Here is a 72089-nt window from a genome sequence, read left to right as displayed (position 1 = left end):
ACACCGAACAGGTGAATCCAGGTAAAAATATGGCACCCTGTGTTGGTTAAACACACGTACAAACAGCTATGAATGAGGGATGGAAATGAATCCCAAGTTAGAAGACACAGGTCTATATCATAATTTGAAGTGGGACCGCCGTGAGTCTGCAGCAGCATCTCTGGAGGCTCACTCTGCTGCAGAGTCAGTGGAGCTGCAGGTGCAAAGCGACCCTGCTGAGCAACACAAACTGGACTAGTTTGGGGCGATCTGTGACCTAGTAGGCAGATTTCCCACGTAGGGTGTTTTCCAGGGATTTTCCAGAGACAGAGAGAGAGAGAGGAGGAGGGGAGTTATACAGAAATGTATTTCTGGGACATTCTAGCGCACCTTTCTCCCTATATCCCCAAGTCATACTTTCTTTCTTCTCTCTCGCCAGAAACTTAAACACAAAAGCTCAAGAAATGATGAAGAAGAAGTCTTCCTCCAACTTCCAGGTGAGCATGAATGATCTCACTTTATATTTGTCCATAACACTGACGACTTTGCACGTGAGCTCTCAATGCACTTCAAGAAAATTAGGACAATCCATATAGTACAACATCTTTCTTTCTCTCTCTCTCTGTCTTTAGCACGCACACACACACACACACACACACACACACACACACACACACACACACACACAGTCCACGCAGCAGCAGCACGCTGTGTGGAACTAATTGATTACTCCTGGAAATCATTTTAAAATCCTTTCGGGATCCTTTTTGTGGACGCGACTGTTCCGCTCAGATTTTGCAGCATTTACAGCAGCCTTTTATGCTCCTGACAATCTATTAAAGTAGAACATTTTTCACTGCATTACTGCCAAGTTACCTTGAAGGGAACCTGTGGAGACATTACAGTGTTCCCTGCAGAGACTGGAGGGTCAGCGGTACCAAGAGTCAGTTTAGACCTAACTAATCTTTTTCTTTATCGTTTTCTGTGTGTCTTTGTCACTGCTTTATCTGGTATAGTGTTCTCTGCATCCAGGAAATGCATCAAAAATCAATTAAAAGAGAAAATATATAGGTACAGTTTAAACATACAGTAGCCCTATTTAGGACAAGTCGTCTCATTTGAGCCGCTAACTTAAAGTCAGCAGCTCGGTGTTTAATATTTCCTTTAATTTAGGTAAGCTAAAATAAGCACCTGACAGAGACATCCTAACAATACAAAAATTATAATAAATAATTTTAATAATGAAATGTAATATATTTTTTTGTATTAAATATAGGGATAGCAGAATAAACGATAGGAGACAGTTATTTTATTCAATGTAACGGACATCTTACTCTACTTGCAGCTGCGCAAAATAAAGTCTAATTTTAGCATTTATAAACACACATCCATAGGCTTAAATGGGACACATTTCTGTAGCCAGAATATTTAATTCAATTCAACACAACTTTATTTATACCTGTAACGGTAATCGCATCTTAACAGATAACGCGCAACTGGCATGAAAACAAAGACTGTTGCTTACAAATGTTAAAAACTATGTGTGGAAATGGTCCTAAAACACACATAAACGGAGAATACGGTGGTTGTGTGGGAGTTACAGTCATCAGTAGGTGTGAATGTGAAGGTTGAAGTCGTGAGCTCGTGTTAAAACGTGTGTGTCACGGCCTGCAGACGTCAAACAGCAAAGAGATCTCCATAATGGATGTTGCTTTTTTTTTTGGCAAAAATCCAAAGCTCGCTGCTTTTATTTCACCCCTCCCTGAGTCCTTTTAGAAAGCAGGTGTAAATAAATAAATAAATAAATGAAAATATAAAGCATGAAATGATATGTAGGGTATAATATATTTATCCACATTTTTTGTAGCGGATTTTTTAGAGGATATATGTGTGTTTATGATTTGTAGATGGAGGCAGCAGTGGCCTATTTTCACGATGCTGTAAGAAAGAGCATCCTCTCCATTATGGTGTGTGTGTGTGTGTGTGTGTGTTGTGTGTGTGTGTGTATGTGTGTGTGTGTGTGTGTGTGTTAATTAGGCATCACACCTCGCTGCATTAATTGAAAGCCAGCGATGCCTGTGACGTCAGTCCACTCTCACCGCCAAAAGCCATAAAAAAAGAGGATTTTTAAAAAATTATATAAATACCATTTTAGGGAGACACGTGCACACAATGATGTTTTTGTGTTGGTGCCTAAATATTTCAGTATTTTCACATAATTTAAATATCTAAAAAAATATATATGATCGTAATTAACTCCAAATAATGTCACTTAAATATCGTTTTATACTTTAAATAAACCTGGAATAAATATGGCAGGGTCTAAAAATATTGCCTCATAATGTAAAATAAATTATTGAAAATAAACATATCCACAATAATGCATACATTTTTTTCATTTTAGTAAAATACATTTTGTAATCTATCAGTTTTTTGGCAAGATAAGAGTCACTTGTAAAGACACTGTCACTTAAACATGTCCTTCTGAGCTATATATCACAGCAAAAATATGAAGATATCTTTTTACTGTTTTAAAACAGTATGTGCAGGGAATGTAATGAGGATGGAAACTGTTTATGTTAATAATATGCAAATAATGCTGGAAATAGCATTTTCAAGATGTAAAAAAAAGCAGGAAGACATGGCAAAGAATTATAAATGTTAAGTACATGGTTTAAGGGTTTATCTGGCTGTTAAAATAATTCCAGACTAGACATTAAAATAGACTGAAAACCTTTATATACCTTTTATGAGTATTTATATGCATTGTAAAATGAGTTCATGTGTTCAAATTTCAAGGGATTTCCTCTTTTCATTCTGCCACACTGTAATATTTTCTTTACAGGACTATTTGTGTAAATTATTCCCCTCAGTGCTATTTCATCCCGAGCTTCTGATGCCCCTCATAAAGATCTTTATTGTTGTTGTCTTTAGTTCACTGGATAGTCGGCTGTAATGCTTTGTTTTGAATTCCTATAAGAGCCCATTCACATTTCAGTCATATAAAAGACACTTAATAGCTTGGAAAATGTGTTTTCCCAGCAGTATCCCTTGTGAATCTTTAGTCATGCTTGTTTTTCATCTCATTTCACCGAGGCGTTTTTAACACCACATGATAAATCATCTGCATTAACACTCCAGATTTATGACTATTGTTGTCATTATTTCCACCTCTGGAATATGTGCAAAGCAGTGTGTGGAGTTAAGCAGCTTTGTTTTGGTGAATTAGTCCTTTAAGCATTTTTCCCTGTCATTGTTTGTCCTTACAGGTGTGTCGGAGGTTGTGTGTGTGTGTTGCTTGCAGAGAGCTGTGTTCGCAGGCCTGAGGGGTTGTCTGTTATCTTTGGTTATCTAGCTGTATGAGTGACGTACATTCTTCATAAAGCTAGATAACCGAAAGTAACAAGAATCCCATTACACGCCTGCATGGAGGATGAAAACTACATTTGAAAAAAAAAAAACACAAAAAGAAGTAGGAGTGGGCTCGGACGATGGACGCTGCCAACCAATGACGTGAAGGTATGATGCTGTGTTACATAAGGGGTGATTTTAAAGGGATGGGAGGGGGTGTTGGGCCTCGCACAGAGGATCTAATGTGCACCAGGCAACACAGATAATCAATATTCGACCTGTAATTACGGAAAAGGTGCTGAGATTTTCACAAAATACATCAAATCTTATTGTTGTATACAAACCAGAGTAATACTGCAGTAAAGCTTGTGCTGCTGTGTAACAGTATGGGGTGTGTGTGAATGTTCCCTCATACCGGCTCATTTTAAACCACTGGCATAAGCTCACACTGTCAATTAGAGGGGTTGATTGGGATGGAAGAGATAAAACATTCAAGTTTTCTTTTTCCTTCCCAAATATGCACTTAAAGTCACAGTGAAATGCAAAATGATCACTACAACTGATAATAAACATGTGCACCTACTTCCATAGAAGGATATAGATCAGAAAATGACAAACAATCTGATATTTTTACGGCCAGAATGTACTTTTATCTCCTGGAATACAGAAAATATTTAGTGGTGACCTTTATTTACTTTGTTTTGAAGTGGTCCTTTCCTATTCTGTCCAAACATCCCTCTTCAGGAGGAAATGCATCAAATTAAAATCAATTACACTGTGATTTTAAACTTCTTCCGAGTCTCTGTAGTGAGCGACGATGCAGGGCTGAACACAGACTGTAGTAGTTTCTAACTGTGATACATCAAAATGTACGTTGAGGGGGGATGCAATTAAATTTTTTTTAATAATTAAAAGATAAATATAACAAGGCAGGGACAATGATGACTTTTCTTGGTTAGTATCAGAGAACAGCAGAATGAGCAGCTAGAACCGGTGTATCAGTACTGCAGAATATAAGTATTGAAACCATTTCAAATATTCAGAATCAATATGTACTGATAAATCAATATTTTTGACAACACTAGACTGTAAGGCTCTGTTAAGAGCCAAATTCACTCACTTTTACAGCTCACATTCATATGCTAGGACCAGATAACACGTTATATGATGAAATTTGACATTTTAGACAGAGTCACAAGCATGCAACACTGACAATGTGACTGACAAACATTTTTTGCCACTTTCTTACCCCATCCAACTATAACTAATGAGGCAAACATGGGAAAACGCTTGCTAGTTACTGTGCACATTATATTTTGGGGATATATCTATTAATTTATCTTGTTACAGAATACTGTGGAAAGAAGTATATTTAGCAGGAATAATTCCACATTGTTGTTTTGTACATACAGAATTAACTTTATTACATACAGTAATTACTCTTATTATTAAGAGCACTTATATTCATGTGTACCTTTAAATTGTTATTTTATGTTCTCTTAACACCAAGGGAGAGGAACTATAGTAACATGTGCTGCAGTTGAGTTAAAAGTGAAGCTGAATGTAGCTGTTCCTGAATCTTGCTATGAATTAAAGAAGATAGGACAAAAGAAATTGTGGCTCGCTAATTTCCCGCAAGCCAGAAGGACTGGAGAAGACAGAAGGGTTACACTACAGTGCTACAGTACAGTTTGAGAGGTTTATTCTCAGTGCCTCAGAGATTTATGGCATACACCAAGTTATCCCGTGTATCCTGTTCAGGGTTAGAAATTCACTTTTTTGTCCACCTGTTACCGTGGCTGCGGGATTCTACCAGTCACTCAATAGATAACTGGCGAGCGAAGCACATGTAGCAGCCACTTGAATATTTTACCAGCATTTGGCTGGTGGCGGGTGCTAATTTCCAGCCCTGATGCCATCTTTTTTTTTTTTTCTCCTTAGATTAGGGGCTTCTCCAACTGATCACTGATCAAATAACATTAGGTTTCCTCTGAGGACACTTAAAAAAATCAGACCCTAGTTGGTCTGGTGCTTTTGCTTTGTTTGTTTCTCTGTACTTGTCCCTTATAAATAAACTACTAAAGAAAAGAAAGAAAGTTTAAATTAGTGGCGAGTGAAGCAATTAGCTTGAATCAGGAACAGTTATTTCAAGAAGTAGTAAAATAAGGGAGTTTCAAACTACTTGGACGGCATGTTGAGATAAACTCTGATGAACACTGATTTGATTTTAAGAGAAGATCCTCCTAAATCTTCTTTTGTCACAGGCCTCTCTTTTCTCCCGCTCTGTCTTACACACACACACACACACACACACACTAAGGAATTTCTTTGTCTAATTGCACTTCGTTACATTTGGCCCCAATCTGTTTCTAATTACCCTTTATTTTGCCTTTTTATCGGTGTCAGATAATTGGCTAAATTTTGGTCTTAACACGGTTTTCTTGCCTGAATCCTTTTTTTTTAAGGAGGGAAATCTGTTTGTTGTTGTTGTAGTCGTTAGATGAGGCGTGAACCACACGAGGAGCTGAAGCCTCATCAGCTTCTTTTTTTTTTTTACACACAAAAATACACCACCATCTCCTCTACGTTTAAGGAGTTCTGAGGGTTTGGATGATGATTCATAAGGGTGATAATGTGCACGCAGCTCTTCTGCGGTTTTAGAGAGCATGTCCTACAGAAGCAGCGGTGGCGAGAGAGGTGAAACAAAACAAAGGACACGTTGAGAGGCAATTAGTGGCACTTTGCCATCATTTGGAGCATCTCCTCTCCAGTTGATGCTCTTCTGCAGTTGATTTCCTGCTGAAAGAAGCCAGCAGTACGACATCAGGGCAAAACAAGGCAGTGAGGAGGATGCTGTGTGTCATCTCTTCTCCCATCATCACTGTCATTAAACAAATACCATCTAAGAACTAAAAACAAATTTAATAAAGGGTGACAAAATCTCCTCTAAAAGCTCTTAAGATGCATCAACACTCAACTGTCTGTAGTGTGACATGGCACAAAGTGTATTCATCTGGAAAAGTCCCTTAAATCTGTGAAAATAAGGCTGTAAGATTTTTTTTTTATATGATGCATTTATTTACAAACCTCTAAAACCTGCATCACATTGAAGGTTGCAAGGTATGAGATTTTCACAGTACGATAACCATCTCAGAATATATCGCAGTTTCACAGTATTACAGATTTTATGTAATTAGCTATCAGTCAGAATGACCCTGAAAGCAGTGAAAATGGTAGGGTTATTTTTGGTTGAACAAGCATTTTATTACTATAATTGAAATTTGAAACCAAAAGTCTCCCCTTCAAAAAAAGAAACTAATTCAAAGGGGAGATTCAACGCCCCCTTGCATTGTTTTTTCAATATCGTAGATAAGCAAATGTCCACGGTATTATAACCGTCAACTTTTATATCATATCATATACCTTAAAACTGGTATATCATGGCAGCCCTAATCGCATTTATTCATCTGTAATACACTCAGAGGTGTAAGAGGTATTCAGATGTTACTTAACTAAAAGCAGCAATTACTGTTACAAGTAAAAGTCCTGCATGTAAAATCTCAGTTAAGTAAAAGTATAAGACTAATAACGCCAAAATATACTTAAAGTACAAAAGTAAAAGTACTCATCCCATTTCAGGATCATACATATTATTATATTATAATTATTAATGGATCAATTTGAATATCCCTTTAATGTTGCAGCTGGTAAAGTGGAGCTAATTTTAGTCGCTATATTAATGATCAGTATCTGCAAAGTACCTAATGTGGTCAAATAAATCCAGTGGAGTAAAAAGTACAAGGATTGCCTCTGAGATGTAGTGAAGTATTAGTATAGAGTAGCAGATAATGGAATACTTAAGTGAGTGAATTGTTCTTAAGTACAATACTTGAGTAAATGTACTTACTGCACCACTGAATACACTGCTAACGCCTGCAGCTCATTTAGTTATCTTTGAGATTTAGCCGCCTCTTTATATCTTAAACCTTATTTTTAAGTGGACAAATACATTATAATCTATTTTTCACCTATGTTCACATGCGTTTTCTGACACTGTACTTTCCCCGCACACACTTGCCAACATGCTTCTTCTTTCTTTTCTGCGCTTTCCCCCTCATTCATTTAATTTTATTCTTTTCGTTTTTTTCCCAGCTTGGATTCTCAGATGGTTGGTTCTGATTTGTATGCATTTGCATAATGAATGTCATTTGCATGCTCAGGGGCAGACCATACCATGAGAACGGCTGTGTTGGTTGTTTGTGTGTGTGTGTGTGTGTGTGTGTGTGTGTGTGTTCATGCATGGGCACATGTGTGTATGTGTGTGGCGTATATTAAGCACATGTAAATTACACGTTTCTTCTTTTTTTTTCTTTTTTTACACAAACAGACCATCACAGGGTGTTTCGCGCCCACACTGTATACACACTTTGTTCTTCCTCTCTGACGTGTGTATGTGTGTGTGTGTGTGTGTGTGTGTGTCTTTGTGTGTCCATGTGTGGGAGAATTCCTCCTCTATGTGTGGTGCATGTAGGGCACCAATCTGATGATCATGCCTCTTTCTGTCTCTCTGTCTCTCCGCCTCTCTCTCCCCTGTCTTGGTAACCGTTCAGCAATGTACGACTAGAAGAATGAAAATAAGAGACTCCCTCCTCAATCCCATAATCCTCCTCTTCTCCGACCCCTCCCTTGCCAGTTTGTCCTCCTCTCCCACACGGCAAGTCACAGTCCTGCCACCATCTTAGGTGTTAAGACTGGCACAAAATGGCAGCTGGATAAAAAAGGGGGGAACATGGATAGCCAGTGCTGCACCTTCCCCCACTTCGTGTTGGCCCCGATCCTTTCCGCGCCATTGGTTGCCTCAAGACAGTGTTAATTACTGCCAGTGTGTTAATTGTAGAGATCGCCCCAAGAGACATGCGGGAAGGGATGAGATAGGAGGAAACCGCAGAGCCAGTGGCTTTTGAGTGTCGGCAAGCTGGCATTTTTAAGGGCAGCTGCGGTTTGTGCGTCGCTTTCGTCGTGCCCATCGTCACGCTGCAGACGCTGACGATCGACCATTTTGTGGATTTCCAAGACGCCCTGAAAAACTCTTTCGACTGCTCGGCTTCTGGGACATTAATTAGATCATTCTTTTGATTACAAAGAGTTAGTATTTTGCTCTACTGGCATTATTTCAGCTGTAGGAGCATTCACACGATATTCACGCTGCAGGCGTGTGCAGACAGCTTTGTTTGATGATGTGGAAGGAAAGAAAAAACACCTACATGCTCCCTGACATCCACAAGGAGCCGTAATTAGCAACATGGTGGTCTTCATAAATCTCTGCTTGTTATCACACTTAGTTTTCTCACATGTGCAATAGACCTCTCATTTGGCTTGTAGAAGGATATTTTGTTCCCATATGGATTTCCATTACCTGTCACTCATTTCCAAACCAGAGAAACATCTAAACGTTGGGATTTGACTGACTAATCTAAAAATATATATAAAATCAATTCTCCCCATGTTGTTGCTGTTGAATGGAAACCTTGTGTCTCCAACAGGTCAGGTTTTCTGGCCTTTTTTTTTTAGCTTTATGATCATGCATTTTTTATGCTAACCATTTGGTTTTGAAAGGGTTTCACAGCCCAAGAGATCAGATAAATGCCCCTTGGGATTTAACTGGAAATGACTAAATTAATAACCTATATTGATATACAGTTACCTCTCATTTTGTGGCTGTTGGATGAAAACCATCATGTCAGCTTTTCTGGCCTTAGTTTGAGCTTCATGTGCATGCTTTATTTTTTTTTTTGTTTAAATGTATTACAAGTCTGAGAATGTCTTGACTTTTAGAGGAGCATACAATCCTTCAGCAGGTGTAAAAATATTTTTTAAAAATCCCCTAATTTGAAGTTTTTTATACAACAGTGGCAATTAAGCCAACCTTTAGATCATTTGTGCCAGCAACTGAAAGTTTTTATTTTTTTTTTAAATGGGAAATTTTCAAAATAAGTGAAATTGTTTAGCTGAAAAGGGTTTTTTTTTTTTTTGTTTTTTAAATCATCATACCACTTTAAATATTTAGGCACATGGGGCTACTTTTTTTCTCCTTTGAATTTCATTATATTTTAGGAAAAAACACCAGTACAGTAGAAAATGGCTGTATCTCAGAAACTACGGGCAGCATGATCATGTATTTGGTATCATAACAGGTTGAATAAGATATGCACACATATGCAGAGTAAAAAAAAAATCACATGGAAGACATTTATGTGACACAATGTTAGTTTTTTCCCTCATATCTCAAAAATCCTGACTTTGGCCATTTATAAAAGTGTGATTTTTTTGTACTGTACCCAAAGTATCAAAGACTTTAGACCAGTCCAAGCAAACGTTGTGGTATTTTTTAATCATACTAAATATATATATTTGGCCACAAATGGGTTAGGGATAATCGATGTGGTTTTTTGACCTGACCACTGAATCTGCAACTCACACCCTGACCGCCAAAAACGAGGGATCGACCTACGACATCAGGGAGGAAAAAGTGTAGAATGACTGAGAAGACTGGAAGGGGGGGGGGGGGCAGACAGACGAGGAGAGGGAGGCTGCGACAGTGAGATCTCAATAGTGAGAGGCCTTCTTTGTGTTTCTGTGTGAGGTTTATCTTGGGGGGTGCAGGGGGCACTAAGAAAGGAGGGGAAGAGGAGAGGGTGGGGATCCTATCCTGGGCCCTCAGACAAGCGGCACATTGTCCTCCCCAATGTGTGGCGGCACTTGTGGCGTAACGCCATTATTTAGGCCAGTGGAGGGAACGGGGGTCTGGAGACCAGCTTAACCAAAACGCCAATTAGAGCCGGATCGTCCTGATTAATGGACGAGGGAGATTGGTAAACAATGCCGGCCATTGTTAACGTACCCCCCCTCCTCACACGCACACACACACATATACAAACCCCTAACCCACGGGTTTCTTTCACACAGCAGACCCTCCATCCGTAGTCACACACACATAATTTGTCTGTCATGCCAGTGCTGAGAGGCCTGCCATTAGCATGCTGCTCGGTTTTTGTTTTAGTTTTTGCCACTGAAATGTAAAGTTTGTGCTGATCTTCACATATGTAAATTATTAATATCTCCATAGATAATTATAATTAGTTTGAGTAGATTTTTGAAACTAAAATATAAAGCTCAATTTTTGCAAACAAAAATAGCACATTTATTTTTTAAAAAGCTGAATTTTTTTTTTTAAAAAAAAAGTCCATATATATTTAACATGCACATAAAATTAAACATTGCGTTCAAGTTGTAGCTACATTGAGCAATGAAACTGAGGCGTCTTTCATCAAAAGCAGCGCTGGGCTCATATGTTAATCACACACCATGCGATGCTTGGCTCTGCATTTCAATACGTCCTACTTTATTGTTTTTTTTAAGCATATGCGCTGAATAATTAGCCACCACATAGTCCAATCAGGGGCATGCCAATGTGGGGTTGCCATGGCGACCCCATCAGTTCTTACCCCCCCAACACACACTCCCTTTCCCCTCCACCCCTACATCCCTCTACCCCCACCTCCTCCTCCTCCTCCTGCTGCTGCTGCTGCCTGGCTGCAAACAGGACGGAGAAAAATAAAGCGTGGGAAAAAACACTTTGGTTGCTCAGACAATGATAGTGAGGGTGAGGAGGAGGGAGAGGAGGAAAGGAGAGGAAAGAAGGAGAAGAGGAGGTGTGATGTTGGTGATTGGAAGAGCAGCTTGTGTCTAGACTGGCATATACAGACATGGCTGTTTTGGAGTTTGGTGTTTTTGGAGGTTGGGGGGGGGGACATATTTTATCTCATCTGTCTGGGTTGATTGTGTTCCCTCTGTTATTAGTGTGCCATCTATGGGCAGTGAATGGGAGCTTACAGTAGAGGCCACTCAGAAGGCGGTACAGTAAACAGTAACACTGAGCTTTGTGATAAATTATGCATGGCTTAGCTCAGAGTCCAACAAATGTTTGCGCACATGATCCAACTGCAATCCTTCCACGTATTTACCATCTCTAGGAGCTTCGAAGTGTGAACAAGAATTAGAGAAAAATGCTTCGGCTTGGTCCAAAAAGGTTGTTTATAATGATATTGGTTATGTGTGTCATGCAGGACACGTGGTAGAATATTAATTGCATGTGTAGATGCAGTACTTCTGAGCCTTATTTAACCAAGATGGTCTCCTGGGATCTATAGTCGTCTCCAGTCCTATACTGTACTGTAAATGCAGTAAAGTTGAACACAGTGGAATCAGAGCAACTGGGGATTTGAGCCAACTGGTTCACCAACATAATTTGAATAAAACGCAGTATTTAAAATGCATACACACATACATATTCTGTTGCTCCAAATCCTGCAGAAACTGTACATCTCATCAAAGTATAAGTGATAAAACAATGATCATACTGTTGGCATTGTTTCATATTCATTCATTCATATTTTTAGTCTTTCAAGATACAAAGTGTAGAAGACTGTAGATAAACATGATTGTGATTTATCTTGTACCTTAGTCATGGATAGTTTACTGGACTGGCCCACTGGGCACAGGCCCAGGTGCCAAAGCGTCAGGGAGCCCTCTGGCCTTCACCAAATGTCACTCAAACTAACACACACTGACTGGAAAGAGACTCAAAAAGACCACAAAGAGATGCAAAGGAACTGCAAAGAGACGCAAAATAACTACAGAGAGATACAAAATGGCCAAAAAAGACACAAAATGACCTCAAAAGAGACCCAAACAACTACAAAAAGACAAAAAAACAAAAAGATGCATGACAACTAAAGAGACTTCTGTGTAGGAGAGGTGGTGGGGCCCTTTGCATATCTGTACCTACGAGCCTCTTGTCTCATGATCTGCCCATGACCTAAAAGACGGTTTTTAACGTCTCCTCTGTCTCCTCTTTTAGGGTTTCTGAGCAGTCTGGAGTTGGGAATCATCGGATCTTTGCCTCTCTGCTCTTTTGGACTGTGACTTTGAGTCCAGCGATGTTGGTTTCCCACAGGACTACACATCATTATATACTGGAGGAAACACACGGATTCTGTGAAAGCAGCTGTCTCAATGAACTGGACAGTGGACAGTTGAAACTGTCATAAAACTGGATACAAAAGTGTTTTCAGCTGCCACAGCAGAACATCTTTAACCAAATGACGACAAAAAACATAAAAGGAGACAGAAGATTTTGAAGTGGACAAACATGATGGATGGCAAAGAGATCCGTGTTGTACACTGTGTTCTTGGGAACTGCTCTGCACAGCTGTTCAGGAAACATCTGCACTACATTTTCATGTAGGTCAGAGCTTAGATCTCTCTCTCTCTCTCTCTCTCTCTCTCTCTCTCTCTCTCTCTCTCTCTCTCTCTCTCTCTCTCTCTCTCTCTCTCTCTCTCTCTCTCTCTCTCTCTCTCTCTCTCTCTCTCTCTCTCTCTCTCTCTCTCTCTCTCTCTCTCTCTCTCTCTCTCTCTCTCTCTCTCTCTCTCTCTCTCTCTCTCTCTCTCACACAAACGCAAATTCAGTCATTTGAGATTCAAAGCAATTTTATAATTAAAAGGGAAAAAGGTTAGATGATGGAGAAAATAGTTGCTGTAGTGTATTATTCAATACAATTTATTCTCCTTTAGACCTTAAGTGCTAGATTTTACATTTATTTTTCTTACTTATCTTTTGAATCCTATTTGTATTTAATTATTTCAGCAAGCAAATTAATGTGTGTATTTGTCTCATGTAAAACTTTGGATGTGTCAATCAAGTTGGTGACAATCTGTGTGACTGGGGTACTTGAAATATTAGTGGAAAAAATATGCAATGTCAGAACTGTTTTGTCTTGTACGACTTGTTTATCAATGATTCAGATGATTTAACCATTTTAAGACACATGTAATACTTATTATCATCTCATAAATACATTGAGTGTTTTATACATTTTTATTTAAGAGCTGTGTAACCATAACATGGGCTCTATCCACAGCCACCTACATTACATTTTATTTGATCTTGTTTAATTTTTTTTGTACAATATCTTTATTGAATTGTATTTTTACTTTTACTGTACACGTTTATCATTATCACTGCAGGGAGCATTTTGTGCAATCAAAACTACAATATGTCTATTTTTTATCTATGCAAAAGAAACGAGTAGGTTTTGTTTGAATAAGTGTTTGCACATGAATTGTTAAGTTTGCACATCAGCAGCTAAATGTACGGGTAAAGTTTGTGTGTGAGAAATGTGGGTAACTGTGATGTTTTACTAATATGCACTAAATGAGCACCGGTGCAATGTGTGTGCTGAGCTGGTAATGAAGAGTGTTTTTTTTTTTTAGAAGGTTTGAATTGAAACAGTGGATACAGCCGTTTTATTGATTTAATCAGTAACTGCAGTCGATCTCAGAGACTAAAATCTCGATTTATTCCACATTTCATTTGTCAAATCAGCTCCTCAGACAATGTAACATGAACACTTGAATGCATATGACTTTGCTTTGATCTAGTGTGGAGAATTTGTGCAATAGATTTATGTAGTTTGATACAATTCAGAGGATGAACTGATTATATTAAAATGCACTCGATGAGTGTTACAAGCAGGATTTGCACGAGAGCTGCTGTTAATGTGCTCGATATCTGTACTATGCAACTGTTTAATTAAAATCAATAAAAGTATTATGTTTACAATGAGACAAAAACTGCCTATGTGTCGATTTCTATGTTTGTGTGATAAAGGTATGATCTATGATGAGAATGTGAAGGAGGTAAAATCAAGCATGATGTAATCATTAATTCACAAGTTTGTTGGATCATCAAATTACACGCACATTTACAAAACTGTATCATGTTTCTTCAACAACACATCATCCACATACTGATCTCACATAAACAAAGAAAAACAAGTTGTGCACATTTTGCCCGTTAGCTGTGTAAATCAGCCCAGTCACCAGGATAAAATGTTTGCACTGTATGTTTCTACAAAGCATGGATATGTGACGTTTATACGTTTCATAAACGCTTTTAAAGTGCCGTAGTTCAGATTACATGTATATGAGCTCAGTTTCTCACCAGGAGGAGGGGGGAATGGTGGATGGTGTGAGATCAAGGTGAGACAGCTGCCAAGCATCAGAACACTTCAAGACCGACAAAAACAGGTATATTTTCACAACAGGTCGGGACATGTCCAGCTGTGTTTGTGGCAATTAAACCCAGTATTTTAAGCCAAAATATGAAATAAATAACTGTTTTTTGCCCCTAAACCTCTTACCAAATGTAATGTTTCAATGTTGCAATGGCAACATAGAGTTTCAACATATACACTACATATGTAATGCACAAATTTTATATATTTGTGGCTTGCAGAAATGTACAATGCCAACATTTACTCTGGCAAGTCAGTTGTGTAAAAACCATTTTAAAGATGCAGTATGTACTTGACCCTTCACTAAGTCCCGCCCTCGGATGCGGACTGGTCAATCATAACATAGCACTGGGCCAGCTCAGACTGAGGCCCAACAACAACACAGCTGTGCTCCACTGACTCTAATGCAATCGTTTCAGATTTCCTTCATTTCCAGGCTGGTTTTGTGGATTTGGAGTTAAATGTTGTGTCTGGGGCACGTCGTGTATTAACGATACTCGTTACCTGGAGAGGTTGGAAAAAGATATATGTTTCTACCCTGTTCCAAAACCAAAATCAAACCCTGAAAAGTGTAGGGTTAGCTAGCTAGCTACTGAAGATATAGCCTACTGAATGTATGCACATGCTGCTTTTGCTTTTTAATGATTAAAGACCGACCCTGCTGTACAGAAATCAGTGAAGGGAAGCAGGGAAACTTTGCTGATATTGAACCAGCTGTGTGTCATCGCACTGTGCGCAGATGAACGCTGTTTGACTTCCCCTGGAGATCCCTGCCCGTCTGGCGGTGGAGGTCAGGGTGCTAGCAGAGGCACAGGGGGCGAAGCCAAACACTGTTCATCTGCACACACTGCGACGCCACACAGCTGGTTCAATATCAGCAATGTTTCCCTTTATATTCATTGTCTTCTGTAGACTGCAGACCTCTCTGTCTGCTTCTCTCTGGAATCACTATTTCATTTTTCCAAAAATATAATATTTCTTCTGGGAGTGCAATTAATTACAGTGTGGGCTCCATTCTTACTTTGACAGCTTGTCGGACCATCACAAAGGGGTGTGGCTTAACAAAAGGTCAATTATGGAGCGAGATAGTTGATTGTTGAGTCTCATACTCAGGACTTCAAGTATCAACACTGGGTTGACGGTTCGGTCCAACTACCAACCCAAGTGCGTCAATATTTGTTGACTTCGGTATGAGATTCAACAATCAATTTAAATGTTTAGTTCATTTGACAACTTTTTCTCGCATACCTCCACTGTGAACGAAGAACCCAAAAACTGATAACATTTTTGATGAATTAAAGTAAAGGGGACCATGTTTAACCTCTGCAAAAGTAAATCAAAACATTTGTTTTCAAAATCTTACACAACTCATGCAGTATAATCCAAGTCTCATTTATCCGTCTGTCGTATGCTTAGTGCCTGTGCCACTTCTGCAGAGATTCTTTAAATTGAAGTTTTGACTGAAAATGCATGTGTTTGGGAAATACTGAGCATACGACTGGAAAAATAAGGCTTTTATTATACTGCACAAGTTGTCTGAGAGTTTGTAGACAGATGTTTTGATATAGCTTTGCTGTTGTTAAACACGGACCCTTTTACGCCAATTCATCAAGAATTTTTGTGTTTTTGGATTCTTCTTTCACCACGGAGGCATGCGAGAAAACCAAAATATTTCTTCATGAATACAACGTAACATGAGGTGAATAAATTATATAAAAATGGTCATTTGGGGAGTAAAGTATTTCTTTAAAATTATATTCTATACATGGTTTGCTGTTAGATGTTTTAAGTCATCAGTTGAATATAGGCTAAGTTGAGCAGAGTTACACTGATACACACTGTCTAGCTTGTTTCCACTTTACATTTTGCAGTCTGATGACTTCACACTTAAGAGATTTAGCTCTGGGAGTTTTAATTTGCCTGTAAAATCCATTTTTGTTTTGCTTTCAAAACTCAGAAATGCCTTTTGGTAACAATCTAGTCTTTCTAAATACTCTTCATGTTAGCATTTTTGGTTAAGGTGGTAAATTTAGTTATATTTATGATTTGAATTTTCATTCTTTAAAATCCTGTAAAAGGCCTTAAAGGTATACTGTGCAGGATTTTCCTAAAGCAATTTATAGACCCATACAGACATAATCCCTCTCAGTCAAGTGTTTGGCAGTGTATTTTCTGCAGAGACTCTGCCCTCTGCCTGTATTTTCTTATTTTCTGCGCTCATGAAAATCACGAACACACCACCAAAAGAACGTAAATGTAGTGAGGTGAAACATCAAGCGAAGCTTGTTCCAGAACGAGAGTGAATATGGGGTTGGCTTTCACTTTCACTTTCACAGGCGATATGGTTTACAAGTAACGGTACGATACGGTTTACAGTAACTGACAATCCTGCATGGTATACCTTTAATCATAATCAGTGTAATGAAACAATGCAGAAAACTACTGTCCACATGTTTTAAAGAATTACTACATGGTTTGCTGTTAGTTGTTTTAAGTCATCAGTTGAATATAGTCTAAGCTGAGCAGAGTTACACTGATACACACTTTCTGTCATAGGCGTAATCCAGTGTAGTCCTTTACTGTCACTAACAGCCAACTGTTGGTGGTTCACTGCCTTGCTCAATGGCACAGCAACGATACTTGTAAAGAAACCAGCTCTATTACTTTCCTGCCCAGCTGTTCCCAGCACTCACACATTTGTGTTACACTCATTTTCAACCTGTAATTGGAGTGAATCATTCTAATGTGAAAATACAAGATAACAGTGATGCATCATTTCCCCAAATTCTGTTAAAAATCCATCCAGCGTCGTTTGTCACGCAGAATGTGTTTTGTGATATTTATGATGCCGGCAGTCAGACTTGTTGAAGATGATTTCCATTTACATTATGCTGAAGTATGAAATGGGGAAATGTTAAATTACATAATCTTGGTATGTTTAATGATTAATGCATGAGCTAACTGTGAGAAACCGCCTTGCTGTGAATTTAAAGACGGACATAAGAATATAAAATTTCATAGACTATTCAGGTTGAGTGGATCCATTTGGATTAAACTATTTTGAATCATGTTTGAATTTGAGGCGGCTCTATTGGCTTTTATTGCCTGTTTATGAATTCAGGGTCAAACCATGTTTGTTCACTACTTCATTTGTTGTGATACAACTGTACAGGTATGTAAACTCACCGACTTATTACACAAAACCCTAATTAGAAACGTCCGGAGGTAAAAACACTCGAGGACTGAGCAGAGAACAACATGCTCATATGAACACTAAACACAATCATTGATCAATGTTTACACGCGCTGTACACTTGCAGATCAGAGTCACATCTGGACGATGCGTTGCGTCTGGGACAGCGTGGCACAGCTGCTCTTAAGGAGGCGCAGGCCAGTGGATCCAGCTGCTGCCGTGCTGCATGCAGCATCTGGAAACATCTGGAGGGACGAGCTCCTCGTTTAACTCACAAACACTCGGGGGCTAAAGGTCTCCAGGAAGAAGGTTTCTGAGCTCTCGTGTCACGCATAAAAAGACAGATAGGAATCGTTATAGTAAGTGGTTGCACTCAAAGCATGTGTAATATTCAACTCGCCTTCAAGTCACGATACAGCACAGAAATGATCAGGACAGGAGTGATGGAGGTTAAAGTGGCTGTGATGTTTTTGAAAGGCTCGCCAAGTGAAAAGTGTGAGCATTCTGATAACTGTTTGTTCTGTTGTCCATCAGTGAAGAGGCCAAAATGACATATTTCTATTATCTCTCTAAATCTTTGTTTACCGTTTCTTAAATGACCGTATACAGTTTGGACATTTGTGTTATGACTTTGCATACGGCAAAGTGTATGTACTGATTCCACTGCCTGCATACCGTAACTCCAAACAAGGACATGTCATCCATTTGCAACATTACAGCCACAACTAGCTTGTTTTCACTTTACATTTCGCAGTCTGATGACTTCACACTTAAGAGATTTAGCTCTGGGAGTTTTAATTTGCCTGTAAAATCCATTTTTGTTTTGCTTTCAAAACTCAGAAATGCCTTTTGGTAACAATCTAGTCTTTCTAAATACTCTTTATGATAGCATTTTTGGTTAAAGTGGTAAATTTAGTTATGTTTATGATTTGAATTTTCATTCTTTAAAATCCTGTAAAAGGCCTTAAAGGTATACTGTGCAGGATTTTCCTAAAGCAATTTATAGACCCATACAGACATAATCCCTCTCAGTCAAGTGTTTGGCAGTGTATTTTCTGCAGAGACTCTGCCCTCTGCCTGTATTTTCTTATTTTCTGTGTTCATGAAAATCACGAACACACCACCAAAAGAACGTAAATGTAGTGAGGTGAAACATCGAGCAAAGCTTGTTCCAGAACGAGAGTGAATATGGGGTTGGCTTTCACTTTCACTTTTGCAGGCGATATGGTTTACAAACAGTAACTGACAATCCTGCATGGTATACCTTTAATCATAATCAGTGTAATGAAACAATGCAGAAAACTACTGTCCACATGTTTTAAAGAATTACCATGCAGTATTTTTCTAAAAAAAAAAATGTATAGATTCAAACAGATGTAATCCCTTTCAATCATTGCTTATGACCCTCTAGAAGTGTTAGGCGGTATATTTATCTGCAGAGACCCTGCCCTCTGTCTGTATTTTCTCTTTTGCTTCTTATTTTCTGTGTTTGGGATGTTTATGGGCATGTACCCCCACAGCACTCAGGTGAGGCTGGGGCTATATAAAAAGGTAGTAACCAAGTGCCAGACAGTAAGCAGCAGGAATCCAAGACACACACACACACAAAAATAGTGAGGTAAAACTCCAAATGAGAGTGAATCTAGGGTTGGCTTTTACTTTCACTTGCTGGTGAACATGTTTTGTACCTTTAAATGAGCAAAGGGGGCTTATAGATAAACATAACATTTCTCAAAGCAAGGTATTGGTTTCTCAAATCATTTTGGTATTGGTTACTTGTATATTGTATTCACACTTGCACTGAAATATCACTGAACTGCTTTCAATATGAGGCAAACACAAACGTCCAGTATTAAAAGCCTGAGCAGTATAACTTTAACATATATAGGCTTAACTGGTTGACCTTTCCCACGCTCCTTTAGTACGTTACAATTTAAGAGCTTACATTTAAATCAAAAGGCACTAAACCACTGAGCCGTCATCACAGTAAACAAACGTCAGCTCTGCTTCCGTCCAAGAAAAAACAAAAACAAAAAAAAAAAAACCTTACTGTATAACCGATCTGGGAAAGACTGCCTGTATTGTTACTGCAGCAGTTTCAATAATCATTTTCATTGCACCTGTGATTGCTTTTGTTGACTGTTTTCTGTTTAATTATTCAAATCTGCTGTTATTTTTTATCTGCTGTCTACTAAGCTGCTGACATTACGTTGCAGTAAAATATGCTCACCTAACCTCCTGTACCCTGTATGAATGACGGTTGAATTAAATAAATGTGAACGATTTTGCCTCAAACTGCATGTGAAAAAAATCTGGTTAAAGATCCAGCAGACACAGTACGAGCATCAGTTATACAGTAAGTTGTCTGTTACAGAAGCCTAATTACAGATTTTTTAGATTTCCAACAAGGCAAACAACATTTTAACATTTCTCAGTTCACTCTGGGGTATTTGCTGTAAATTTAAAATGACATTCTTTCAGATTTAAACAAAAATGCAGTGTGACTAAACCTTTTTGACGGGCAGTGATTCCCACACAACGTAAGTACCACTGCAGACCTTGTAAACATGATAATTTGTATTGTTTTACTTAAAACATAAATCCTGACTGAATGTGCGGAGGGCCATATGACAGGTAGGCCCTGTGCTGCAGTCAGCGCTGCAGACCGGCCTCCAGACAGCAGGAAAGTTACGGGAACCGTCTGATTATAATGGAATCAATAACAAAACAAAAGCTCATGTCTGGGAGGAAAATCGTGGGAAGTGCCGCCGAGGGCCTGATTAGCATTCTGTATTGCGAGTCCCCGTGGGCCGTCTCCCGGAGCCCCCCAACCCAGAAGTGAAGAATGGCTGCGCTGGAGGGGAGGGGGCAGAGATGGAAGAGAGGTTGCAGAGGGCCAGACGGGGGATGCGGAAAGTCAAGGAAGACAGCTTCACAAAGACGAGCATGGTGCAGAGGGGGGCAGAGAGGACGGGGGAGGTGCTGGAGGGCTCGAGGCTGCCACCGTGAAATCAGGCAGTGTGAGGGGACTGGGTTCAAGTTCAACGGCAAATCCTCCCCTGCATGATGAAGTGATGAAGACGAAATGTCTCTGAAAGAATTCTGTCTGACTTGAACTGTGTCTATAACTCCCCCTGCCTCTGTTTTAATCTACTTGTTCCTGTGGTGAAATTCACAGAAGACTCAGAGGTGGTCACAAACTGTCAAATGTGCCTCTTTTTATCTCTACATCTAAAGTTTGAAAGTCAAATTTCATTTTAAACTTTTTTGAATACAGCCGATTTAGATTCACATGACTGACAATAAAACAAAAGCAGGGCTTTTTGTTATTTTGTCCGTTTTCAGTATCAGTTAACCTGAGTTCATTGTTCAAAAAATGTAACCTGGAACAAACTGTCCTAAATTGGAAATCCCATGTTTTGCTCTCCAGGATCAGATAATCCATTTTACTTTTGTGCCCTTTTTTCAAAGTAAGATTGGATTAGGTCTCCCTTATCCAGATACAAACTTTTCAAGAATACCAACTGGGACTACATATTATAATGTAGGCCATGTAAAAAACAACAGGTAGAATAGCCACTTTAAGTGTTTTAAACAACATGGGAACTATTGCTGGAAACGACTTTGTACTCCGTCACTGAAATGAATGTAAAGTGATAAATAAAGAGTGAAGATTAAGTCATTTATGTTTGGTACCGACAGTTATTTGGAGGCTCATTTTATGGTGACAACATCCTGTGTTTTACTGAAAGGCTTATTAGGTAGCCTCATGTCTACTTCATCTACTTATACTAAAATGGTTAAACAAATCAAGTGCAAATTATTAATAAATTTGTATATATCTGACCAATTTTGAAAAGTTGTTGCATATAGCTCCTGAAATCCACCCTGAATCCAGCCTTCTGCTGGGCTCAGGATAATCCTGATATTATGGATAAAGGTTATCCCAATCCTACTAAAAAGTTTTTGAATGACCCATGTTGATGTTGAAGATTTGATCCAGATCAAAACCAAGTCTGGATTACATGATCTCATCAATCATAGAATCCTTTTTTTCTGTTGAACAACCCATTTTCAAGATTTGATCCAATCTGACAGTTGTAGTCTGATCAGATTATCACAATGAATAGACATATAATTTAATCTGTAAACTTCCTACAGTTTAGGTTACTATCTTCAAACAGTTTGTTTTCAGGCCAAAAGAAAAGATATTCAATTTACTGTCACACAGGAAAAGCAACTCACAAAGTGAGATCCTCGAACTACAGAGCAGGGATCAGTTGGTATATTGGCTGGGAAAAACACAAGTAAAATACAAAATATCATGTCAATCTATTTAATCAAGTAATCGTTTCAGCTCCAAACAAAGGCCATTAAATGTTGAAGAAAATACTATTAATGATCTTCACTTCAGTTGTGTTGTAGGCTATATATGAAGATAAAATCTGTTAGCATAATTCTTACAGTTACTGAATATGTGGAAATGAAGGCTGCATTGAACCTTTCTGTTATCAACTGAAATACCAGCCCCCTCTCCCTGAAATTACATTTATATACACTTAATCTGAAACAGCAAATACGTTTTGAAGGAAATGTAACGCACACTATAATCAAGAAATGTTGCTAATTAACACACTTGGCAAGTCACAAAAATGTTGACACTGAACTTTTCAGCAAAATGTTCAAATTATTTTTGTTGTTTTCCTCTAAAATAGGCAATCCTGCAGTACAGTCTCCACTTGTAGTGACTATAGCATTATTTCTTTATTATATTTTTTTATTTACATTTAACCAAAATCACAATCTTTCTTTTCACCTTATTCAAGGTGATTTTGTTGCCTAAACTGAAAGAAAGATGTCTGGATGCAAACCTGAGGTTCTGGTGTGAAGGTCCTGCATTTTGTTCGTCCAACATCCTCCACATCCTCTTTGTTAAACTCATGTGGTACATAAATGTCATGTTTTGATACCAGAGCGAAAAATTGTCGCTGAACATAATTCAGGCAGCGATTACATTGCCACAACAACGTCATTAAGAAACAGTTTAGTAACATACAAGCGTCATTTCTAGAAGGCCAGGTTGGAAATACAGTTATGAGTGCAGCACTATATTTCTGCCAAAGTACTTAAAGTTGTTCCTCAGATTTACTCTCTTCTTTCCTTGTTATCTAAAATCAGAAACCGTCGTATTAAAAGTTATAACTTTGCAAAGATCACATGGCAACAGAAGCACAACTGTAAATTCACTGTTAAGCATAACTTACAATGTGGCTTCTTTCCTCCTGGGTCTTACAGAATTTTGACTTTTAAAAGGCTTTCTCAAGCTTTGGTATTAAAATTGTTTTGGTACTGCACTCACACTAGCATTGAAAAACTTCCAGCAATACCCTAATGTGAATGTACTGCATTGCTTACAATATGGAGCACACACAGTCATCCAGTATCAGAAGCCTAAGTGAACATGTCTGGCTTTTAAAAAGTGCTGACTGCTGGAAAGTTTAGATTTTTCTTTTTTAAAAGTCATGACAACATACTCCTGTTCCTGGTATGAATCCCTATATTTTACACATACATGCTGTCAATATCAATGTATGAAAAATAAATTATGGTCCTCGGCCTGTTAAAGGTCAGAAATTAAGTGAGACATGAAGAGATCTGACCTAAGGGCAAACGGACAATGGTTACTTCCTCCCTAATTCACCACCTCTCTACACACAATTGACTGTTTGAATTTGTGTGTGTGTGTGGGTGTTGCTCTGTGTGACCCTCTTCGATGGCCTTTTAAATCCACAAGTTGCTTGACCTTTGATCCCTTTGATTGTTGCTGTGTGTCCTCACAGGCCGCTGGGAGTTCTCATAAAGACACCTGCGACGTCCTGCTGTTGGTATTTATAGAGTCACACCCTCCTGATCTAACACCATTAATTCTTGCTAGAAATGGGCAGTCAGTGGTGGGAGAAGTATAGAGATCCTTTACTTAATTCAAAGCACCAATACCACATTTAAAGTTCAATTCAAATAATTTACTCAAGTATTATCAGAAAAATGTACTTAGTATCAAGAGTTTTTGTATGCAGAATAATGACCCCTGTGACTAACATATAATTATGTAAGACATTATTAGTTTGCTGATCCTGATGCATGAATGTGCAAGCTCCATTTTCCAGTTGTAGCTGGATGAGCTGGAGCTTCTTTATCTTCTCTACTGTTCGGTAGTTTAGTCCAGTGTGTTCCAACCTGAGGAGTTTTAAAGAGACCACTGCAGCAGCCAAACAGGCTGAAATGTAATCCTTACAGCCAATTGTACGCTGTCAATTTCTGTCCACTTAAAGTTCTTCTTTTGCCACTGACGGGCTCAGATTGTTATTATAAGTGTCTGACAACATTATGGAAAGGATCCTACAGAGAAATTAAACATTTTTCTTGACCTTTCACTGGTCTGTTTGTTACTGTGACAAAATCCTGCTCAAGGGGAGGTCTTTTTCTTGTTCATTTTGCAGGAAAAACAACGATGGAAACGTTAGTGAGAGCTGGAGAGAGGACTGTCAGAAAGAGTTTGTTGTGTTTGAGTACAGACGGCGTAGCTTAGTGTTATTATTATGTTATTATGAAGAGTTTCCATGTCATGGCTGAATATTTAGCTGATTTCGGCAATGTGTAAAAGTTTGCGAGATTTAAGAACAAGACTCCTCCTTGAGCGACAATTAAATACACACTGTAAAAAACACACTGGATCAGTAAAAGCAAGGAAAAACATTTTATTTCTCTTAATGGTCTTTTCCTCAATGTTGTCAGACACTCATAGCCACAATTTGACCCTGTCAGTGGCAAAAACAAACACTTTTAATGGACATAAATTGACGGTACACAGTTGTCCGTCGGGATGACATTGCAGTGTAGCTGCAGCGCTCTCTCTCAATACTGCACCAGGTTCAAAACCTGTCTCCATTACTCACCTTGATACAAAAGCATGGGAAAACAGGGTCCAGGTTCAACAATACCAAAGTTTCCTTTTAAGTAGGAGACTTAGATAAATGTACTGCGTTACTTGTCACCACTCAGTGATCACACGATGCAAGAAAAACACAGAACACTGCAGACTATTCAGTAGAAGTGAAGAAGTTGCTTTGCTACAAATCATTTACAACTTTAAACTTTCAGCTTGTTTCATGTTTCCAAACCGCCCAAACTCACTCAGCCTGTATATGATGATAGCAGTTTGGTGAAAGTAGAAACAGAAGAAGAAACCTGAGCTTTTGGAAATGTGAAAAAGACATCACCTCGGTTCATTCCTAAACTGCAGAGCTGGGGTGGCAGGGGGGGTCAAGGCCGGATAAAGAGGTTGTTGACCTGCTGGTTTGCTGAGTTTAACCTCTTGGCTTCCTTTTTGATGACAGCTCAGAGGTCATGACTCAGTCAGGAGGGGTCGAGGGGACAGGCAGGAGGACAAAGTGTGTCGTCCATCCCCAGCGAGCCGTGGAAATTTATTACTACACACGTGCTCATGGCGGACACACATCCCAACTTGATGCCTAATTTTTAGAAATATTCACAGACTGCGGTAAAAACAATCGAGACTGACCACACAGTTTTAAAAAGAATCGCTTGACTTTTCCTTTTTGTCACACATTGTTCAGCTCACAAATGCGTGACAAAGATCATGCATGGGAATGCTCAGTTGAACCTTTTTACACAAATGAACATTGTCTGAAATTTCTTCCTCTGTCTCAAAGTCATCCACTTGCTGGTTTCCCACAAAAACAGTCTAGTGGGTGCCATTGAACATTTTGTGAATTATCCCTCGACTCTCCCGACCATTGACAGTGGGGGCGGCGAGCTCGATGGGAAAACAATATCTTATAGATTGTGATATAAAACCGACCTGTCCAGACGAAGACACAGGCACAAAACATGGCTAGAAATCAGCCATGAGTATGTCATGGCACGCTGGAGGGTCTGACTACTTAATTAGACATATAAAAAGGCTGGGTCAGACGGAGCAGACAGGCAAAGAAAGGCAGGCGAGATGAGGCCCTTCAAACTGTCTGCGTCACACTATGGGTGTGTGTGTGTCTGGGTGGTGCTGTGAGAAAGTGTGTACCCGTGTCGTTTGCATGTCTGAGTCTTGGCTGTGCAGGTCTGCGCGTAGGAATGTGTCCGTCTGGCACATGTATGTTTGTGTAATCGTGTGAACACGGTCGAGGTGTGTTTTGTGATTCTCTGTGTGGTCGAGTGCAAATATCTTCCCCCTCCACATTAAACACAGACAAACAGGATCAACTAAGTCTGTGAAAGTGATGAAGGCTTTGGGTTTCGTCAGGTGTTACTTTCGTTATATATTTTTTAATTAGGACAAAAAAAAATCTGTACTCTCCACCAAAAGTCTGCACATCATGCATATGCAGGAGTGGGGCATAAATCATGCATTAAAAGTACACATTTACAAGTACAAATTTCTAAAATTGAAACCGTAATTAAAATGCACAAATGATCAAAAACACTGTAGACTCCGTACCAAAGACAGGGTTTTTGAGGCAGGTGGTCCGTGCAGTAGCAACAATGAGGCTACTGCAGGAGACACACATGCAGACAGCGGAGCACAGCCTATTTACTGACGTTGATTTAAAATATATTGAAAGAACTTGATTAACACACATTGCCTTCACATGGAGCTCATGAGCTTGTGGTTACAACAGGGGAAGTCGTGCTATAACAAATGCCAACACCTAGAAGCCACTGAGGCTAACAATTTAGAAAGCTAGCACAAACGTAATGCAGGAAATGCATTATGCAAAGGCATACTGACAGTGAGAAAACACGTGGCCACTGGGAGTAACAAAATTTTTCATTAGACCTATTATAAAATCATTTCTGATAATTTGGCAGTACATCCAACCAGCCTCACAACCTCAGATCATGTGTAACATCAGCTCAGGTCCTCCGCATCCAGCTTCCTCACCTGCAAGATAGTCTGAGACCAGCCACCTGAACAGCACAAACCGTCAGGAGCCATCTCAGGGAAGCTCATCTCAGTGGCTGGTCTCAGACGATCTTGCAGGTGAAGACAATGTGGAGGTCCTAGGCTGGCTCACTGTACTGCCAAAGTTATGGAGACGACACTGGATCTAATTTATGGTGGTGAAATGAACATTCAGTTCAAGGGTAACAGCTCTGGTAGACATTCCTGCAGTCAGCACGCCAATGGCACAGTCCCTCAAAACCTGCATCATCATCCTTTTATTGTGACCATCCCAAGACACACCTGTGTGATAATAACGCTTATACTTCAGCACCTTGATATGCTAAATATGCCATGTGGATGGATAACGGATAATGTTGGCACAGTTCTTACTAACACAGATTAAAATGGATTTGTGAACAATAGATAGAACTGAGAGTTTTGTGTAAATAAAAATTATTAAATGTCTTATTGATTTTCCAAGAACACGGTAAACATGACCATATTTGAAGTCAGCAACAGACTACTTAAGCACAGCATACATACCTGTATGAGACTGTATAGTACTGTGTATGATACTATATGAAATTATGTATATTTTGTCAGACTTTCCTCTAATCTTTGCTTATATTCTTGAGAATTACTGGATTATTTCACCCCTGACAATAAACGCTTTATATAATAAAAGGTCAGACATCACTCCTCTCTAAAGTTAAGCTCATAACAGCCAGTTCTCTCTCACACTCTCTCACACACACACACACACACACACACACACACACACACACACACACAGAGTAAAATCGGTGCCAAGGGTCGTGAGTACGCATTGCTTTGTCTCAGAGGGTCACAAGCCAAAAACGTTGGGAACCACAAGTAACTACACTCATTAGAAAGTGGAAACATTTTTGACTTGTGAAAATTCCTCCAGTGTTTTATTAAACAGCTAAAAAAGATCACATTATGTTAAGGCCATATTTTCTATCTCAGCCACACAGGTCGTCTCCCACTTTATGATGGTGAATCATTTGAATGTTAGACTATAACTGAACACACTGTGCATCCATCAGCAATGAAAACATTTCAGAGGAGAAATAGAAATGCTTCTAATGTAACGTCTTCACCGTCTGTCCCAGCAGGCTAACATGACATGCTTGGTTCAAATGGCTTCCTCACACTCTTCACTTTCATTTGTTGTCATATTTCTCCTCTCATTTCAACACAGCACCCTCTGCAGGTTATTAAATATCATATGACTGCTTTCCAGTGCCGCGAATGAACTTTTTAAATCGACCTGCTATAAAAATATCTGCAGCTTTATAAACAAGAGGTTTTTATCTGCTGTTAATCTGCACTGTGTATGCATGTGTGTGTCCACTCACACTTGTCTCGCCTCCGCTATGTTTGAACTATGTTAAGTGTATAGGAGCATGAAGAATGCGTCTCAGTAAGTCATTATCGGTCAAAACAAGTCAGAACCACTTATAATAATCACTTCTTCTTACTCACTCATTGTTGCCTCTGAGCAGACACGGCCCAGTCAAGCTGAACTGGAGTCTGCGGGTGAGAACCGACTGGGAACCCTCCATCGCAGCTGCAGCTATTTGTTGTCTGCGAGACATAGAGGGGAGGTCAGAGGTCAAATAAGTTCACAGGAACTGTGGGCTTTCACATGTTAATGTTTCGGAGCAGCACAAGGACAACACAGAGGAGGTGATTATAACGTTGTCAGGACACTGTTTAAAATGTGTCACATTTGATGGACATCTCTACTTAACTAGTGGACATGAAGGACTGTGGGATGCCAAATGTTTAAAAATTGGGGGTGTCCTTCAAAGTGACATGAAAATATGGGTGTGAGCAAACATGAATGAGACGGTAGAGAAAATTATGATGAACCAACTCTGTCCAAAATGTCACAAAAGCAGCCAGAGCAGTGAAGGAACCTTTGAGTTGTATTTGGTTTCATCAAAATGTGTTTTTTTTTTAATATTTTTATATAACTGAGGCATACCCTGCATTATATTTGGTGCTGGTAAAGTAACTAAGTACATTTTATCAGGTACAAACCCTGTAACATCGAACATTAAATGCATCTGTAAATTATATATTGTTACAGTGTAAATACGGTTTTTAACATGTTAGTATCATCACTGTCAATATACATCCAAGCCTGCTGTATACACTGTCATATAGCCAGTGTGCTCAATATTTTGGTGACTAAGTTCCACTTTGGGAGCCAGCATATGATTTAAGGCTGCACATTGCCAACATCTCACTTCCACTTTAAGGTGCTGAGTTGTTACTAACTTTAGCTAACAGCACGAGCATTGATGACAGAATTCAATTTCTGCAACACTCACAAGGTGCCAAAAGCCGTCATGCAACCAGTAGCTTTCTACAAGATGTCATTTCTAACCAGACAGATGCTTGACTGATGCTAGTGTTTAAAATGTAAACTACTGAAATTAGAGGTATTGAAATTAATGTGGATGATTCAAATATAATATATGCATTTCACATTCAGGGGCCACACAAAATGTCTCTGAGGGCTGCCATTGGCCTGCGGGCTGCACGCTGAGCACATTCCTTGTATATGTACACATACCTGGCCAATAACGCTGATTCTGATTTACTTTACTTTTATAATTCTTGTAGGTCTACTTTAGTTAGCTATTCCCATGTTGTGCTACTTCTACGCCACCATATTTCAGAGGCAAATATTATACTTTTTACTCCCCTACATTCATCCGACAGCTGGACCTGGGTGATTTTTTTTTTTTCAAAATTAAGATTTCATATGTAAACTTATCTTACAGAATCTTATATAATTGTTATAGATTAAACAACCCAACCATGTGTAAAATTACGTTCAGCTCCACCTCAACCTGCTACAACAGTATAACACTCCTTACACGTTGATTCATCAGGGTTGGAAATTAACTTTTTTGTCCACCTGCCACTGTGGCTGCTGGATTCTAAAATCTACCAACCACTCAGTAGATTGCCATTGTTTGTTTGGCTGGATGCTTTTAGTGCATTTTATAGATAATACTTTTATGCTTGTATTTTTACACCATAGTGTAACAACTGCTACTTAAGTAAGTATCGTAAATCGTTTAAAAAATTACAGTATCAGTAGCAGTGACCTTAAAGTGATACCAATACTAACAAAGTACTACATTCGATACCCATCATGTGATTGGAAGCATTCAGTTGTGAAAAATGCCTCCACCACTTCTCCCCATCAAAAATATTTTTTTTAAATACATTTTTAAATTATTAAAATGATAAAATAATTAAAATAATAACTGTACAAACAACTAAAAAACACCACACTCAACTTCACCACACCATACCACAGACTGTATGGGTTGTAGCTGCTGTGGCAGTGGGCCAATCACACGTAGTATTAAATCGAGGAACACCTGTGGTGATTAGCTGCAAGTTAAACCATACAAATATACTCTTTTTTTTCTAGAACTGGATACAAAAATGATTGAATGAAGGTATCACTGGATACCTGTCGATACCCTCAAAGGTTTCAAGTACCTATACCCAGCCCTAATCTTAACACTACATTGGCTGTATACCAAAAATTTGCCCTGTCTTATTATAATATTACAGTGGTTTTAGGGGAACATTATCACCTTTACAGCAAGTTCTTTTCCACTTCCATTTGAAAATGTTAAAAATAAAAGTCTGTAGCTATAAAAGGGACAAATGAGTTGTTAGACTTTAACCACTAGCACATTTCAATTTAATGTCTAAGTAGTGTAGAGCAGTCAAGTTATGCAGTGAGACTTTAATGCCACATGAGTGCCTCCGGGTCAGTCGATCCGATCTCCCACACCCCTCACTTCCTGTCAGGTCTTTACTGCCCACTACATAATAAATGCAAAAAACAAAACTCTAACATGTCACCATAAACTATAAAAATACCAGATACTTGACAAAAATTTTGAGGATAATGCACCAGAATTTTAACACTGATATGCGACTTGCACGTCGAATCTGTGTGTGTATAGTGACATTACACACACATACACCTTGGATGAGTAATCAATGTCGGTGTGGAGGAACAGCTGTGAGAACGAGACGGTCATGAATGACAATAATAATAATCCTTCAGGAGTTTTGCTCACATGTTCCCATCACACTGACTGAAACAAGAGGCTGAACATTGAAAAGGAGGTTAATTCCCATGCAGGCATGTTGTTGGTGCAACTTCAGCTCACAGCGCCCCCAGCTGGAGCTTTGCAGCACTGATGGGACTGAGGGTCTGACAGCAGCATTGAGATGTTGAACTCTTCATCAAATCACCTCCTGTGACCAAATAACTGCATGATTTTCAACTTTTTTCATACATTTATTCAGTATTTTTGGGGCTAATTTGTTAGGGTTATGCTGCTTTACCTCATAGATTAAAAGAAATACTGTGCTTCACACAAATCTAAATCAGAAAACAGATGACTGACTTTTGCTTAAATAGCAAATTAGTATGCAAGTAGTTAAAATGCCTTTAATAGTATTTTTGACAGTAACTACAATAGTAGTGTGTATGTTTCTGTGAATGAGTGTGTGGATCCATGTGTGTGTATACATAGATATATGTATAGTTTCATATTATTCCGATGCACAACCATGTATAGATATGTTTCTATTTTCATTTTTATCAATATAAATTTTGCTTTTCACATTAATGTGAGCATGAATGCAAACTCACACTCACGATAAGCTGTTGATCATGACATATTAAAACAGTGGTTTCCAAACAGCCGTTGAGGTAAATCTGAAATCATTAGAGAGATAAAAAGGAAGAGAAACAACATTATTGCTACACAAATATTGTTTTCATGTGGAACCACGCATAGTTCCATCTGTACATGCTCGTAAAATATATGTATATGGCTCAAAAATGTATCCAAATAGTGATGAGGGTGAAAGTGGGGACTGCTTTTGTTTTAAGGGGTCACAACGCAAAATGGTTGGGAATTATTAGAACAAATTAAGACTGTGCAAAGGTGTAGGTTTTGTGTCAATACTGACGTGACATTTATGGACTGGGGGGTCCTCTGCCAGAAAATGTGGGGCATCAAACACTTTACATCCTGGATTTAATGCACCAATCTGTGCCTTTTCCTCCCTAATCCATGGTGTAAATGTCTTTCATTTTGTCTAACTAAAAGTCCTCTGGTCCTTTCAAGTTTTACTGGGGGGGGGGCTAATGCACGTGTTCTAAATATTGAGTGAGACATGCCTGAAATCTACACCTATGACATTGTGTGGTATGATCAATTGCTTGTCTACAACATTTTGAAAAACTACCAAGAAACAGTCAATGCATTAGTTCGTTCGACGCTTCAAGTAGTTTGATCAAATGCTCCCGAATGACTGTTTCTGAAATAGGAAAATTCCCACGATGTTTCCCATGCAGGCTGCGTCCTCCATATTGCCCCTCCATGCGTTCAAATTATAACCTATTTGTCTCTGTGTTTTCACACGGTTGCCTGTCAATCAGTCCTCCCACCCCCAGCGCAAATTGGTGCAGTGTGAAAACAGCCACTCCCCGTGCCCTGTGGGTCTAATTGGCTCGGATTAAAGAAGCCATTATATCAGTGGAGCTGATCTGAAAGCTGAGCTGCTGAGCTGCAGGCGGCCCGCACTTTTTTATCACGCTGAGAAACTGATACAGCTGCATCCAGCTGCTGCAGCTTCCACATACAATCACTTCTTACACGCGACAACACTGCTGATAGTACAAACAGTGTGTGTGTGTGTGTGTGTGTGTGTGTGTGTGTGAAAGTGATACAATGATCTGTGTTTGAGAGTGTAATTACAATCACAATAACATGAGGTGTTTGGTATTATGAGATGGTTTTATGGCCCAAAAAGTGAGGAGAATGAAATGATACGTGCTCACAGTAAATTGGTCTGATTAATCAATTCAGTTAGACGCCTTAACTGTAAACTGTAACTCATTACTGTGTCACACAAAAAGAAGAAGACGGAGCATAGCCATAATGCTTAAATCCTTGAACTACTTAACAAAATAGTTTCAGAAGTCTGAAACGAACTAATTTACAACTGACCATTTTTACTAAATAAAGCATCCACAGCCCGACCAATCAGTCTACCAATATTACTGTAGTGCTGTATAGGATGACCAATATCAACGTCAACTAAATGTCTGAGGTCATTTGAAGCAAAGTTGTGATTGCAGAGATTTTCACGTCCAATTCAGGACAGACTGCAGTCACAGTTCTTTAAAAACAATTTGAATGGATGCTTATTAATTAAGGGGAGACACTCCGGGTGAGTAGAGTAAAATCTTTAACTAAAAAGGAAACTTCCCCAGTTGATTACTTAGAGTAAGACAATTATTTTATTATATTATAGTTTCCAGAAAGGTTATGTTAAAATGTGCAAATGAGGCACCATCTATCTACAAATGCACTTATTTCTGTACATTTCCAGAAGAGAAATTTAAACAACGGATAAAGCAAGGGTTGTTTCACTTTGTTGTCATATTAGAGTCAAAAGGGAATTTTAGATATCGTCTTATCATTCCATAAATCAGAAAATACCATCAGCTGCCATAAGAAAATCAATTTCTGCCTTTTTTCCAGAAATAATATGATATATAAATCAGGCCATGAATGATATATGAACAAACCCCTCTGTATAAGCCTTCAGAACATATAAAAAAATGAAACTGGAAAGTTTGGTGTATGTGAGTGCTAATTAAATTGAGATTTTTGGTTTTGCGTATGAGAATAAACTCATTTTGAGAAAATGGCCTTTAAAGATATGTACTGTGAAATTCTATGTAATTTTATTTAGTTAAAAAATGTTACCTAACAGACATCACCATGAAACTGTCCCAGTTGATTACTTACATTAAGACAATTATTGTTTGTATCACAAATGTTCTGAAATTTTACGTGTAAATATGCAAATGAAGCATTATCTCAGTAAATATGCACTTTTTGCAAACATTTCCAGAACAAAAATCTGAACTAAAATGGACTCCTAAATGTGTATTTGGATGTTTTCTTTTCACCAGTCTGAAAGAAGACTGACCATGATATGGTAGCAAAATAGCCCAAAATCTGACCAGTCTGTTTTCAGCCGGGGTGTCTTGTGTCACCTCATCCCTGATCTGAGCACTCACAACCCAGATAATCCACTCCACCAGGACTTTATCCCCTTCCTTCTGTACACAGGTAGAGACTACCCATGTGCAGAAGGGCCTATTTCAACAGGAGCTTTGTTCCCACAGCCAAACGAGCTCTACATACAAATCCTCCTCTTGATTTGAAATTCAGTCTGTGGTGTGTGAGATGCCAATCCATGTCTTTGTCTCTTTTGTATTGATTCTGTATGTCTTACGTGTCTGTGACATGTGCACCTGCTGTGGAAAAGAATTTCTCCTCGAGGACAAACAAAACATGTTGATGTGTTCAGGCGTTGCGATTATTTGATTTTTCTAAATCCAAAATATCAATATCAACCTTGTATCGGTGCAGTGATAATGGGACGTGACAGCAATGCAGCACCCACACTATGGCAGCGTTTGCTGTTTATTATTCTACATGTGTTTATTTTGTGTGTAGCTTCCTCTTTCATACATGATCATCCCTGGCAGTTAGAGAGCAGATGGTTTAAAAGGAAATCGTGAGGTTTCTTGTAAAAATTTCAACCTAATTTAGACATTTTGAGCAAAGCAGCACAGAATTTCTTCACTTAAGTTCCTCAGAATGTCTAAGATATATCTATATATTACAGATAAAACGGTGTGACGATTTCATATCATGATTATAGTGACCAAAACTGTCAGTTATCAATATCATGACAGCACTGTTCAAATGTGCTAAAAATGTCAAGCAAGTACTGATACATGTACTAAATTAATTTCCCCAACTAATCTACACCATATCAAATGTGCCTCAAAATTAAAGATTTCCTGTTTTTGAAATGCTTGCATGAGTATCAGTGTCACTGCTGATGAGGAGAAGGGACCAGTAGCATCACTGGGTTTGTCTGCTGAATGCTCGCTCTGTAAACAAGGAATCTGGAAAACAAACTCACGTTGCATGCTGCGCCTTTGTCTGGGAGACTGTTGAGAACTTTGGTTGATGCTGGACCAAATTTACCGTAAGTTTCTCAATGCACTGTAATCAGACATGAATTTAATGTTAATCAAAATTTTAGATGGCAATACTACAATTGGGAATTTTACTGTTGCTTACCATGACTCTGGTAACTGTTTCATCTCTCATATATATACAGGCTAAATTATAATGAGCAGCTCTCTCACAAGACCTCAGAGGATCTTGCTGCAACTGCATTTGTCCCCAAAGCTTTGTAGAAAAGCTCACATTTATCTTTTATAAAATAAATAAAACCTATTTCCAAAGTCTGTTTTAAGCTGCTCCATTCAAGGAAAAAATGTTGATAATAGATCTTAATTTCAGAATATATAATTTAGGCTTATTATATCTTTAAAGACTGTAAGAAAATTGTCATGGCAGTTTTTTTTAAAGGTAAAGTATCTGTGAGGGGACGGAAACTAGAGATGTGTAAATGTTACAGCCTTGAATTTTTCACGGTTGGGAGAAGACTCACTCCACTCTGTGCTGAATTCATAAAGCTGGGCAACACACTCACACACACACATTTTCCTTGAGTGTTTGCCTGCATATTGTAATACTAAGACCAGGAAGGAAGTCAGGGACGCTTAAACCTCAAAAACACAAAACACCCTGCATTTGTCCAAATCACGAGCGAGCGAGAGCGAGAGAGAGAGAGAGAGAGAGAGAGAGAGAGAGAGAGAGAGAGAGAGAGAGAGAGAGAGAGGGGAGCCACAAAGGTTGTTTGTATCCCAGTGAGCGGTGGTGGAGGGGTGAAGGGTTGTGGGTAAAGCTTACTGCCAAGGTTCCCAGCCAACTTGGCACGCCTTTTCAACTTCTCCTCACCCATTGTGCCGACTAACAGATCTTGTGAAGTCCTGAACTGTTGTTCAATTATTACCGATGTGTTCATTCTAACATCGTTTTCTGTTTCCCCTGAAAATCCGGCAGTTTTGCCCAAAGTCACCTCACATCAGCTGAATAGAAAATTTCACTGACTTGTTTTAGGTGGGAAAACATTTTGATGAATGTAGCTTCCTCCTCTAAATCAAAAGATGAAAGCTATAAATGTGGAATAAATGTCGAAAAACAAAACAACAAAACATTCAAAACTATTAGTTAATCAGTTGATTGCTGACAGGAAATTAATGGCCAACAATTCTGATGATCAATTGTTTAGATTATTCATATCAAGCTAAACCGCTAAACATTCTCTGGTTCAAGCTTCTCATATGATGATTTGCTGATTTTCTGTGTTTCATGTCATTGTAAATTCAATATATTTGGGTTTTTGACTCCTAATTAAACAAAACAAGCAATCTAAAGGCAACACTTTCGACTCTGGGAACTATTAATGGGCATTTTTGACTTTTTTTGGACATTTTATACACAAAATGATTCAACAAAAAAGTAGTTTAATTGATAAAAAAAATGTTAACTGCATGATTGATGCTTATTTTACATTTTTTAAGCTAAAATATAATCTACAAATCTTTTAAAAAAACAAATAAAATAATAAACTAATCCTTAATAACAAAAATCATTAGTTCCAGCTCTAAAAACACAGCTGAAGTAATAATAACTCACTCCTTTTCATTCCCCTCACCTCCCTCCTCCTCCTGCAGTGAACCAGCGGTCATTTTCGAGTGTCAACCACCTTGCACTTGGGGTTTTCGGAGGTGGACCCTCAATTAGTGAGCCACGCGTCCTTTAGAAGAAAGAGGAACTCCGTGAGGAGTCTTTAACGACTGGCCTCTGTTCACTCTGCTCTGACCCCGTGACCTCGGGGTCACAGGCCACAATACACTCCCATCTGGAGCTATGTTACCGGCTCTATGACGAAGGGGATGGACAGCAACCTCCTGCATTCAGGCCGAACTGCGTGACGCTATTGAAGGCCTGAGAACGGCAGTCCTCCCCGACACCTCTCTGAACATCCGCCCAGCTTTATGAATTCAACTTCGACCTCTGATCAGGTCCAATAATGTGGATCGGTCTTTTTCAATTGAGCTGGACCAGAAGGAAGACAGGCTGCACACATACACTGCACACCGGGGGAGCTGCCTGGAGAAAAATGATCCTGTATTTTTGACCACTGTGCAGAACTAATGTGGATCTGTTTCAAGGTAAATGCCTTGCTCAATGGTACAATGCTGGGAAGGGAAAGTGCTTCTCATTTACCTTCATGTGAAACTGCTCGCATACAGGTTTCTTAAAGACCAGTGCACGTACAAAACACTAATGACGTAAGTTTGTTTCATAAGTTTTTGGTCTATCTGATATTACACTAAAAGAGTGGTGGAAAGTAACCAAGTACAATTTTGTTGTTCTTCTACATGAGTATTCCCTTTTGTTGCTACTTCATGTTCCTTCTCCACTACATTTATTTGATAACTTTAGTCACTAGTTAATTTGTTGATTATATTATGTATTATTAATGAGAATAAACATTAATCTGTTTTATTACAGCACATTCACAAGCTGCCCAACAGTTTACAAAGTAATTAAAATCAAGTCCACCATTACCAGTTGCAGCATTAAAGTAACATAAACATTAAAGCATCACTTATTATAATCCAAAAATATAATATACATCATTCTGATATGGGCCTCCTGCACAATGAGCACTTTTAATCATATTTTGATGCTAATACTTTTTCACTTTTACCAAAATATTGATTGATTTCTTTATTTTGTGTCATGCACAAAAACATGTGCCCAGCCCTCATGGGTTTATAAGACACCGTTACAATATCACTGCAGTGACCGATCCAAAAATCTTACTGCTCAGTCCCCAAACAAAACGCTCTGCATTCTGCTTCAACTGCTGCAAACAAAGTCTGACACAAAAAAGTTCCCCTCTAAAACATCACTTGAATTTTTCATGATCATCCAACCAAAATGGATCAACATAAACAGAGGTCATTTCACTAAAAAGTACATCCCGTATGTCATCACATGCAGGACAGTAAAACAAAGACTGAACCTCATAATTTCACCGATGTCACAACAAAGCCTGTCCTCCTCTGGGGTGACATTAAAACTACCAGTCTCTGTAAAGTTAATGGTTATGTTCCTGAGAGTAACTGTGCGCACAGTGAACTTTGTCTTTTGTGTAAATGAAACCCCACTGACGGAGTATTTCTACACTGCTGTATTACAAATGAAGGACTTTTTTCCACCACTGCACTAAACAGACTTTTTAAGGTTGATAATGCTGGGTCCAGAGCCCAAAGGGAAGTCTTCACACCACTGGTTTAGTCTTACACTTTACATAAAAATATTCAATTTACAATCACCTAAATGTAATAGATTTTTGGTATTCTTGCTTAATAAATAACCAATTTTAAAAGACTTATCGCTTATAAAAATGTATTGTTTTTTTCAGCTGTTAAACTAAGATGAATTGATTAATCATTGCACACATTGGCTTACACTGGCTGCACATTGTAAGGAACTACAATGAAATACATAGTTTGTTACCCATTTAGTTTCACTTTCTTAATAGCAGTGGTGAATAGTCACTGCACACATTTACTTAAATATTATACTTCAGTACAGGATTTGAGGTACTCATCTACATCCAAGTTAAAAAACTACATATTTAACTTAAGCTTTAGTTGTAGTCTTTGCAGATTTAGATTATTAATATGAAAAATAATCAACTAATAAATTATTTTTTAAGCCATCATAGATTAAACTACCAAGCAGTAGAAACAGTAAATAAAATGAGCTTTTACCAGCTGCTACATTGAAGTGATGAGCAAATTAATGCATCACTAGTTATCATCCAGTAATGTGATATACTGTGTATTACACTCAAGTGAGTACTTTTACTTTTGGTACTTAAAGTATATTTCAATGCTGATACTTTTATACTTTTACCTGAGTCTGATTTAGGATGCATAAGAGCATTTTTTAAACTGTGGTATTACTATGTCTACTTGAGTAAATTCACTGCCTAATAGTTTTATCCCAACAAGTTGACAGTGGAAATGTTTTAATTTTGTAATCAATCAAATGCATTCATGTCATAATAGTTAGTGATTAAAGGAATTAAAAATGGCTGATGACAAAATAATAGCATACTGTGACTTCTTTAGCCGCTTGCCTGCAATGATTCAAATAGGTCTTATGCTGCACATTAAAATGCACAACTGTCTGAGCTATTACACAGAGGAGGTTGTAGGTGTAACCTCAGGATTTCTTCACTTTTCTTCAATTTTCCACAGATTAAAGACACATTTTAATTTAGTTTTAAAAAGGATAGAGAATAACAGCAGATTCAACTGTAAAGTAAGTAGGTGGAGATAAGTGTGTAGAGCAAAGTGTTGGCCACTATAATGTGACTGTTTATTTGATACATGCAGCCAGTAGTAAGACTTAGAGTCCTCCTTAAAATCTTACTGATAAGGGCTCGCCATGGTGCATCGTCCTAACTGAGCAGCTTTGTTTGTTTCAGCCTGTCTACTGTAAACATGGCGTTGATCAAAATATTTTGTATGGGCTCAGCTGTGATATCAAACACGTCACTGCTCCCTGTCATGCTGCCATCAGTCTCCTACAGTTGAAAAGACTCATGGCTCAATGATGCCATCTGGTGGTAGAATAACTGGCTGCATGCAGAAACAGATTTAGGAACAAAATAACCTGTAACCTGTTAATTACATGCAGTGACAACGAGACTTGTGTTAAATATTCTTTTTTGCGTGTTAAACATCTTATTTGTGTGATAAAATAAATGAATCGAGGTGAGATAACAGCAGCCTTAAGTTTTTTTAGCCTCTAGGCACCATGTTGGGGAAGCTAGCTCACCTGTAGCCATGTAGGCCTCGTGCACGTTGACAGAAATACATGGGTTCAGATTTAAACCCCGTTCTCCTCTTTATCACCAACGACTTCCTGTAAACTTAATAACTTTACCTCCTACAAACACACACTTACAAACACTATACTTACATGTTGTGTGTCTATCGTATTTCCCTCAATTTTCCTCAATTTTCTGGCCCGAGTGACGAAACCGTGACGCATCATTTCTGCTGCTTATTGGCAGGTGTAGACGCACGTGCGCCCAATCACGTTGGTCACCTGACCTCAATTGTCTTTTGATTGTTGGAGCCATAATGCAGTCACAAAATGTCTATTAAATTAAGCTTACATTGTTACTTTTTACATTAGTGTCACAATTCAAGATTCAAGAAGTTTATAGTTATTTGCACAGTAAATACACACCATACAAATAATTTTCATTTATTTTTTTGTTGCTAGTCTCTCTCCATGTAAAACAATGATAAAATTGAAACATGAAAACTAAGCAGAAACAAAGAATTATTGCAAACAAATCCGTTGCAGCACTCAGTGAGAGTGATGGGATGCGAGGGGGGCCGTGTTGGATGCTGTTATTCAGCTGTCTGATGTTGGGTAGTTTAGTTTATTTAAGGATCCCCATTAGAAGCACACGAATATACCTCTAGTCCTGAACGGACATACAATGAAGAATATAAAGACAACTTAAAAAACAATCTAGAAGCTGTTTCTCAGTCTTGTCCTGGATTTCACTCTCCTGTAGCGTCTGCCTGATGGTGTAAGTGTGAGGAGTCTGTGGTTGGGGTGTGTTCTGTCCTTGATGATGCTGTGGGCCCTCCTGATGACCCTGGTGTTGTAAATGTCCTAAATAGATGGGAAGGCTGCTCCTGAGATGAGTTGTGCAGATTTTATCTGCATGCATGCTGGAGGGCCTTCCTGTCCTGACCAGTGCAGATTATAGAGTATCTTTTATTTACTTTAACTCATTTGTAGTGCAGATATTTGTTAACATAGCTTACTGATATTTATCCTTCTCTCTTTGGAAGGAAGGTTTAGAGACAGTGGCACTGAGGTAGCAGAGATGAAAATGCTGAGAGGAGACAGTGAATATATCAGTAAAAGGATGCTGAGGTGGGAACTGCCAGGCAAGAGGCCTAGAGGAAGACCAAAGAGGAGATTTATGGATGTAGTGAAAGAGGACATGAAGTCAGTTGGTGTGAGAGAAGGGGATGCAGAGGATAGGGTTAGATGGAGGCAGATGATCCCTAAAGGGAACAGCCGAAAGAAGAAGCTAAGAAGAAGCTGGTAGTCTGTATTTTTGTTTATTGGCTTTTTAAGGATGAGCTGTAGGCTATTGTTCCATTATACAACAGGACTTTTCATTAAAGTCATTTATACAAATACTAGAGGTGGTGGACAAAATGGATACAGCATAGTATCACGATACTTGACGTGGCAATATTCTATCCACTCATGGACGCCAGGTATCGATTTGTTATTATCTAAATGATTAATACTGCATATACAAACCAAACTTTTGGTAGCTTACTAGAACAATAAAATCAGTTCTGTCCACTAAATACATGTTGCTGCAGTAGGCTACAAATGACTTAAGTGAGATGAGCAGACTGAAAACTTTTATCTTTGTTGCTGACAAAGTTTTTCTTTGGGGGCATAATTTGCAGTTTATAAAAGGAAATTAACTGCAATATATTTTATTGCAATAGTCAGCATATGGCATGACATTTAAAACTGCAATAATATTGTATTGTGACTTAAACATTGTGATAATCTTGTATCGTGCGGCCCGTGGTCCTGACACATACCTTATCATGAGCTGGAGGGCATTAATGAAATATTGACCAACAAGCAGTGGTGCAAAAAGACACCTACTCAGATCAAAACTTAAAAGATCTCAAAAGTTTACTCGAACATTAGTAAAAATCAGTAGTATACCGCAGTTAAAGAATTAAAAGGAAAATTACTCACTGTGCAAAATGGCCCCATTAATTACATTTGTAACATATGTTTTGGCAGCATCTGAATTTTGTCAAGGTATACTGTATAAACTATATAGTGTCCAGTAGTTTCATCTAAAACAATGCATATGTTATAAACTGATCAGATGCTATCAGATAAATGTGGTGCAGTAAAATGTAGGCTATGACATTTAAACTCTGAGATGTAGTGGAGTAGAAGTGCATGAAACAGAAATACTTCAGTAACACACAAGTACCTCAAATTTGTACTAAGTACTCTTGAAATGCCACATTATCCAAATCAGTATTATCAATAGTTTTCCTTTTATGACATAGAGCAAATACTGTAAACTTTTCTGTCCACATGTGAAAGAAAATCCAAATCCAAAGGTGGTTTCTGCTGTGTGTCAGTCTGTGAGAACTGGATTTAGCTTTTAGCCCTTTGTGTCCACTTAAAAATGAAATGAAGCTCACACACAGTGCTAAGGGTAAAATAAGAGAACGATTTATTCTTTGCTCTGTTCTACAAGACTTTATTACAACATAAAGCTGACGAACAAAACTGCGTCTGCTGGAAATAAAAGATATCTTTCAGAAGAATGCGGACAGCAGTAATCACAGGTGTGAAAATGAATATATGTACAGTACTTATTGACTATTTGTTAAGATTGAGTTTGTGCTTTGGAGTCGTTAGATTCTTTGAGAAAGCTGAGAGGGAAACAAAAATCTCTGTTGGAGGCAAAGGTTTAAAAGACATTAGCACCATTTTATAAAGAGGTTCCTGATATGACAAAAACCACAAGGAAAGCAGTTCTGATTGTAATGTAGATTTGGAGCTGACAGTAATTTGGAATTGACACATTTACTGTACTTCCTCTTTCTTTCTTTGTACTTTAAACTCTTTTTAGTTCTGCTGGTCACTATATTAAATCAAAACACAGTAGAAAATACTCTAAAGGACATCAAAAAGTAGTAATGTTTAACTCCATTTAAAGAAAACAGAACCTGTCTGTGCACTTGGGCTTCTCGACTAAGAGAAAACTTCACTTTGTGTCTTTATGCGTCTGTGGTTCATTTTGTCCTGTTTGTGCATTCATTGGTAAAAAGCATTTGATTCTTGGCACCTTGTCGTGTTCCAACAGCAGAATTTAAGAAAGGAAGACAAGGAAAGCGTGGTCGACTTTTAAAACCTAATGTCCCAGTACTGCAGTGTCTTTTTAGTGGCTTCAAACTCGTCTTCAACAGCTGCAGAGTTGCCGCTGATCTGTGATGTCACTTCAGGCTGTTGGGTTGGACCTCCGGCCTCTGAAAGGTAAGTCAAAAGCAATGTGCAAGAGTGTATTAAAGGATAAGACTGCCGTAATTCTCTGTATGTTTGTTTTTGTCAACATAGAAAAGATCAAAGTGTTGTATGTCTCCATACACCAGTCAAGACCATGTCTATGAAAATATGGATGCTTCACACACATCTCCCCCCCGACAGCACAGGGGATCTTTACAATCAGCACAGTTTCAAGATGGACACCCAAGATTAGTGTCACCACTTCAATATCTGATCAAATGTTCCTCCTTCTGTTCCTGAGTGTTTTATGCAAACATTATGACATCACAGTGAAGTTGACCTTTGACCTTTTAGATATAAAATGTCATCACTTCATCATTTTATCCTATTAACACATTTCTGTGAAATTTTGTCATATCTAGCATATACATTCTTGAGTTTTGGCCAAAAACATGTATTGTGAGTCACAGTGACCTTGACCTTCAACTACCAAATTCTTATCAGTTCATCATTGAGTCCAAGTGGACATTTGTGCCAAATTTGAGGAAATTCACTCAAGGCGTTCTTCAGATATCACCTTCACGACAATGAGACGGATACAAGGTCACAGTACCCTTGACCATTGACTTTTGATCACCAAAATCAGATCAGTTCATCCCTGAGTGCAAGAGGATGAAAGAAATTTCCTCAAATGTACTTGAGATATTGCATTAAGGAGAATGTGACAAACGAGGTCACAGTGACCTTGACCTCCATCGAGGAGTTCTTGAGATATTGCATTTACAAGAATGCAATATGATATATAAAATATGATAATCATATATAAGTATTAACTACTAAAATGTATGTTGGTCCAGTCTGTAGGTGGGGTGTGCAATTTTTCAGTGAATTTCGGCAGCAAGAAGAGAACAGCACTGAATTCTATTTATTTACCAAGCACATCTTGGCAAACTACCTGGGTATCTTAGATCAAATACTATACAATGTCCCTAGACAATTTGGTCCTCAAAAATCATCATGTTAATACTGTGACTGTGATAATCTCTTATCTTACCAGGGATGCACACGACCTGGGGCCTCTCCCACCTGCCTCCAGACAGACACCTGATCAGAGGATTTAGTCTCTGTTGGAAACCCTCTGCGCAGTGATAACGCACAACTGCGTTGGTTGCGTATCTCTGTCGACCTTTTCCGAAGATTGAGGCGTTTCTAACCTTGGGTGGTGGACCACATGAGGCTGTTGGAAGAATTAGGACAAGTTAGGTCCTCATTGGGGGCTGATGTTTCATGGTGTAACAGCCCAAAACAACCACATGAGGGAGCTGAAACCATTAATGAGGAGCTCTAAATGTCTCTATTACTCACAGGTGCCTTTCTTGCAGGTGTATGCAAGGTGATAGTTGCAGGGCACGTCACTCCAGCGTCCGTCATCGTGCCAAACCATCACCACACAGTCTTCACCAGACAGGAAGTAGCTGTCTGGCTGCCCTCTGTACCAGTTCTCATACAGCTGCATGAGAAGAGACATGGGTGAATTTGTTTTTAACAATTTGCATACTAATCAGAAGTAAACTGTGTCCACATTATAATATTGTTCTGTCCACTGTTCCAACTGTGTTCCTCTCCTGTGATACACGGTATAATGTTTTGTGCTCACACATAAAAACAGTGTGGATTTGTCGTATGAGTTCAGTCACACTCCTTTCTAGTATCCCTCACCAGTGGGTTGCCATCAGACCAGCGGAAATCATCCTCAATGGTCTTATCATTCAAACCAGTCCACTGGTATTCTTTGTAGTTGTCTGGTGATGACAGTAAATGAATTATATTCAGCTCTCAAGACACAATAAATAAATTAATAACTCATATAGGACAAACCATCTTATTGAACCTACTGTTGATGTAATTCTGCTCCTCAGGGGTTAAGATGGACACCAGATGAGCTCCCATCATGCGACAGTGCTGCTCTGCGACCTCCCAGCTCAGACGCTGGCTGAAGTGTCGGTAGCAGAAACCTTGGAATTTATCCCAACCTGGTTCACATCGCTCCAGGTCTGAAAATATGACAGAGGAGGAGACAGGACAGCCAGTTTTTAAAATCTTTAGCAGGTTCACTAGGCAGAGATTCCCCTTATTTACTCTGAAGCAGCTTCCAGCTTCCCAACTTGTTTGACAAACAGAACAGAAAGCAATTCTGACTGCAACAAAGAAGAGAGCTCACCGGTCTGACAGAAGTCCCCTCCGTATGTTGGCAAGCAGAGACACTGGATCTGCCCATCTCGGTCAGTGCAGGTGCCTCCATTGAGACAGGGGTCGTCCATACAGGCATCTGAAACAAAACAAAGAGTCACTCCAGGTCATTCTGCTGCTGAAACTACACAAGACCACAGCCCACGATCTGCATGTCTTACTACTCAAGTATTCTGTTATCTACTATTGTATTTGAAGTATAAATACAAGGATAAAAATGGATCCGAATCGAAGGATTTTAGAAATAAAGATTAAAGTCTTGAGGCCATTAGTAACAGGACATGTTGAAGCACCAGCATCCTGCTGCCACCTCAGCCAACAGATGGCAGCAGAGGGCAAACTTCATAGAGTCATATGAGGTCAAACTGTCGTCGTTGGTGCATCTGAGACCTTCCGTTTTCTGTCTTCTTCTTTGTCTTCTTCTTCTTCTTCTTACACTTTTCATTATTAATAAACCTTAAGGATGCCAAATGCAATTACACTGTGTGACTGGGTCATGATAAAGGGACATGTCACCCAAAACTATAATACATTTTCCATTATAACCAGGCTCTTTTCTCTGTTCACAATTTCCATTTGATTTGCAGAAGTTTGGAGCTACATTCACCCTGGTACACTACGATGGATGGTATTATGTTAGTCAGAAAACTCAAATTCCAAACGCAAAGACACATGATATTCAGCAGACCTTGTTGTGATCTGTTTTGATAGCTACCCTCTACCAGAGCATACCATCTGTTTTGGTCATTAGACCTTACAGTATGTCAAACACACTATGTAAGATATAGCCTACTCAAAGTACCAGTGTTGTAGTACCAATGATTGGTCTTGGTCTTCAGACCGGTCTAAAGACCACTATTTGAAGGTCTTGGTTGTCTCGGACTCAACCACATTGGCCTTGTCTCGGCCTTGTCACAGTCTCAGACAAAGAGGTCTCCAGATTTCATTTTAAGACCAGTTGCAACCACAACTGTGGGGATATCGCTAAATTGCCTGTGCAAAAAAGAAGTGTTGAATAAAGATGGTTAAGTTGATTTCAGTTCATTAGTGTTTGTTGACATTTGTTTGCTCATAGAAAACAAAGGAAAGCTATAATATACTTCTGCAATTGATTCTGATTATTTTATAAAGACCTTTCTTATGGTACGAGTATACATAAACACATATATACAGTATATGTGCAAAGAGATGCATGCAGATAAACCTGTGGGTGTCTTTATGGGAATGTGGATCTTTCAGATAATTCTGAGGAGTGCCTAGGGTTTGCATGTTCCACATTTTATCCTAAGTGTGTCATGCAGTGTGGGATTCGCACTGGTCTGGTCTTGATTTGGTCTCAACCTCTCAAAGTCTTGTCTCAGTCTTGATACACTCTGGTCTTGGTCATGGGTTGATCTAAGTTTAGGCAGCCTTGACTACAACACTGGTAAATACATAATACTGATAAAGATGTTGGTGTTTAGTGTTTCCTGTCAAAAATCCTTGATGTATCATCTATTTCTACTCAGTGTCTCAACCTGTAATTCACACAGACGTCTCTATCACTCAAATAACCTATAAACATTTGTTTCACACCTGCATCTCTTCTTCCAGCATCATTACTTCACAATCTCTAAACTTTATGGAGGAAAAAAAACCTTAACTGCAGATTGCAGATTATTTGGAGGAGTTCACAAAGTATTTTAGGGAGGAATATAAGAAATCTGTCTGTTAGCAACATCATGCAAGTTCCCATAAAACTGCATTTTTATGATAAACTAAGGTTTTTGTGTTGACATATTTGGAAAACTGGCTCTTGTTATTGTAACTTTATGTTGTCAAACTCCTGTATGAATGATTACACTGTACAAGAGCAATTTCTCTTGGCTTCAGGCAAAGTGTCCCCGTCAAAAGATAGTTGTTAAGAAAAGCGCAGCTGTCCTGAAGGAAAAGGAGGGGTTGGAGTTTGAGTTTAATTTTCTAAATTTGTAAAAGAAGGCAAAATGGAAGGCATGTGTGTCCGAACTGAAATTAAACATTTTACAATTAGATTTGTTTTATTTGCTTCCTTTGACACCCTGTAAACAAGAGCTCTGTGGTGTCTGTCATTATACTGCGCACTCACATACTTCTCTTTGGGTCAGTGTGTGTTTATAAATGTGTGGAGGGTAATAACTGTTTTACACACGTTAAATGAGAATCATATGCACTCAAAGAAAAACCATCATTCAGTTTTGCTGAAAAGTACACAACTGGGGTTATGTATAAAAACTAAACCTTATGCTGTGACCCATGTTGACATCTGTACTTTTTTTAAAAGTTTGTAAAGTAACAAGCACCTTGGTTCATTTCTCAACCCTTTCTGCAAAAAGTCTGCATGATATCCATGAGCTTGTGTAGTTTTCCTTCAAACAGCACACAACAATAAATTGCCTGTGGGTGATAATGTGAGATTAGTTACTCAATGAGTGGTGGCTTTCCCACTCTCTTCAGCTGCTGAGTCTCCAGTCTTTTATCCGCAGGAATTGACTGATATATAATCATTACTGCTCAACAAATTAAGGTTTCATGGAGACGCTGAAGCTGAGATTAAATGTGAAGAAATAGCAAAATGAATCTAAACTTGAGATAATTTGAAAGCATCTGTAAAAATGGATGGAGCTGCATGCAGAGCTACTAGTCTGTGTGTACATAGTTTTAAGTTATGTTCTGTTGCTGTATTCACTTTAATGTAAAGCACATAAACTTTGCCTCAGTGCCGTTTAAAAACAATTGCCTTGTCTCGTTTCACAATGTTAGACTTGCAGCTGCCCTCTATGGTCAATGACATTTCTCTTAATTTAGGCCAGTTCAATGGAAGCCAATTTCTGCAGGGGAAAACTAAAAAAAATTAACAATTTTTGCAAATTAAAAGTGAGTAGTGAGAAAGTGAGTCAAAATCTTGAATCATTCAGTCATCATGCCTAACTTTTCATGTTTTTTTAAAAGTGTTCTTGGCCGACATTGGCTTCCATACAATGCACTACTCTCTGCAGCTGCCATTTTTAGCAGTAGGAACTGAAGGCAACAATATGTACAGTAAACTAAAACATTTGAGACTGAAGAAAACCAAAATAACAGATTTATCAACTGATGGTGAGACAAGAAACAAACATATATTAGTTGGTTTTATCATTTGTACACCTAAAAACACAAAACTGTACAAATCTTGGAAGATCATGATTGAACAATTGAACATAAGTTGAGTATGAAGCATTAATGACCCATAAAGGAGATTTAAAAACATATTGCTGAATGCTACCACTCACAACAAATCAACAGCGAACAATATCTGTGTTTCTAAACATCATAACACTCTGTGCTTCTGGTACTAGGCTGTCGAAAAATAGCAATAAAAGTCCAAACATCTTGGGAAAGATGACTGTTTTAACACTTGATGTGAACTTATGGATTAAATATAAAACATTATTGCTGTTGCACTGATTGCTGTTACATTCCAGAGGAAGATTAAGTCCCTTTATCAAGTTACTTCCAGAAAACTGCAAAAGATTTAGCAAGAAGAAAGTGATACTGAAGAGGATAAATTGCCCTTGTTTGGTGCAGAGATGTATTATTTGCAAAATAAAATCCACTGATCCAGACACCGATAAAAGGTTAACCAACGCTATCAACCATCACTCTTGCGGAAAATCATTGTAGAAGACGCACTGAAACATTCATTCATAATCATACCACTATAATACAGTACTTCACAGAAGTCAATCTTTGGATAAGGAAGAAAACATCATGCACAACAAGAGTGGACTGTTGACAAATGTCAAATGGGAGCTGTCCCAATGTGAGTATCTCGAAGGGGGGGTGGAGGTCACAAGGACAGAAGTGAGGAGTGTTTTAAGGTGAAGCGGGAGGAGTCAGAAGGGTGAGTGGGCTTTCTGAGACAACAAGTGAAACAAATGTGGGAAGTCATTTGAAAAAGGAAGGGGAGGTGTTTTACAGAAAATGGAGCAGAGGCAGGTTGAGGACAGATCGGGGGTTTTAGTGCATCATTGCGTCGAGTAGCAAGAGGAGGGCGGTTAGGCTGATGAGAGTGGCTTTAACATTACCTGAAACTTTCCCTGTACCGCCTACAGCTGCCCTCTCATTGGGCAAGATAAGCAGGGTGGGCGGCTGGGTGAGACTAAACTCAACATCCACCAGACCTTGATCCACTGGTGGTATGAAGGCTGTCACCTTCTTGGGCTCAGCGGTCTTGTGGAAAACATTCGGTGCTGAGGTTACTGGGCTCCAGGTGCGCTTGGACCAATGTGTGGTGGCCGTGATGGTGGTAGTCGTCGTCTTTGCAGTTGCAGCAGTGGGTTTTGTACTTGAGGGGGAACCTGGAGCTGCTGTGGAGGTGATGGATGAGGTTTTTCTGCTGTACTCTAGATCATTCAGAGACTCTTGGGGTCCAATTGTGGTGGTCAGTGGAACCCAGTTTGATGTTTGTAAATCAAGAGGAAAGACAGTAGAGTCCTCCTCAAAGGTTGGGACAATATTAGCTTCTTCTTCTTCAATAGCTGGGCCAACACTAGCTTCTTCTTCAATGGTTGGGGCAATGCTAGCTTCCTCTTCAAGTGTTGGGACAACATCAACTTCTTTTTCAAGAACTGGGGCAACGTTAGCTTCCTCCTCAAGGGCAAGGGTTGGGGCAATGCTAGCTCCTTCGTCAAGGGTTGGGGCAATGCTAGCTTCTTCTTCAAGGGTTGGGGCAATGCTGGCTTCTTTGTCAAGGGTTGGGGCAATGCTAGCTTCTTCAAGGGTTGGGGCAATGCTAGCTTCTTTATCAAGGGTTGGGGCAATGCTAGCTCCTTCGTCAAGGGTTAGGGCAACGCTAGCTTCTTTGTCAAGGGTTGGGGCAATGCTAGCATCTTGGTCAAGGGTTGGGGCAATGCTAGCTTCTTCATCAAGGGTTGGGGCAATGCTAGCTTCTTTGTCAAGGGTTGGGGCAATGCTAGCATCTTGGTCAAGGGTTGGGGCAATGCTAGCTTCTTCGTCAAATGTTGGGGAAAGGCTAGCTTCTTCTTCAAGAGTTGGGATGACATTAACTTCTTTTTCAAGAACTGGGGCAATGTTAGCTTCTTCTTCAAGGGCAAGAGTTGGGGCAATGCTTGCTTCTTCTTCAAGAGTTGGGGCAATGCTTGCTTCTTCCTCAAGGGTCGGGGCAGCGCTAGCTTCTTCTTCAAGGGGTGGGGCAGCGCTAGCTTCTTCTTCAAGGGTTGGGGCAATGCTAGCTTCTTTGTCAAGGGTTGGGGCAATGCTAGCTTCTTTGTCAAGGGTTGGGGCAATGCTAGCTTCTTCTTCAAGGGTTGGGGCAGCGCTAGCTTCTTCTTCAAGGGGTGGGGCAGCGCTAGCTTCTTCTTCAAGGGTTGGGGCAATGCTAGCTTCTTTGTCAAGGGTTGGGGCAATGCTAGCATCTTGGTCAAGGGTTGGGGCAGTGTTAGCTTCTTCCAATGAGAAAGAAACTTGTGTTCTTTCTTCAAGAGTTGGGGAAACTTCAGTTCCTTCTTCAAGGGTTGGGGTAACTGTAACTTCCTCTTCAATAGTTGGAGCAACTTTAACACAAACTGTAGCAAGTTCATGTCCACTTGCCTCTTCATAGTCAGTGGTCATAGTATCCAAATACACTTGGTAATCGGATGTTTGATACCGTGCTGTGGAGGAATCAGTAGGCAACTGAGAGGTGTTTGACTCTTCTGGAGACTCTGTGGTAGCTAGACTTACTCCAGAGACGAGGTTGTCATCAAACTTTGTCGGGTGCAGCTGTTTTTCTTCACTTTCCAGAGTGACAGTTTCTTCAGTTTCTAAGCTTGTACTTCCTTCCTGTCTAGAAATGGAGGACTCCCACAACTGTGATGCTGTGGAGAGGATTTCCAAGTCCAGTTTGTCAGAATGACGTGACCCAGATGAGATGGTTGGATCGGGGAGTGCAGTCTGAGGCTCAGCAGGAGCACTGCTAGTCAAAGCAGACGGTGATGGGTGAGTGGTGAAACCAGAAGTGGAGGAATCTGATGTGGAGATGAAGCTCACTGCTTCGACATCAAGGTCACTCTCTAGAAAAGAGCATAATGCATTTTTTAAAGCTGTAAACACATCTATAACGGAAGAGTTTGACATTTTGGGAAATACCCTTGTTTGCTTCCTTGCTGACGCCTAAATGGGAAGACTGATACCACTCTCATATCTGTAAATAGTCAAGAAATAGTCCACCACATAAAGGGCCATACACTGCAACCTGCTGTTGTAAAGCCTTATTCAGACAAAAGATTTGCAACAAGACAAAATTGTTTTAGAAAGTTGCATCACTATGAACTGGCTCATCTAAGCTCGACTCAATCAGGCTGATGGTGTCACCTGTGACTCAGCTTGTCAGGTCGCTAGCAGCTGGTTTTAGAACACAAGAGTCGTCACCTGTGCCACCGTCAGCAGCCAACCAGGTTGGAGCAAAGTCCAAGCAGCAACCTCCGGGGCAGGAAAATGAAACCGACTTGGAAGTGCTAATAACTGCTATTCCTCAAACAGCCACTTGAGGGTGACTCCAGATGTCAGTCAATCCCCATAGACCCCCATGTTAAAATGCCCAGCTTTACAGCAGATATAAACATGCTTACAGCCTGGTACAAAAAACGGTTGTGGTCTCTACAGCTAATTTCCCCCTTCATGATGACTGTGAGGGTATATTTTATATAACACAACCATTTAAATGTTATTAAGGCTTAAACTTGTGCAAAACGAAGGGCAGCCTGCTTTAAACGACGGGCTGTCTGCCAATAGTGTCCTCAGCTTCTCACTTCTGGCTACAAAAAAACAAAATGGTGATGGCTAAAATGCCAAAACGAGAGTCCACAAATCAGTGATGTCACGGTAGCTACCTCCATTATTTTTAACAGTATGGCCAAGTCAGCTGGTCAAGTCAGTTACAAACTCTCAGCAGACAGCATGTTAGCTTGCTTTGGCATCCAGTGCTAACAGCCCTCTGTCTAGGCATTGCAGATCAGTGCATAGCCATGTTGCAAGTTTCAACTTGTCTCCTCGCAAATCTTTGGTCTGAACATGTTTTCATTTTTATGTATGGATTAAACAAACAATATGTACCATGCTACTTTGTTAGCTTTAGAGGTGCTGGTAGGTGAATATTGTACTTTTCGACAGAGCCAGGAAAGCTGTTACCCCGTTTCCAGTTTTTGTGCTAAACTAAGATAACTGTCTGCTGGTTGTAGCTTAATATTTACCATACAGGCAGGAGAGTGGATTCAATCTTCTCATCTTACTCTCAGCAAGAAGAACGCGAATTATCTTATTTCCAAAAATATTGAATGATTCCTTAAAGATTTTAATGTAAGACTTAATCTAAGCTGGACATACCTGGAGAAATATCTCCAGACCCATCCAGAGGGGCCCACATTGAGGTCAGTTCCATAATGGAAGATTTTGTAGTTTGAGCTGGCTGTGTAAGAACTTCTTCTGTTGAGGCCTGAGTTGAGAGAAGCACCTGCACAGGACCTTCTGCTGCGTCCTCCTCCAGCTTCACCTGAACCACGGGATCAAGGGTCATAGGGGTCACCTCCCAGAACCTCTCCTCTTCAGTATGATTACTGTCTGTCTCACTGTAATTGGCCAGAGATCTGTCAAAATTCAAGTTTGTCTCTTGTATTTCTTGGGAATCCTTTGGTGTCTCAGATGTGCTCTCTTCAGGATGTGTGTCTGGAACTGTCTGGTTGTGTGTATGAGGTGCATATGATGTTTTGGGAAACTCCGTGGTGCTTTGAGGCTCAGACTGGTGAAAGGTGAAGTTTAGGTTGGGGTGGGAATCTGTCTCATTGTAAACACTGGGCAGTAATGATGTGCTTTGTGTGGAATCATAGGTTTCTGTGGTGCTGATAGTGTTGTTCATCGGTGCTGTAGGTTGCTGGGAGCTGATTTCTGTAGGAGATGAAGTTTCATTGAATGCTTGGAGGAGATTCAATGTAGCTGTGGTGTTGAAAGGAGACTCTGTTGTGCCTGATACCACTGTTGAGTGCATGCCAGCCAGGTTTTCCTCAGTAGAAGAGCTTGAGACAAGGGGAAACGATTCCAGCAACCTTTGAGCTTTGAGCTCCACCTGTTCTGCATGTTGGTTCAGTTGCAGCTCTTGATCTGTTTCCATAAGAATAACAACATCTTGTCCAATGTTTTCAGGCTCTGTGGCCATGTAGTCCATGGGAGAGTCAGTGGGAGTATTTCTATTATCTGTAGAGGACAGATAAGTTATTAAAAATTAGATTCAATAAATATGAAAAACAACTTTCTTTTGCTGCCTTTGGTTCAATTACTTTTCCAGTGCCTTGCTGTTTAATTGCATGCGCACAGATTGTAAAAGTAATGTTTACATAAACTCTCCGAGACACAAATTTCTCACCTTTGAAACAATACACGTCATGAAGGCTGGATGGCTCTGGGAAGCCAGTTTGGTTGCTGAAGCGATAGAGTGTTTTGACGCCTGGCTGAGGCCCTCCGCAGCGCTCTCTAGGGGCTATAATGGGATAGCGCACACTGCCATCAGACAGCCAGCCAGGGCTGCAACGGTCCAGACCTTCACTCCATGCCAAGTAAAGCTGTGTTGTTGTAGCCAGCTCTGCCCCTGCTGCTCTGCAGTAAGACTGCGCTTCATCAAATGACAACTGCTGTGGGATGGAGTCATGAAATACCTCCCCTGGAAACACAAAATATTTTAAATTTTTTATTATTTCTTTTTACCATGTCTTAAATATGTAGTCTCATAATTATATGTCGATACAGTCCCAGTGATACAATGGCATAACTGACTGATTTTAGCCTATCACAGATATATCTGTAAAAATGGTATACTGTATATGTTGGCTAACAAGAAACAAGACATTGCAGTACAGGAACGCCAAGAATGTGTTCAGGGTAATTTAGAAATACTAATACTATATGTAGATTGTTCACCAGAGGGCACAGAGTTAATTTTTCAACTGTAAAATGTCCTGATAAACACACACTTTATATATGCTGTATTTTGTCATATCATGGCCTCAAATATTGATATTAGAACTGGCCTAAAAATTTAATATGGGTTCAGGCTTTAGTTACAGAAAGACGTATTATTATTCATACCATAAATTTCCTCCACGTAACAGTAAACATCAAATAGATCATCTGCGTCCATTGTCCCATAGTTTCTCACGCCTGGTTGGCCATCCATGTCTCCATAACAACCTTCACGGGGCACCTGGATTGGGTACCTGCAAGAATGGAAACAATAATTTCTCACGTTAAAGGGACAGTTCACCCAAAAAAAAAACAAAAAAAAAAAACATATTTTCCTCTTACCTGTAGTACTATTTATCAAAAAAGATTGTTATAGTGTGAGTTTCCAAGTGTGGGAGTTATCAGCTGTAGAGATGTCTGCCTTCTCTTGAATATAATGGAACTAGATGGCGCTCAGCTTGTGGTGCTCAAAGCGCAAAAACATACAACTCAACAGTATTGTCTCCTTCCAGAAATCATGACCCAGTTACTCAAGATAACCCACAGACCTTGTTGTGAGCCAATGTGTCCTCATACAACAGTTCTTATGATATCTTACAAAAATGCTCATTGAATGGTTTGTATCAGCCCCTCACGAATGGCATTGTGACGTTACTTACTTAACATAAAATTACATAGGTTAGGTTTAGGCAAGTAATGTTACATAGGCTAGGTTTAGGAAAAGAAACATGGTGATGACATACCTTAAAATAACTCCAAGGTCACTTGTTTTTACATGGCACATGAACACATGGCTCCTGGGGGGAAAGTCCCGTCCTTATGCGGGCTTTTGCTCTTTGTACTACTTTCTTCTTTACTCCCATCAGGGCATTGGTCACGTGATGGAAGCCTTCCCATTTATATGGGTTATATACGGACTCTGGTGCATTACTTTGTGAGGAATAGTGAGGAATTTTGAAAAGGAACAGTACATTTACCAAACTACACCCTCATACCGTAGCACTGTGCAGAAGGAAGCTCTACTCATGCAGTGTGATACGATTGGGGGGTGTGGTTTGGTAGAAAGAAAATAGTTCCTACATGAAACTGCTCACAACAAGGTCTGTGGATTATCATGAGTAACCAAGTCATGGTTTCTGGAAAGAGACATTAATGATGAGTTTGTCAAATGTACTTTTTTTGTGCTTTGAGCACCACAAGCTGAGTGCCATCTAGTTCCATTATACTGGAGAGAAGGCAGACATCTCTACAGCCGATATCTCCAACACTTGGCAACTCACACCAAAACAATCTAGATTGATAAACAGCACTACAGGTCAGCGGAAACATTTGTACTTTTCTCCTTATAGAAATCATGTATTTCCCAAAGTCAAAATTTTGGGAAAATGTGACTAAAAGCTTTAGAAATATAGCTGTAATGTTTTCATTAAAGGAAGAGTTGCAGCCATTGAAGCATTCAGTATGTTGGAGTGTGTTATTGAGTGTGAGCACCGCTTTAATTTAACGTTGGAACATTAGATGGTGAGGTGATGAGATACCTGACAGACTGGTCTGCCAGCCAGCCTGCATCACACTGCTCATAGCCGTCATAATAAGCCGCCAGCAGTTGGTCAGGAGTCGCGATTTGAGCCCCGATGGCCTCACAAGCCCTCTGGGCCTGATGGAAGGAAAACGCATAGCGCCCCAGAGCATCTCTATAGTGGAATACAACACCTAAACACACACATAAGCACACCATTTGTTTTAGATTGCACAAAAACACACTGCGTGTCACCAAAAAGTGTTTTATGAATGTCAATTCATAACAATATCACAAAATGAATCAGATGTTTTAAAACAGGAAGATTACAATCAAAAAATGCAATCATATCTTTTTTTTTTAGTGTACTACATGTTGTATCCTCTACATCGAAATCTTTCCAAAACATCAGTGATGATCCACATCTTTCATTTTGTTACCTTTGACCTTGAGTTGCACAAGGTCGCTGGCGTCCTCCAGGCCCTGCTGCACCTCGCAGCGATAGTGACCAGAGTCACTTGAACGTAAATCTCCCAACCACAGTGACAGATCTTCAGGGGAGGAGGTATAGTTGAGCCAGGCGGCACGGTCTCGGTACGCCTCATTGACCTTTATTCTTTGACCCCGTGCCACCAAGATCTGTGTCTCCACTCCACCGGACACCACCGTCCACTTGACCCGTGGTACAACAGAGGAGGAGGAGGACAGAGACACCAAACAGGGGATGGAGATGGAGCTGCCCAGTGGGGCCGAAACCGGACCTGAGTAAGGGATGTTCACCTGGAGCTGCCGGACATCATCTGCAGGAGAAAAGAATAAAGGATACAGAGCATGACGAACAGAGCAGCTCTGTGAATTTGCTGAGAATAGTGAATCATGACTTTACTTTGCCTTTGATTATAACTGAATGTGAATGAATGCTGAATGTCAGAGGTAATTTTACAATGCAGACGTACCGAGTGCAGACGGAGTTTGCGTGGGGAAGGCCAGAGTGAGGCGGCAGACTGCCATGAGAAGTGGAAGTATTTGGACATGTCTGTGGAGATAGAGAGGAAACAGTACAAATTAAGATTAGATCAAATGTGACACGCATAAAAATTAATAAAGCATTCCTGTCGTAATCTCAGGGAAAGAAAGGACACAAAAATGACACAGATTATTTCTCCTTAGCAGTTTCCAATTTCACACATGTTTAACCTTTAATAGGCAGAGTGATTTCAGATCCTGGGAGTCATGTAATGTGTTGATTCAGCTCCACTGATCCCACCAAACTGATTTATTGTAATATTAAAGGTCAGAACCAGCACACCTCTGTGCAACCTTCGCTGCAACATCCACCCTCTGTGGCTTTAGCTTTTCACATATAATTATATGCAGCTGAGTGAAGAAACAGACTCAAGGTTCCACTATAATGCTTTAATTTTAGCCATTTATTATTTGCAAGAGATTAATGTAAAAATAGAAATACTAGCTACATGCTGCAAGAAAAAAAAGAAACAAACAAAAGCCTTGTGTGGGCCATGAAACATAAAGCACGTATAAAAATGGAGGGATTTAGACCTTAAGGTTATCTTAGGAATGATGTAACTTATAAAAGAAAGCAAACAAGTGCACCATAAAAGCTGCCCTTGGATAGATATTAAAGCAAGACTAAGAGTCTACAGCTGTACTTAGGCACAGTGATGCTTTGAAGTCAATGGAAATGTTACCATCTTGGTATAGCACTGAGGGCAACATGAATGTCTGCAAAAAAAAATAATATTTGCGACAACTGGTCCAATAGAGTGGTGCAGGACTGAGTCCTAAAATGCAGGAATAAGTTATCATTTCTGCATTTCCAGTTCCCTCATCTCAAAGTTAGTGGGGTCTCTTGAATAAGTTTCTGGTAAAGACAAGTTTAAGAGATTTTCTCTTTAAAAATAAGGTTGAAAACAAATGGTTAAATTAGACTACAGAGCGTCATTGCACAAAGGTTTAACATTCTTGTTATGTGGTGATTTCAAGTCAGGCGACCGTGGGGTAGCTCATTTATAGCCTTATGTCAGCTTTTTCTTCTGGTGATTACATTTACGCTTCAGAAATCATAAAAGTGGTGTTCATTTATGAAGATTATCTTGCTGAACAAAATATCATAAACTCTTGTTTGGCACAGAGCTTATTTTCTACCATGATTCAAATCCAATGGAAAAATCCCACTGGCTTTTTGTCGAAGGGACCAAGGCGATGCTGATGATGGGAAACTTCCATGTTGGCCTACAAGAGAACATCATCTCCACATCTAATCTACATACTGGGTGAAGAGGTGTTTATATTTAGTCTGCTCTTACTAATATAAATGGGTGTTTTGTCTATTTTATTACTATATTTGACAGGAACAATTCTCATTGATCAACAGAAAAGTAACTTTTAATGAGCCAAAATTAGTCCAGAAGTCTCATTTTCATCTGTTTGTCCCTCATGCTAAATAGTCACCTTCAAATAGAATAAAAATATCAAAAACACCTCTCAGCATAATGCAATAAAACACAAGGGCATCAAAGACTAAAGCCTCCAAAATGAACAACTAAACTTGAATCACCACCTCTGTGAAACATCTTCAACAAAAACTGAACAATATAACCCTCACAAAAAAAGGATTTACTGCAGGACTGTTGTATTTGACTGCATCAGTTTTTGCTTGGCACACCTATTAAACTGACAGCTGAGTGTAAATCTTGTACATTTGGAGAAAATCATAATAATTTGTGTAAAACACTGACACATAATTCACATTATATACTGAAAAGTGTATCTCAAAGTTATAAAAGAGCAACTTCTCTGGTTTTCAAAGGGAAGCTGAGAGCATAGGCTCCTGACCACAAGCTATTCATCACCTCCGGGAGCTAATGACACAGCTTCCCAGCTCAGGGGCATCCTGCCAGCTCTCCGTCACCAGTCTGGCCCTGTCATTAACCCAGGCATGGCAAGACGCTCTCAGTGACCTCACACAACCTCCTGAGGCAGCCACGGTGAAGCTGTAAGTGTTCGTTCATCATTAAAAGCAGTGCTCCAGCTGCAATTTACTTTTACTTTACATTTACATTAATGAATTAGTAGATAGAAAACTACTGGCAGCAATACTCATGGTTAATTAATTCTGAAGTTGTTTTTTAAGCAAAAAAGCCAAAATATTTACAGGTTCCAACTTTTCAGATGTGAACATTTGCAGGTCCTCTTGGTTGTTTATGACTGTAAACTGAATATCTTTGCATTTTGGACCATTTTAAGGACAAAACAAGCCTTATGAAGACTTAAACCTGGGTTTTTAGGAGATTGTGAGGGGTAGTTTTCAGTATTGTATGACATTTAAATCAGCATATTAATTGATAATAGGGTAAAAATGCAGCTCCATAGGCAGTGTTGGAAGAAGTATTTAGAAAATTTTATAAAAGGAGGAATACCACATTATAATGATATTCTATTACAAGTAAAAGTCCTGCACTGAAACTCTAATTAAATTCAATTCCGGCTTGAGGCCCTTTGCTGCATGTCACTCCCTCTCTCTCTCCCCCTTCACTCACTTGGCTATCCTATCCATTAAAGGCAAAAAGCCAGAAAAAAATATTCTTTGAAAAGAAAAATAATTGCCCCCTGTCAGAGTTATATTATTATATTATTGGATCATTTTTATTTAAGCATTAAAGAAGAAACAGACAACTTTTCAACTTTTCCTCCCTTGTGTTTCCACAGCCCAGTCGCCAGAAGAAAATGTCTGCATTTGTACGTTTCTGCAAACGACGGATATGTTTAATTTACACATTTTATATGTATCATATCAACTATTCTAAAGTGACATAATATATAAGCTGACTTTGTCATTGGAAGGTGGATGGCATGTCACCTCAGCAAGATGGCTGCCAAGCTGCAGAACAACACCGGAGGTTTCTGGGTCCCCTTCACAGTGTTTTCCCCCATGTTGTGCCTGTAAACCTGGGTGTTGTTAGAGGTACATGGCAGCATTTCCCTGCAAGGTCTGAGCCATCGAAACTGGGTATTTTTCTCTGACCCTGTCCCTGCTTTTCCAGCGGCTTTTGTGCTACTAAACGTGGGTGTTTTAAGCCAAAACATGATCTTTTCCTAACCATAACCAAGTGTTTTTGTGCCTAAACATAACCAAACTTTCACCAGCATCATCAACATATCTGTTAGAAAATAAATGTAACGTATCTGTGGTTTGCAGAAACATACAATGCAAACCTTTTTTCTAGCGACTTGGTTACATTTCCAAGTGGTTTAACTGTCGCAGAGACAACATTGTGCAACCAACATTTACTGTGTACATATACATATATATATATATATATATATATATATATATATATATATATATATATATATATATATGTAATATCATGTTAAAGCTATATATATATATATATTAATTTAAAGCAAAAAAATGTGTCTATTTCTACTTTAGAAGCACTTCAGTGTTGTGGCTGGTTGATATGGAGCTAATTATAACTTTTTATTTTATAAACCAGTCATTTATTTGTCATGTAAAATCTTAATTTGAAAAGCAACCTGTAACTATAGCTGTGAAATGTATGTAATGGAGTAAAAAGAACAATATTTCCCTGTGGTAGTAGTATCAGTAAAAAGTAAGTGAGCAATTTTTAGGACTGAGAAACTCTTTGTAAAGAAGTCCCAGATTGTTTGACTGTTGCTGATGCCACCGACACAACAAAACTCATAAAATAAAAGCTCCTAAATCACTCTCTTGATGAGCAAATGTTGAAAAGAATGACGCACAGAAGAGGTACTGTGTGCGTGCGTGCGTGCGTGCGTGCGTGCGTGCGTGCGTGCGTGCGCCAGCCAGCGTGCATGCGTGCATGCGTGTGAGTGTGCCAGCCTCATTCACTAAGTCATTCACTCAGCCATCTAAACATACACATAGCACACATGTGATCAAGGTGAAAAAGACTCTAGTAAATAAAGACAAATTAATAGGCTTTATATTACCAAGGTCAGACCCATAGAAGCGAGCCAAACGCTGAACAAGCACTGATAAACTTTCCTGCATCTGTATATCCAACACATCGGCAAAAACACAGCTCGCTAACTTGTGTCAGATTAAATGGTCCTCTTTGATGGCAGAATAATTGTTGTCTGTTTCCTCAGCCAGCTGGGCAGACTCCACAGGGCTGGTATCACTATTAGTATTCTTAACGAGAAAACGTCTCACAAAAAGCGAGCAGTGGGCCAGGAGGACAGCTGCACACTGTGCTTTCACTTCGGGCCGACTCCCTCACAAAGGGCCCGGGAGGAAAATTAAAGGACAGGGCACTGGCACACTCGCTTGCTTTTTCTCTCTCCTTTCTCTCGCTTCTTTTCAAGGATGGAAAAGGAAGTTTTAAACCACTAAGAACCGTTCTGGAGCAGGCTTTGTACAAAAGGCCACATTAAGACACTGCACACTGTTTCAAATGGTATCACTGATGCTGTGAGAGTGTGCTTGTGTATGAGTTGGTGCATTCAGATTGATGGCAGAGGAGAAAATGCTGGTCGCTGCTGATTATTTTGTGACTTTTTCAGATCACAAAGTCTTTGGCCTCGCCCGTCACCAGGCACTCTGCAGCTCTGCTCTTTTAAATGAGGGTAACAATGAAGACAAGTCAAGCTAAAATCAATGCCACCCACTGCATTTACAGGTCTAGAAACTGCAGCCACTGCATTATTCACAAGCAGAACTAATCCAGTCTCCTCCTCCTGCAGAAACATACAAGTAAGCAAAAGAAGACTGACATCAGTCAAAACCACATGAAGCCCACAGCACATCTTTAACGTTGTCATCTTAAATTTAAATGCAATAAATCACCGCGAACAAAAAACATGAAATCAGATGTTGAGATCCCTGTCAGTGCTGCACTGACAACTAAAGCTGCCTCATTACATCCTGTGGGTGGCCTCTGCAGTACTCTGCATCAAGGTTAACTCAGGCAAACCTCCTCTCAACACCAACAAGCAGGAAAATAACTCCTGATCTCAGTTTAGCAGGTCAAACAGACAGAGACACGAGGCTGACTGATGTGAGCTCTGTGCTGCGCTGAGCTGGTACTGGCTTTGGCAGGGATGAGTCTATGATAAAGTACAGTAGGGATCTCCTAAAATGAACAGTAATTGTGGTTTTAAAGAGATAGAAATCCACTCTGGTATAAGTTTCTGTCTGCCAGTTTCTGTTGCTGCTTTTTTCCTCCACACATCTCCAATTTCTTGTTAGATTTCAGATTCATTAACTCAAGACTGTGGTTACCCAATCATGTTGGCTCGGCGCTCACAAATCAAGGTGTATGTGTGAACTGTTCAAAGATGCAAGCTGAGGGGCTCACCGATGTATCGCAGATGCTCCCCAGCTATCTAGCAGAGTAAAATGCTAAAAAAAAATACTATCTCTATGGGGTACTTTGTTGGCAAGCTACATCCGATGAGAATGCACAACATTGACTGATGATGGAGACAAACGGTGCCGCTGCACTTTCCAAGGTGTTTATTTGTGTTTAAGAGGAAGAGAGTGAAAGCAACAGAGAGACAGATGGTAGAAGGTGGACTATTGTTCCCAACGTGTCAGTAAGTAATTAGCGTAATAACTTACTCGGACTGCTACTTTGTCACGTTTTTGACATTGATATATAATAGTAAAATCCCTCCCCCTCAGTTTGAGCCATGCAACTTGTGCCATACACATTGTTTACAAGACAGCAATATGTGTAGTTTGAATAGTATGGCGATCTTTGACAGTTATGTAGTGTGACCTTAGCTTACGTGGCCCTTGGCATTTGGTACGTCATACCAAGGCACCCTTTAGCAGCTGTATGAGATGCACCGCGCCATGTCATTATTAGACGTTCTGAGCAACTGACATGTTATAAAGAGGGAGAAAGTCTGCAAAAACTGGACAGAATGGATGGTGAATGGGTCAAACAAAGACAGGACTTTCACCTAGGAGACTGCTGTTAGTGTCCCATATGAGAACAAAAGTCCATGTTGAGTTATTTTAACTTGCTTAAGTCACATTACATTTCGTTACTAATGAACATACTTATTTAAAGCCAAACCCTGATCTTTTTTTTTTTTTTAAACCTAACAAGTACTTTTATTGCCTAAATCTAAAAATAAAGTAAACCTATGTTTAAGTTTATTTTTGAAAAGAGACAGTATGCATTTAACAAGCGGAAAATGCACGTCACCTGTAAGAAACCAGTTTATTTTAAAGAGACATTGCATGTAATGAGTGGAAAGTGACACACTGTCCTTGGGCATCTAAAATTGACATGGGGGTGACTATAGTGTCATAGTTTGACTTGGGAGTGAGAATACATTGGCCTGACCTAACAGGGACTATTCATTCAACACCACTCCTCCAACTCCCTGCACCATCAAACGTGAACACCTCCACACATCCGAGGAGCTGCACTCACTCAAAGGACTCATCCCACCTTCCAAACCTACAGACATCTCCAGTAAACCCACTGTCTGGCTCCCAGCAAGATGACCAATTTGAAAAAAGCCACCCACCACATGATTCACCACCCAATGTGCCTGGAAAAAGTTGAAAGATCAAACAAACACCTGATCTCAGACCTGACTCAGCAGCTCTGCGGACTGACCACAGCCTGTGTGTGGCAAGCCCATTACAAACTATGAAAAACCAGAGACTGATTAGAGTGGGGGCAGCGAATGAAAAACTAAACTGCATCTTCCTATCAGGAACTCCTTAATTTGAGGTCAACTAATCCCACACCAACATTTAGCAATCCTAAATCTGCTTCTGCTTCCCAACAGATGCAAAACTGGCTGCTGACTCTGCATTAAATACATTATTCATTACTTCATGGTACTAGTGGATCCATTCCTCAGCTTTAACCACAAACAATCAGACATATACTGTGACACAACTTTACATTGTTGACTATATCATTTATTTTAAGATAATTAACTAATTATTTATGAGGAAATAAAATTGCCTGACTCCAGTTTATATTGTGGAATTTTAAACCCCACAGTTTACAACATGTTCAATACGGATCTATAAATAAAACAGAATAAACATGTATGGGGGACACAACACAAAACGTATTTGTATAAACTTTTAACTTCAGCTTCAAATACAGACTAGTAACAAGTTGGACAGCAGAAAGTAAGGGACTGAAGAAAAATGAAGAAGAAGGCGTGTCCTTCTGAAGCATTCATGGAGTCATGAATTGGATGCTTGGATGCCAATTCATGCACATGGAGTCAAACCAGAACAGAATGGCCAGAACATGCCATAATGTTATGATACTTACTACTGATACTAGCCTGATCTTAAGAAAGACAATGATAGCCTATGGTTTGGTTCTTAGTCTGCAGTTTGTGGACACATACACTGTGAATCTGGCTAAACCCCAGCTGAGGCTACTTAACAAGCTATAGCATGCCTTTGTGTAACTAAAAAGTAAATTTGCTAAAGGATTTGCTATTTGCATAACTCAAAGTGACCACTTCTTCAACAAGAAAAGTGCACTTAGTAGAGTGCAGCTCTCCGCCAGGTGGCCGCCCGAGCTGATCGCAGCCACTCTAGATAACTCTTGTAATTTCAGCAGACGAGCTGCAGTGCGTCCCAGAAGCTAATAAAAATACAGATCTTGTCTATTTTTGATGGAGCCACGCCGCATTGCTCGGAGTAGATCAAGGTTTCCTGCTAATAGGCGCTGTATGTGGAATATAGATAAATATAATTATGAGGATGAAGGTATTTCTAACGATTAAAACATAGCGATAAATATTTGACCCATGTCATTCATAACAGGACTTCTCATGGTATTAACTTTGTCTGTTGGCTACAGCACAACAAATCAGGAAATAACAACTATAAAGACAATTAAAATAGACAATATGGTAGAAGTACAAATATCAAGGAAGTATGATCAAATCAACAAAATCTGCAAGTCTAAAAAATCAGGCAGGCAACATGCCCCTGCCTCTGAAACATTCCTGGTGTGGTATGATGATGCTGTACAATGGATGGAAACCGAGTTGCAGCTGCGCTCGGATGTATTGTCCATCCCAGCTCCCAACAAGATGGCAACAAAGATAACAAAAGCAAGGACTAATTTATCTCGTATTGTGCCTAACTGTGGTGGATCATAACGTATCAGGTATGGAATTAATCTGCAAATGCTCCAATTCAAAACGACCCAAGCTTTTCTATGGATGTCTGTAACAGGCGGTAAGGCTTGTTGTTTTTAGCTAAGACCATTTCCAGAAAACTTAAACTATAAATCATGGCAACCATGAAAGATCATTGAGCATACAGCCATACATGTGAACACTAAATATGAGGCTGATTGGTCCAGTAGTTTGCAAGGTTAGCTGCAGACAAACAGTTACACACTCACACATGTACACACACGACCAAATGCATGATCCCCTCCAGGCTCACGCTGAGCCAAGATAATTATGTGAACTAAATTGCACTATTATTCTGCAAATAACCCGAGAGACAGCAATTTCACTGTGCTGCCCTGCCTCACATTTACTACCCTGAAAACCAGGCTAAACGGCCACTTCATTTTCTCTTCATCATTTATTGTGAAAAACTGAGTCACTGAATGAAATTAAAGATGTGGTGAGCAATTCAGAGCCTGAAACTAGGACAGAAGTTTAATTATTCCACAAAAACTGTTACAGCTTCATCCACACTGCAGCTGTAGGTTTCCTCACCCTTGCTGGTTTGCAACATGTGCCACACCTTCACAGCCAATTAAGAGAGCATCTAATGAATTACAGAGCACTTATATAATAGTGTGGAATTTTCTCTTCAGAAATTCAATTTCAACTCATTTGTACCCAAAGAGTATATTTAGTATGATAAGAAAAAAAGCCACAATTGTTCTGATTGGCCTCAAGTCTTAAAACTGGCAAGTAGGCTGAAAGTAAAACTTTTAAGTTCTGAGATCACATAAAAAATCACACTTTTATCAACAGTCAGAGTCAGGATCTTTTGAAAACAAGGACAAACGCTTACATTGTTTGTTTTACTTTAAAGATAAGGTGATGGAGGGCGACATTTTAGTCAGAAATGACAAGACAACCATTTCAGTGCTTTTAGTTTGACTTGCCCCACTGGCTAATATAAGACCACAGAGCCACTGGACCATCAAATTAAGAGAGGAATCCTTGAAAGTCTGCTAGCTCTCTCTTACGACATCTCTACCTGTCCATTAATGAAGTCTACCTGAACCCTGAGGTGAAGAAGATGAACAGAGGAGGCTAAATGTGCACTCAAGACAAAAAGCTGGCTCCTTGTGTCTCCTGCAGGGCACAGCAACAATCTCTCAGAGCTCAAATTCAGTAGCATCTATGCTTTACTCCCACAAATAAACAGCATTTTAATTAAAAAAAAATAAAGCAGTTTTGCAGTGGCTGGATCACATAAGGGTTTCGCAGAGGACAGTAAGTCAATGCTGACACAGTTTTCATTCAGTTTCATTCACATTTTCATTCTCACCTGTGTAAAAAAAAATCATCACACCACCTCACAATTCTTAAACAATCATGAGGAGTGACAAAGAGAAGGTAGAAGATGCAAAGGCCTTTAAACACATCAACATGGCCTTTAAACACATCAACATGCTCTTCTAAAACAAAGTGGGGGTTCGTGATGTGCAAGAAAACCAAAAAGTAAAAAAGCGCAAAGCCAATTAGAACAAAGTTATACTTGTACTTATATACTTATATACTTATACTAAGTGCGTCAGTTCCTCACTGGGACATTTTTAGAGGAGAAAATGATCTACCGGCCACAATTTCAGGACCTCCTCTGAGGACAGCAACTACTGTGATGCAGTTAACTGCTGAAGAGGGTCATTTTCTTAAATTACACCTTAATTTAAAATGACATTATACATTTAAAAAAAACTCAGACCGCATCAACTGCGCATCATTAACGCAGCAGCTCAAAGAGAAACCTACCGGCTTCTTCTCAGCGGCATTTCAGATGATGCAGGATGGATTGACTTGTCGGCTGTAAAAAGTATTTTCCGTCAGCTCCGCTCAGCTTGCTGCAGTGCGACTGTCCTGTTGGGAGGAAAGCGGCTCTGGATGATCTGCGCAGGTATGAGAGGAGTTGGAGCTGCTGTCCGACCGACTCCGAGAGAAAAAGGAGGGAGTTGAGTGAAAGTGAAGCCAGATATGAAATCCTGAACTGCCCACTTTTTCACTCAACAATCGGGATGGAGATGGCGCATGCCTGTCAAGGGGGATTGGGAGGGATGACATCGAAAATAACCGATGTTATAGGCTATGAAGTAAAGAGAGATGACCTATGTGGGTTTTTTTCCTGCAGGGAAACGACAAATGCATTGAGCGTCATTTGGAGTCAGCGCAGCAGCAATACAGTGCTGCTGATGCTGCTGCAGGTACTGATATTGCAGCACAGTCACCTATACTGACGGATGAGGGAGAGGGAGCTGACACTAACACCTCCTCTACATCAGTTAAATGGAACATTGGTCTTCTTCAATCACCGTAAAGAACTTTGTATCACAAGCAGTTTACAACATCCTGCAGAGGAGCAAGTCCCTGCAGTGTGACAGACCACAGCAGGAGCTGCTCAGTCTGTCACTTTACAACTTCAATCTGCAGGGTGTGACTGACACAAGCATTTGATGTGAGACCCATTAACTCAGTGCAATATGTCACAATTTAGAAGTCATTAACTGCAGCTCATCCAGAAAGAGCTGCAAAAAGAAAAAAAGTTACAAATATACAATAAAAATAGATTTTTTTTTTAAACAAACACTACATTGATTATCTTTTAAACTGTTGGTAGTCACTAGATTTGACTACTGAGTGACAAGCTCAATAGGTTTATGAATGCTGTTAAAGAGCAATGAAACATGCAATTGTTGTCCTTTCCATGGCTGGATTAATGTGTATGGGGGCTCTGGGTAAAACTGAGCAATGGGCCCCTTTGACCACACCTCCACCCCTCCCCCACCCACTGTTTTTCACTGTGAATCATCCATGTAAAAGTTTAGAAATGTTCAAAATGACCAAAGTTGAAGGAAGCACATTACCAGCTGCTTTCCCCTAATGTTCTACTTATGAATTATTATTCTCCCTTCCCCATCCTTGGAATAATTTTCTTTATTAACTAATGGATTAAAGTCTATCTTGGAAAGAATCTTGATGAAGCCCCTCTGAGGGTTGATCGCACCTCTCAATCACATTCCTGTTTAGTAATTTGTATTTTTTTGCAAATGTGAAAACAAATAAACAAATTGGTAGCAACAAAAGCGGGTATTTTTTAATGAGAGCTTGGAACATGTCCAGCCATGTCTGTTGCAACAAAACCAGGTATTTTAATCCAAATATGATCCTAACCTAACCCTAACCAAGTGGTCTCTGTACTTAACATAACCAAAACTCAATCACAGCATTGTTGAAACATACAATAACAGCAATAACATTTATTCCAGTGATTGGGTTGCAAAGACAGAGGCAAGACATGCTTATTGTTCATATGGGGGTTATTGGCATGTCATGAGAACCAATACTTTGGTACCAAATTAATGCCAAAATTCTGAAAATATGACGGTACTCAGAAGAATGCAATTCTTCTGGACGTCTGCAAGTGTTCTAGTCTGCTGATTAATGCCGAAGGAAGAAGAAGAACAAAACCAGCACAGAAAAAAAAAAAAAACATGTGGAAGATGTGACACCTCCATCTCGACTTGTAAGGGCCAATTCGTAGTTTCTGCGTCCATGTGAGGGTTCGCGTGATGTAAATGTCGTCATCCACCCATGTCTGCGAGGGTCCATACGGACCTCTGTGCGGACTTCTGCAAGCAGCCCATTTATTAGGCCCGCACAGACTGTAGACATAGCAAGTGCACCAACTGCCCGTGCTCCAATCTCTTGCGCCACACTCCAGTCCAAAACACTGCTGTCAGGCCGGCTGCAGCCGCATCCCCACCATGAAGTTAGTTTTAAGTTGAATAATTGACAGACATTCACTCCTGATCCAGCAGCATCCTCTTAGTTTCACTTTCACCCACTGTAAGCTCACCTCCCAGCCCTCCTGTTTACTGTTGGGGGCTGAAGAGGACCATCACTTGAACTATGACTCAAACGGCATGCACGCAACCGTAGCTCTCCGCAGATGTACAATGTGGAAAGTATGTCTGAGCCTTAAATAGTGAAAAGTTTTTTCTTGAGGCCTGTGTATGTTGTTCATGCCTTGTAATGGAAGTGCCAACTAAATATATTTTAGATGTTTTTAACAGAGACTTGAAAGTTTAACTACATGGGATTTATTGTTTTGTTTTTGTTTCCTACCGTAGTGTCAAACTAGGTGTCGAGAATCATGGAATTTCACTGGCATTGGTATTGACCACTAAATTTCTGGTGACGTGCCTAGGGGTTAACGATGCGCACTTTCAGACAATGTTTCCTGGAAAGCATTACTGGTGTTGCACTTCATCAAACGAAAAAGTTTGAGAGAGAAATTTAAATCCTGCCCACTGTTTCAGCGATCGCACTGTGCAGACAGCCACTCTGTTTGAAGCATATTGACAGCTTTACTCTTTCAAATGGGGCTCTGGAGCAGGTGTCCGCTCCGCTCAGTCTATAATCCATCTTTGGTCTTGTCATCAGTGGGGATGGAGCGGTGCAGCACCGACCAGAGTCAGTCAGTAAAGTGTAAGATTCATAGCCGAGCTGAACCTGTGCCCACTTTGAGTTACACACAGTATATTTTCATCATTTATCTTCTTGGCTGACTACTGTATCTTGCCACCTGTTTAAACTGTATATAACAGAGACATGCAGATGATGAATAAGGTCAAGGTAAGTGTGCAGCAATGCCCTCTGCAGACAGGGTGAATGGTGCTTTGTAGAAGTCGTCCTGTGGTTCAGCAGCCACGGCTAGTGCTTCACATCTGAGGAATCTGACACCCAGATACCAACAGGACTGTCTGGGAAGGAAATGTCAAAGCTCAGAGAGCAGACAAAGATCAGAGGCGTGCTTTATGTTCCAGCTTTGACTGACTGGCATAGTGACCCAGACTGAGTCAAGTCCAGTCAGCAGTTATGCTCACTGTAATACATCACGCTCTCAGTTGTCATCTGAAGTGGAAGGCCTTTCTTAGAACAGAAACGTCAACGAGAGAAAGGGTCAGTCCAGAGAACACCTTGCTGACGAAGATCTTGTGATAAGATGGAAAGCTGCAGAACAGCTACTAAATGCACCTTGTGGTGAGACTGTTTTCTCAACTGTGGTGTTCAAGTTCGAGAGTGAACCCTGAACTTCCGTTTTCAGTGAGAAAATACGTAACTTTTAAGGGACGATATAAACATAGAGAGCTGAAGTGAAACCTCTTTCCAAAGCCCACGAATCTGGAACGGTTTTCGAACATTTGACTTTGTGATCAGTATGTTAATGGTAAATGGATCTGCACTTACATAGCACCTTTCTAGTCTTGCCCAAGGACACTTCAACATACGTGCACTGGAGGAGCCGGGGAATATTCCACTGATGGTGGACAACCAAATCTACCTCCTGAGTCACAGCCGCCCCAGTGTCATGTGTCTTGCTTCATATGTTGAGATGAGGACAGTAGCTTTTAAAAAGCAGTCTAATATTGTTTATTTATTTAATATTTTATGTTTATAGTGGCCTTTAACAAACAGCATTTCCCAAGTCCAAGACCCTCACCAGTTAAATGTCATGACTTGACAGAAGAGCAAGTCGAGAGTCTGTGGTTAGTTCGGACACGTCTGGAATCTCCCATCTATGACGGGCTTGAGATGTGCTCTCATGGGGGGCTTGGCTCAAATTAATCTGATCCCGTTTGATTAGGCGGCCGTATGCTGACGTCGACCCCAGCAGGATTCGAGCCCTGGACGTTCCACATGGAAGACAAGTGCTCTAACCACTACACTAGCCCTTATCACTCTGATAAAATCACAAATGTTTCAGTTTCTAATACCAACTACTGTAGTGAATGCCAGTTTGTCTTAGAGGAAAGTAAACCCCAGGACCAGACTTCTTTTTTCAGAAAGGCCTATGAAAGAAATACTGAATGAGAGATTGCACTGACTAACAGAAGCTTGTGGAACAGAGGCTTGCTCGGACATGACATCAGGACTTCAGCTTTCTATTAAAACTCTTCTTACTCAGTTCAACACACCCAGGAGTTTTGTTGCTACAACGTTACTTGTTCTGGTATGACCAGTAGCTCATGGTGGCTAATGTTTGCAAACTTTAGCTCGGACAGGTCACCTATGATGTCTTAAAAGTGACGTACTCGGCAATGTTCAGCAAAGGAAACTCTGTGTGCCGTCATCCTGTTATTACCTCTTGTGGTCGCTGCTTTAGCCAATATGGAAGAGAGGTCATTAAAGTGGTCAGAAAGAAAAAAAGAAGTTGAACATCTGCAATTTCAAGACAACTGGGCAAACCCTATCCGCTGATGAAAATCATGTCATATAATTTGAAGCTCCAGAATTCCAACTAAATGGACCGTGACTGTTTTCTCAAGAGAATACTGTATCTGATCTGGGTTTGATAGACTATCACAGAATGTAGATCATGATGATGTGATGTATTTAGTCCTTGTGTTACATGGTAGAGGAAATTACGACATTGCACAAAAAAACACCCAAAAAAGGAAATGGTTTTACATGTGGTGGCCACAGACAGTTGCTCTCTCCTTATCCTTCCTGACTGACTCTTCTCTAGTTTGGTGTTCTGCTAGTGTCCTTTTCATTGCTGGTAGCATGAGGCGGTACCTGCAGCCCAGTCAGGTTGCAGAGGTAGTCCAGTTCCTCCATCATGGCACATCCATACGTGCAGTCGCAATAAGGTTTGCTGTGTCTCAAGAGCATGGAGGAGACACCAGGAGACCAGCCGTTACACAAGGAGGGCTGGACAGGGCCTTAGAAGGTCATCAACTCTGCAGCAGGACCGGTATCTGCTCCTTTGTGCCATGAGGAACAGGAGGAGCACTGCCAGAGCCCTTCAAAATGTGTGCATGCTTCTGACCAAACTGTGAGAAACAGACTCCATGAGGGTGGAATGAGGGCCCGACGTCCTCCATGGGACCTGTGCTCACAGCCCAGCACTGTACAGCTCCATTGGTATTCACCAGAGAACACCAGAACTGGCAGGTCCGCCATCTGTGCCCCGTTCTCTTCACAGATATGAGCACATGTCTCAGGCGTTAAAGAGTCTGGAGATGATGGTGATGAACATTATGCTGCCTGTAACATCATCCAGTATGAGCGGTTTGGCGGTGGGTCAGTGATGGTCTGGGAAGGCATATCCTTGGAGGGTCACACAGACCTCCATGTCAGAATCAACGGTACCCTGACTGCTGTTAGGTACCAGGATGAAATCCTCAGAGCGATTGCCAGACCTTATGCTGGTGCAGTGGGCCCTGGGTTCCTCCTGGTGCAGGCTATGAAGTGATGTGGCCAG

General features: G+C 39.8%; 1 protein-coding gene across 1 annotated transcript; it reads right to left on the bottom strand.

Annotated features, from left to right (window-relative positions):
• Positions 1-42017: 42017 nt before the first annotated feature.
• Positions 42018-66735, bottom strand: LOC117263137 (brevican core protein-like). Its single transcript, XM_033636303.2, has 14 exons — positions 66581-66735; positions 56548-56627; positions 56032-56391; positions 55611-55785; positions 54199-54326; positions 53480-53773; positions 52447-53310; positions 49149-51134; positions 45038-45145; positions 44712-44870; positions 44536-44618; positions 44182-44326; positions 43871-44053; positions 42018-42839 (listed from the first exon to the last, which is right to left on the bottom strand). The coding sequence occupies exons 1-14, from the start codon at positions 66598-66600 to the stop codon at positions 42718-42720; spliced, it is 4707 nt and encodes a 1568-aa protein (XP_033492194.2). The 5' UTR covers positions 66601-66735; the 3' UTR covers positions 42018-42717.
• Positions 66736-72089: the final 5354 nt, after the last annotated feature.

This window comes from Epinephelus lanceolatus, chromosome 16 (genome assembly GCF_041903045.1).
Source record: "Epinephelus lanceolatus isolate andai-2023 chromosome 16, ASM4190304v1, whole genome shotgun sequence".
Lineage (NCBI taxonomy): Eukaryota > Metazoa > Chordata > Actinopteri > Perciformes > Serranidae > Epinephelus > Epinephelus lanceolatus.
The sequence above is the reverse complement of the archived record's forward strand: the minus strand, read 5'-3'. Positions and strand labels throughout refer to the sequence as shown.

Coding starts and splice junctions, on each gene's coding strand:
- LOC117263137 (XM_033636303.2), bottom strand. CDS start 66,600: ATGCCGCTGAGAAGAAGCCG. Junction 45,146..49,148: donor CGGTACAGGGAAAGTTTCAG/GTAATGTTAAAG, acceptor GTTTTGTTTCAG/ATGCCTGTATGGACGACCCC. Junction 44,327..44,535: donor GGTCTGATGGCAACCCACTG/GTGAGGGATACT, acceptor CTTCTCATGCAG/CTGTATGAGAACTGGTACAG.